Source organism: Schistosoma haematobium, chromosome 3 (genome assembly GCF_000699445.3).
Source record: "Schistosoma haematobium chromosome 3, whole genome shotgun sequence".
NCBI lineage: Eukaryota > Metazoa > Platyhelminthes > Trematoda > Strigeidida > Schistosomatidae > Schistosoma > Schistosoma haematobium.
The window spans coordinates 47,280,806-47,352,894 of NC_067198.1; the positions used below are offsets into that span (position 1 = coordinate 47,280,806).

Here is a 72,089-nt window from a genome sequence, read left to right on the forward strand (position 1 = left end):
TAAGGTAACCTTCGTGCGATTGATAGAAGAAACCAGAGAAGTAGTGAACAGGTCTTTATTTCGATCTTCGCGCAGTCACAGTGGAGCGTGGGATTATCTGTTCAGACAAACAAAGGCTCTCAACATTCAATATAAGATAATAGGGAATATAACGCTTATAAAAAATAAGGAAGTGAGTGAATACTTGAACAATACTGTTTTGGCATACGCTTGGTTGTTTGGGGTCAACTCTTAACCAACCAACCTGAGCTGTTACATTAGCTTCCCCCTAGAATCGACTTCCGTAGGAACGTCGGTTCACGTCGGGCTCACCAATGTAGAATTGTGGTCTACTATGATATTAGTACTGCTCTAACAATAGACCTAATCCTAAATTTGTAGATTTGTCATGATATAACTGCCTAATCTATAAGATCTTACGTGGAAGTCACACCATCGACTACACCAACTCACCGTATCGTAACAACTACCAATACATGATGAAGAACAAGCTTAGGCTGGAGAAAGAACAATATATTTAATATGAATAAAAGATATAAGGTAATATTCAGCCGAGACCACGCCTGCATGGCCGAGCCATGCCACTAGATCAACTCCAATTCATTCAATTCATTCTCCGCGCCTTCTCCATTGTTAGGTATTTCCCCGAGTTAAATATTGAATATCTATTTTCTGAGTAGTCTCGTGTTCACAGCTTTGTGGATTGTGTGGCTATTGTCCAACGCCACTACAAGTCATCTGTCATATATGAGCCTATGGCAACGCAATCATAATTGGCTCGCTTTCGACTGTATTGTCGGTTTCTACTGGTTACTGTTCTTTTAAAACCAGGTGTACATCTCAAACCTTATGTCAAGGCTTTTAACTTCCAGTCGCCAAGTCCTCTAATCAAACTCCGTCTCGCGACCTTCAGTTTGAATAACTTAATAGTATCAGACAACGCTCCAAGGGTATCGCGACACTTTTTTGCGCTACGTTTTCATTTCTACTATTTGCACAGCCAAAATTTAAAATCAATATGAAAGTTCATTTTCCGTTTTCACAATTAGGTGAAAAGGGGTTTTAACATTGTTCGTCACATGGTATCGCGAAGTCCTTGAAAATTCATGAATCAGGTGCTGTTATAATAGTTTTTTTTAATTTGCATCACAGACTAGCAATTATTTCTACTTGACTATACACTGAGGGCAGACAAATCATTTATGTTTATATGAAATAACATGATTCAAGCATATATCGTCATAAAAATCGTATTGTCGTCAAGGCTACCAAAACTGCACTACAAGTAACGATACCATGACAAGATTTGTCATTTTTCCCTTCTGTATCACAATTTTGGCCGATTTTCACTGTTTTGTTCGATTTTCACGGCAGAAATAGTTTAGTAGTGAAAATGTTAGCTGACCTGAGGGTTGTAAGTATAATGTATATGCTATAGATGATTATAACACACACCAAGATGTTAATATCATCTTCTACAGTTAGATATATAAGCCACCAAATCATTATATTACAGGAAATAAATCATAGTCACGCGGAAGAGGTATATATATGTGAAAACTTTAGCAGAGGCTAAGCTAACATAGTTCCAATGTTTGGGCTATCTGTGTCCTTGCAAATATACCTAATAGCAGAAATAAGCACTATTATAAAGCGGTTACAAGAAAGAATCGAAAAGCACGGTTTGATAATCAAGATATCTTGATCTCAGGTGACCAGATTGTTTGAGTTCGTATGTGGTGATCTTCGAAAATCAACCAAGGCCTGTCTAGCTTACGTGCTGATGGCGTAAATGACAATTACTTATACAACCTGTCCAAATAATCAAATAATACAGGCCATGTATGTTGCGACCAAGGCTTTCCTAAGCAACGCAAGAGATAAAGCAAATAAGCGTAATTGACTGTCCAAAGAAAGGATGTGCTAAATGCACTTTCGATCTGTAATTCAGTACCGGTTCCTGTTTTTTTACTAGTTTCTGGTAAACATTTATACCACAATAACTATTTTCTGTCTATCTTATTTCCAGCTGGCTTCACAAGTGTTCACACACCTGACGGGAACAATTCTTAAGAATTGGAAGTTATTTAATAATGGATCATTTGTGCTGGATTTAAACTTTAATAAACGTTGTCATTTATAACGCATCAGTTTTTTAATGACGGCAATGCTTATCTGTCGTGACAGGTCGAAATTCGAACTAGTAGTATAGTACACCATGTTCAAGGTTGCAGTATTTGATGGTCTGTATGACTAATCGCGTGTGTGTCAAATTGGTAATTATTACACAATAACGCGAAACAACATCCCTGCCTCACAACCACATAAGACTGCACAGTACACTTTCCCTGCCGTTACGATATAAGAATAAGTTCTTGGTCTGATAAGTCGAGTCATTACATATTACCTCTGGGAACGCGTGGTAAAAAGCTACGAGCTCCCTGCGGCTGAGGCAAAATCATAGATATGTTCCCATGTTCATTGAGTACTTTTACTTCAGTGTTTGCTTGAACGAGCTGCAAAATGTCATTGGTATATTTAGTGTCTAAACTCAATTAATTACAATGTGACTTCAACAACCTGGGTACAACTGCTAACGCATTTTGGCGATATCGTCCTTGGTAAGCTGTTTATGGAACGTCCAAGAAACCAGATGCCGTAAGCTACGAGTTAGAAACGTTCTTAAATATAAGCGTTCACTTGACGTCAACTGTCGTCTCGACGCATTGACAGAAATATATCCTTCTGTGCAAGGATGGTTGTGCACGGTTTTAATAGAGGTGACTTTCAGCTCACCATTTACTGCCCGGACCGAAAATCCAGATTAACAATGGCAATATTTCGACCTGAAGGATAAATCCGTTTGAAGTAAGGCATACGTAGATGACCGACGTCGTCTCCTTTGTCTAGGTTGTGTTGGCGAGATAAAAGTTGTACGCTCTTCAGAAGAATGATGATTACTATCATCATCTACATCCTGAACGCAAGCATCTGACTCTGCCGAACTGCGTTTGCGTCCATATGTACAGACATATCTCACGAAAAAGTACTTCAGAGTTGGACCATCACTGTTTTTTGCATACTGATATAACATACTTAGTATGCGTATACTAAAAAAGTAATTATTAACCACAGAAGTCATATTACCTTATGTACTTCTTTCAAACAGGTGTAGCGTGGTGTCGAGTTGAGATCAACTATGAACACCGCTACCAAGAAACACGTGCCAAGTTAATCAGAAGGTGAAGGTCGAACGTAACCAAATAAATCCATAAAATCCCCGAGAAGCCAAATATCAGAAGACAGTTAATGGACCAAATCGAGATATATTCGCTGGCGATCTCGTGGCATCGAAAGGATACCGAGATCGTGCCAGGATAGAAGCTTGGTTACAGAACGTAACCGAATTCGCGCGAAGTTACAATCAAAGTGTGTCTATATGAATGGAAGCACAAAATAGCTGTCATTAGCACAGTCAAACAAAAGCACGTTAAAACAAACACTGGTACAGTTGGTTATAATAATTGTTTTTATTAAGCCAGTCGGGTTCTCGTGATAAATGTGAGTCACTACACAGGTCTCGAAATTGTCTCAACTTGTAAGTCTTCGAGATAACATAATATCAATATTCAATAAAGAGCCCATGATTCATAAACGCACACTGACCTCCAAACAACAAGTTACTAAACCTGAACCCATCGTGAAACCTGGTAAATTAACAACAGTTCGTGACGATTCTCTCATCATCATGAACCTCGTTGACAAGCCTGATCTTCCTCTCAGTCTGCAGGACAAAAACGACAGGATGCTCTGGGGTGAATTGAACAAGAAGCTCGAACTTCCTAGAATAGAGCCTTTGACGGTCACCCGGCTCACTCGAGGAAAGGATTCTAAGCATCTAAATCACCCAAGGCTTCTCCGAGTAACACTTAAGGCTGCTACCGACGTAGAGGACGTCTTGCTAGCAAGCCACTTGCTGAAATCAGATGGTAACGTAAGAATACTGCCCGACATACCGTACTCTGAGCGCAGTATCATACGAAACGTCCCTAAAGAATCTCGTGAGAAGTTTTTCCGCGGAAGAAACATAATTGTCCAAGGTATACCGGAAAATGCAGACCCTACTCAATCACATTCTGACATCAGGGAATGGAAATTCATCAAACAGTCCTTGAGGCTCAAACACATATTGACTCAGCATGTGACGAGACTAGCCAAGAAGGACGGTGATCTTAGACCCCGTCTAATGAAGATAACCTTCCCATCTTCCCACATGGCGGCTGCAGTTCTGGAAGCATTTCGTGCTAATAGACGTCGATTGCCACCTGGAATCCACATGCACCCGGATAGGCCATACGAAGCTAGGACCAAGAACAAAGACAAGTTGGAGCTGACCATTCCACTTGTGGACTGTCTAAACGATAAAAAAAACGTGTAAAGGACAGGGCCTACCACCTCGGCAAACCTCACATAGGTGGGCTACCTGTCCATTCACATAAGGTTCATACAGAAAAACAGGACGAAGCTCACGCGTTCCAAATTGAAAGCATAAACTGCTTATATATGAACGCCGCGAGTCTACCAAACAAACTGGATGAACTACGTGAACTAAGCAACGCTGATAAGGCCCATCTGATAGGAATATCTGAAACATGGATATCTTCTCAGTTCTCGGACCAAGAGTTAGCATTGCCTGGGATGACTTTGTTCCGCAACGACAGAAAAACAGGAATTGGGGGCGGAGTAGCCATATACATAAGCTCTTGCTTGGAGGTGCACCAGGTTCACAACCTCGAGTTTAACAATCTTGAGGAATCCATATGGTGCTCTGTAAGATTGTCTAGTACTTCCAGGTGTCTAGTCGGAGTCATTTACAGGAAGCCAACTGCCGACACCGAGTACGATAGTCGTATGCTGGAAGGACTATCCCGCTCTATCCGTCTCGGTTTCACACACATCCTGATTCTAGGGGACTTTAATCTCCCTAGAGTCAACTTCGCGGAACACACGTACACTGGAGGCGACAACTCAATTGAAGCTCGGTTCTTCAACCTCATCGATGACTTGGGCTTATATGAAAATGTGAGGTCGGCAACTCGTTGGAGAAACAGTCAGACACCATCGCGCTTAGACTGTGTATTCACTAACGAAGAATTCCTAGTCGACAACCTCTCAATCCTGGCTCCTCTGGGAAAAAGCGATCATGCCGTCATAGCCTTCAGTTTTGTCATCAAAACTAAGCTAAGGTATCCCAACAATAATTTGCGTTGGAATTTTAAACGGCTGAATGTGCCAGCTCTACATGACTATCTACAACAGGTGGTTTGGGATGTTCACCCTCAAATCGATGTGGATGGTTATTGGGACTTCTTACTGCACACGCTCTTATGTGCTACAGACCATTCAGTTCCTCAAACGGTTCCCAAAAGCTTCAAGCCACCTACAGTAATCAAGAACCGTACCCTTCGCCTCCTAAGCCGCAAACGGCACTGTTGGGCGGAATACAAACGAACTAATAACGATGGAGCGTATAGGCAATACAAACATATCAGGAACACATGCACGAAGGCTATAAGAGAAGACAGGCTTCAGTACCAAACAAAGCTTATGGACAAATTCGCCTCTAACCCTAGAAGCCTATTCCGTTATGCAGCCTCTCTTCGTCAAGCCAAAACAGGAGTTTCTCAACTGCTAGGTCTTAACGGCCCGGCCAACAACGATGGCGACGCCGCTAACCTTCTGGCGGCCCATTACTCTCAAACATTTCAACCGGCTGACATCAACTTTATTGACGACAGTCTCATCTCCAACTCCACAGGACTTTCTGAAGTGGACCTAAGCGCTGACTTGGTGTTCCGGAAATTGCAGCACTTAAGACTTGACACTTCTCCTGGCCCGGATATGGTTCATCCTGCCATACTGAGGAGGCAGCCTCAATCCTGGCAACGCCGCTTAGCGTGATGTTTTCACACTCGCTTAGCCGAGGCAAATTACCGGAAAACTGGAAGTTGGCTCACATCACACCAATTTTCAAAGGTGGTCGACGCAATGAACCTTCAAGTTATCGGCCGGTGGCTCTTCTGTCATTACCTTCAAAACTCATGGAGTCCCTGATATGCGACGGTTTAAATGACTATCTACTGTCCTTAAATTTCTTCTCACCCCAACAGCATGGTTTCAGGAAGGGTTACTCTTGTATAACCAACCTGCTGACTGCGGTGGACAGATGGACAAGCATCCTCGATTGCAAGGGAAAGGTTGATGTCATTTACCTTGATTTCTCAAAAGCTTTTGATAAGGTTAACCACTTGTGTCTTATCAACAAGCTCAAACGACTAGGTATCAAACCACCTCTAATCGATTGGCTTACTTCATACCTAAAAAATCGACACTTTAAGGTTAGGGTTAATTTCACTTTATCTCAGGCTATGGAATGTCCTAGTGGGGTCCCCCAGGGCTCAGTACTAGAGCCTCTTCTCTTCTTGATCTACATAAATGATCTTCCTCAACAGGTAACGTCAGACTTACTACTTTTTGCCGACCACGTGAAACTTTGGAGAGAGATACGCAACCAAGACGATACACAGGCACTTCAGGAGGATCTGACTCGACTTCAAAGTTGGGCAGACGACAACGGACTTACCTTTAACACTTCAAAGTGTAAAGTAGTCCATCTGCGACATGTCGCAAACTACAGTTACAACTTAGGAAACTCCTCTCTAGTAGTATCCCAAGTCGAAAAAGATTTAGGAGTCCTGGTGCCCCATGACTTAAAGTCTTACGCTAACTGTGACAAAAATGCCTTCCGAGCAAACCTTGCACTGGTAACGTTGAGGCGCATTTTTGGACAGTTTGACGGACGAACTTTCCATACAATCTTCAATAGTTTCATCCGTCCCCATTTAGAGTACGGAAACATAGTACTCCCCCCCTCACTCCATAAGGACAAGGTCACTTTGGAGCGTATCCAACGGCGAGCCACGAAATCAGTTCGAGGACTCAAATCTAAGCCTTACGAAGAACGCCTCCGTTCACTAGACCTTTACCCACTAGAATATAGGCGTCTTAGAGGCGATTTACTAATGGCTTATAGTATTCTTAACACTTCTGGACATCCTCTTAAACACCTACTTAAGCTTAGTTCGAATAATAATCTAAGGGGTAACACCCAGAAACTGGAAACACAACATAGCAAGACGGAATGTAGACAACTTCTACTCCTTAAGAGTTGTCAAAAGCTGGAATTCGCTGCCGGCCGAGCTAGTCCAAGCGACTTCTCAGGAGTCCTTCAAGAGGCAACTTGACCTATTCTTAAGGACCAAGGACAGCATCACATTATGATTTACCAATTTCTTTTCCTTTTTTATTGTTAACATATCTAGGTTCCTGCCTGGAGGATTTGGTGATCCCCTGCTACTAGACACGGAAGCCTGTTAAGCGAAAGCTTCTTCTATTCCGTCCACAACCATTTGAACCATTTGAATCATTGAAGATTCGTCCTACATCATGCATCATCAAGATGGCATCGTCTTCGTTACTTGAAGAATGGACGTTATCAGACATGGTGCGGCTGAACTCAATTCAAATCTAACAATGTCTTGATTTGACCGCTTATGAAAAAATTCACGAATTGTTGATTGATGCACCAATCATCTTGCGACAGTTTGACCTTCAAGTGCTCGCAACCACCATCGGCGGACGATACCCCTGGAGCGCAGCCGAAGCGTGTGGCTCACACACAAGTGTCTAATAAGTGTGTTTGGTTCTGTCCAACCATTATTGTCTTCTGAGCAGTAGCTGTGAATTGTTAAACCAGTTGTTAATTAATAATGATATTAGGTTGAGCATAATGTACTAGGTAAATTAGTTGTGTGACCAACAACTACCTGATAGTTTAGTTATTATACTAGTACAGTATGATAGTAACTAAATTCGGTGGCTTTATTATGTAAACTATCTTCATATTTTTATGCAAATGATACACCGATTCATAAACCCAAATACATATAGCAATGACGGCTATGATGGGTTTAGTGAAAAACGTTAAAGGCGATTCAAATGATTGTTAAATTTAAAATACATAGAGGTATAGTGCAACTCATATACAGGTCAGGTTAACATGGTGGTTGTTTAAGAATATAACAGTTTAAAAATACTAAACTTGGCCAAAAAAGTTTCTAAAAGTTGAGACGACTTATGGAACCATAGTTAGGAATACGACGAATTACGATATAGACTTTTCATAAGAAGTTACTGTAGTTGGTTTGTGACGTTTATAAACTTGTGGCAGAAGTAATTGGGACTAAGGAGTATCAAATAATTTTTGAATCTAATACGTCTCGTCTGTAAACACACTTTTTCATAGTAGTATAAAGCTATTAAATATGTCTTATACCAAAAACGTTTCGGGAGTACTTACTTACTTACGCCTGTTACTCCTCGTGAAGGAGCATAGGCCACTCACCAGCATTCTCCATCCAACCCTGTCCTGGGCAATCCTTTCCAGCTCCTTCCTGTTGTAATTCATCCTTTTCATATCTGCTTCTATTATCCGATGCAATGTGTTCTTTGGCCTTCCTCTTTTCCGCTTCCCTTCAGGGTTCCAAGTTAGGGCTTGCCTCGTGATGCAGTTTGACGATTTGCGTAATGTATGTCCTATCCATTTCCATCGTCTTTTCCTAATTTCTTCTTCAGCTGGAAGTTGGTTTGTTCTCTCCCACAGAAGGCTATTGCTGATGGTATCCGGCCAATGGATGTTGAGTATCTTGCGTAGGCAGCTATTTATAAATACTTGTACTTTCTTGATTGTGGTTGTTGTAGTTCTCCAAGTTTCAGCTCCATACAGTAGAACTGCCTTGACGTTCGTATTAAAGATTCTCACTTTGATATTGGTTGAAAGTTGTTTTGAGTTCCATATGTTCTTCAATTGTAGGAATGCGACCCTTGCTTTGCCGATCCTCGCCTTTACGTCTGCATCTGAACCTCCTTGTTCATCGATGATGCTTCCCAGGTATGTGAAGGACTCTACATCTTCCAGAGTTTCGCCATCAAGAGTGATTGGATTGCTGTTCTCCGCCTTGAATTTGAGGACCTTGGTTTTCCCTTTGTGTATGCTGAGGCCTACTGATGCAGAGACTGCTGCTACACTGGCTGTCTTCATCTGCATCTGTTCGTGTGTACGTGATAGGAGGGCTAGGTCGTCTGCGAAGTCCAAATCGTCTAATTGATTCTGAGCTGTCCATTGTATTCCGTGTTTTCCTTCAGATGTCGAGGTCTTCATAATCCAGTCGACCACCAGAAGAAAGAGGAAGGGAGAGAGTAAACAGCCTTGTCTGACTCCAGTCCTTACTTGGAATGCATCTGTCAGCTGTCCTCCATGCACTACTTTGCACTGTAGTCCGTCGTATGAGTTCCGGATAATGTTGACAATCTTCTCAGGAACTCCGTAGTGTCGAAGAAGTTTCCATAATGTCCTCCTATCTACACTGTCGAATGCCTTTTCATAATCAATGAAGTTGATGTATAGTGATGAGTTCCACTCCACTGATTGTTCGACGATGATCCGTAGTGTTGCAATTTGGTCTGTGCACGACCGATCTTTACGGAATCCAGCTTGTTGATCTCGAAGTTGGGCGTCTACTGCATCCTTCATCCGGTTCAGCAACACTCTGTTGAAGACTTTCCCTGGTATTGACAGTAGTGTAATGCCTCTGTAGTTTTCACATTTGCTCAGATCTCCTTTCTTTGGAATCTTGACGAGGTGTCCTTCTTTCCAGTCCATTGGCACTTGTTCCTCCTCCCAAATCTTTTTGAATAGAAGGTATAGCATGCTTGTGGTTGCTTCGATGTCTGATTTCAGTGCTTCAGCTGGTATGTTGTCGGGTCCTGCTGCTTTCCCGTTCTTGATTTGTCTGACGGCCATTCTAATTTCTTCCGTCGTTGGTGGGTTGACATCTATAGGAAGATCTATGTGTGCTGCTTCGATGTCCGGTGGATTCATTGGAGCCGGCCTATTCAGGAGTTCCTCGAAGTATTCTACCCATCTGTTACACTGTTGTTGAACTTCGGTGATTGGCTTGCCTTCTTTGTCTTTGACCGGCCTCTCTGGTTTACTGTATTTCCCTGATAGTTTCTTCGTTGTATCGTGAAGCTGTTTCATATTTCCTTCTCTAGCAGCTTTTTCTGCCGTCGTTGCTAGTTCTTCCACGTATTTGTGCTTGTCGGCTCTAATGCTCCTCTTCACTTGTTTGTTTGCTTCTATGTATTCAGCTTGTGCTTGGACTTTCTCTGTTCGTGTTCGGCTGTTGTTAATTGCTGCCTTCTTGTTCTTCCTTTCTTTGATCTTGTCCAGTGTTTCTATAGAGATCCATTCCTTATGATGGTGTTTCTTTAGGCCCAGAACCTCTTGACACGTTGAAGTTAATGCTTCCTTGATGCCTTTCCAGTTGTCCTCCATAGTAGTTTCTTCTTCATTCAGTAGATCTTGTAAGGCTTGGAACCTGTTGTTGAGAGCTATCTTGAATTCATTGAGTTTGTCAGTATCTCGAAGGAAGGCTGCATTGAACCTTTGTAGTGTTGTTTGTCATGTTCTTATTAAGCTTCAATTTTAAATTGGCCACAACTAGGTGGTGATCTGAAGCCATGTCAGTTCCTCTCCTGATTCTCACATCTTCCATTGTCCTTCGGAACATTTTATTGATGCAAATATGATCTATCTGGTTCTCTGTAGCGTGGTCCGGTGAGATCCATGTAGCCTTGTGTATACGTTTGTGTGGAAATATTGTGCCTCCTATGACTAATTTGTTGAATGCACACAAACTTGCAAATCTTTCTCCATTTTCGTTTCTTTCTCCCAGTCCATGTCGTCCCATAATATCTCCATATCCAGTGTTGTCTATTCCGACTTTGGCATTTAGATCTCCCATCAGAATAGTTAGGTCCTTTCTTCGGCATTTCTCAATGATTGACTGCAGCCGCTCGTAGAACTGATCTTTAATGTCGTCGTTGCTATCATTGGTGGGTGCATAACATTGGATAATATTCATTAAGATCCCCTCCTTCTTTGTTTTGAATGATGCTTTGATGATTCTGGATCCGTGAGACTCCCATCCTACAAGTGCATTTCGTGCTACTTTGGACAGCATAAGAGCGACTCCCTGAGTGTGTGGAGCATTTTCCTCTTCGTGACCGGAGTATAGCAGCATCTCTCCCGTAGCTAGCCTTTTCTGTCCAGCTTGGGTCCAGTGGGTTTCGCTGATTCCCAGTACTGCTAAGTTGTATCTCCTCATTTCCATCGCTATTTGACTGGTCTTCCCGGTTTCCCACATTGTTCGAACGTTCCATGTACCTATAAAAATTTTTGCTCTAGTTGTTAGAAGGGGCATCGGCCTCGTGGCTTCCGAAGGAACTCGGCTTTCACCATGAAGCGTCATAATTCTTCTAACTGAAGACCTTCTAACTCCCAGGGCAGAGTTTAAATGGTTTGGATTATTTTTTCTGGTAAGCGTTTTTTTAGCGAGTTAGTTTTCTACGGGATGGGGACGCTAACCCCATGCCCAACCCTCCTCCTTTATCCGGGCTTGGGACCGGCAGTAACCCTGTTAGAGCTACAGGCGGAGTTGTTTCGGGAGTGGTTTGTATGAAATATATACGGCTAGACTAAGTGAAAGTATATACATGTTGAGTACAAAAACGGTTGGTGAGATTTCAGACTTCTACCAATTGAAATGGTTAGGATATATGTAAGTTACCCCCAGCTACCACTTATATCAACGTGCTGTACTGACTAGTACAAGATTAAATCGAGAAACGACTAAAAATTATCAGTCGAAGCATTATTAGCCATCATTGACTTTTTCTGAAGCTTATTGAGAAGTTCAAATACTCCGATAACTGTCTGCTACTTGACTGTGATCAATGATAATGTTAAATAGAAACAATGATAACTAATATTTCCACGAAGGATATTACTTCACTGTATAACTTTGAATATGAAGCATCTTTAGCCTCATAAAACATTTACTGGTCAATGGTTTTAGTATTGCTAATTCTCGATCATCATTCGAAGTGTCTAGGTTTGTGTTTCTCGTAAGTTTGAGAAATTAATATCATGTAGTTTACAAGTGCATTGATTAAATCCAACAATTTGCAGGTTTATGGGCTCATACTGATAATGCTAATAACATTACTGATTTTCTCAGAGCGAAGTAATTAGAGTGAATCGAAATCTCTGGAATCCAGCAGTTGTTAGTCATTACTCTACAATGTCAAACACATCATGAATACAGCTAGGACAATTGTTAGTCTGATTCGTATATTATAATTGTTGCAATTTGATGTTAGATTTGTAAGTAAATTTTATTTGGAACCTAATTCTAATTTTACAGTTTATATCTTATCAAGTTGATAAATATTTACTAAACCGAATTCTCCAATAATTTATTTTGTTCATGCGTTTCCCCCCCCCAGCTAATAGGTATTCCAATTCTTACAACGTTCAAGCCCGATTATGTGGTATGTTTAACTGTTCATAATTTTAAATTAAATAATTCTCTAGTTCTATTCATTCGTTCACATCAAATCAAATCGAGAAATTACGTGAATCTCTTTTACTTTGGTATGACAGATCCAAACGTGATTTGCCGTGGCGTCGAATGGTATGAATTTTAGTTGTTATCTATATTTCAAACTATTTTATTATATAGGCCTTGAATCTGGATCCCAATTTACGCGGTTACGCTGGTATGTTTAATCATTCTCTAGATTTTTTGTTTCATATTTTTTGTATGTGTTCAGTCTGGGTATCGGAAGTTATGCTTCAACAGACTCAAGTAAAAACAGTTATTGATTATTATGATCGATGGATGAAAGTTTGTTTGATAGTTTGATCCGTTTTTTAAATCATATATCTATCATTACAGAAATGGCCTAGTGTTGATCAACTAGCCTCGGCTTCGTTAGACGTATGTATATTAATTGGTCACCTACCTAGAGCTATAATTGTATTGTAGGATGTCAATTCTCTATGGTCTGGATTAGGTTATTATTCCAGAGCTCGCCTACTACATAAAGGAGCGAAAAAGGTTAATTTTTTAAAATCGGACTCATTTTGTAGATTGTCAATGAATTTAATAGTATTTTCCCTCAATCTGCCGAGGTTTTAAAGCATTCGATACCTGGTGTTGGACGTTATACAGCTGGAGCAATTGCAAGTATTGCGTTTAATCAGGTAATGTTTTACACACTGAATTAAGTCCAACGTTGTTACTATTATATTAGTACCATTTTTATTATAACTAGTGAATTGGAATGTGATAATGTAACATATATCAAGTAAATGTTTACTTACTCAATTTAGGACTACACCTTTTACATGTAAGGACTAAGTATACTACGTCGCTTCCGAAAGCAGAGTGAATAGGGTTCAAACTTACAGTCCATTCAAGCGGTTAGCAAAGTAGCATCGGTTCAAATTCACGCTACAAATCATCATGACAAATACCGTAATTACAGTAGTTACAGTATCACTAATAACAACAGACATTAGTCACTAACAACACGCATTGAGAAGGAAAAACAAATTTGCGGGATAAAAAGTATAGACATTTTAAGACAAAGGGTAAATACATCTGTTCGAGATAGGGAGAAAGATTTAAATATGAAGGCGATTCTGATCAAGTTCCTGGCGTTGATGTCGTTAAGGTAAAAACCCGACCATAACTGCCACCTTGATGTGATGGTTGAACCCACCTTTCATGGTGACCCAACTGAGCTGTGTTGGCTGAAACACATGTCCCTTTAGGTCCTACCACCCCAGTCATGTCGGTTGGAGAACGGTAAGGCTAAAAGTAGTAACTTAAGGCCCGATGGCTAATTCGTACCTCTAGTTTTAGAAGGCTGTGACAACAGTAAAGTGTTTTCCCCGGACAACCATCCTCTTCACAGATGCTACTTTTTCGCCACACAAGGAACGACTTTGAAAAGGTTTACCCTTAAAATGCCACATCTCATCTAGCCCCACAGATTTGCATCTCCGGCCTTAAGGCCTTTTAAAGTTTGGAGCTAACACGTCAAAATCTTCTCATAAAAAGGCTGTGCGCAACCGACCTCAGGCAGTTGTCTCTTGGGTTCTGCGGTCATGCTCCCAGGTCACTCAGACCACCAATAACGATAGACCCATATTGCCACCAGACGTCATCGGAGAGGCGCTAGAGAAGACTGTCGCTCATTTTGGAGCACATGCTTAATTACAAGCACGTACTTGTCAACATCTTACTAGGTGTGAAAAAGTCAAAAATGTATTTCAGGAACAAATAGAGCAACAGTTAGTCAATCATTTAAGTGACATTCCCGAGGTAGCTTGACACGATATTAAAACAACGGTAACATCTGTCACTAACTAAAACCAAAAGGTTAGGAGCCATTAGTGGTTTTTTTTAGCGTCTACCGAACTGATAGGTGTTTGGAAACTTGTCCTGGCGGATTCTGAACACTGAAGAGTGAAGGCAGCTTAAACGAAGTTAATAACAAGCTTACTCAATGATCGTACTGGGTACTGGGTAAAAAAGCAAAAGAATTGAGGAAAGCAACAGAGATAGGTAATGATGGACGAATATTCAGACTTATTAAAGAAACGAGTATAAAAAGTCCCCCTGTTAGTGAAACTATCTCGGAAAAAGATGTGGCCATTATTCACTTTCAGTCCAAAAGACAACAGATGATCGGAACACTTAAGGGAACAGTTAAACTAACCTTCAGCCACACTTCAATTACCCACCATCTCCAAGCAGGCTGAATGGTAAACTGATGTAAGTCCTCCGACTGTTATTGAGGTATCGTTCTCATAGAGGCTTTTTTTATCTTTACTGTCTATTGTCATTGCATTTTTCGAACTTAGTGATTCAAGATCCGTCTTGGTTTTTTATTCAACTGTTTTGGTTGTTGGTTTTTGCCTTTGCGAAGTTTTGTTCCAAGTTGTCTAGAAATCGCTAAGCGTTGACTCGAGAGTGTGAAAAGGTAATTGTCAATGCAAACTGAATGGCAAATCGACAACTATTTGTAAGGTTAAAAAGGCTATAGATAAAATAAAGCGAAGGAGCGCGTCAGGGCCTGATAGGCCAACTCGGTAAGTATTTATGTATAGTGATTCAGTTTCATCAATTAAATTAACTGAGATCTTAGCCAGAATTCGCGATCTGGATGCAACCTCATCAAACTGATCTCGATCGCAGATCGTCCCAGTTTATAAAAAAGGACAAAATTCTACATGTGACAATCACAAAAGGATCAATTTGGCTAATATAGTATCTAAAATATTAGCTTCAATAATACTCAGATGCTTAACTTGAGCTCATAAAGATCGAACCCAAGAGAACCAGTTTGGTTCTAGACGTGGATATGGATACATAGGTCGTATATTCACTCTTCATCAGGTTCTGGAACACAGTTTTCGGCGTACAATCATATTTGTATTCTTTGACCTGTTGATCACGAGGTTCTGTGTCAGTGTCTATTGTTGAAAGACGTACCAAAGAGGTACACTAACATTGTACAGGCTCTCTACTCAAACACTTTTGGTCGAGTCAAACTTATGGGGGGCTGTCATCGGAATTGCTTACTGCAAGTGGTGTTAATCAGGGTTGTCCACTCTCCCCATTTTCATTTGACTTTGTCTTAGACAAGCTTTTAAAAGTAACATTCTCATTGTCTGACTTCTGAGGGGTTGATTTTCTATCACAAGATTCACTTGTTGTCTTGGTATACGCAGATGATATAGTTTTGTGTGGTGAAGACGCCGATAAACATGGTTTTCTGACTACCTTAAGCAACAATCCAAGCATGTTTGGCATGAGATTCTCTCCCTCCAAATATGAAATATCACTTCAGGATTGGCTAGAGTCAGCACCTGAGTTAATGGTAGAGATCGAAGTAGTTTAGTGTGTCAACCGTTTCACTTATCTTGGAAGTCTCATCAGTCCTGATGGTTTGGTGTTTGACGAAATTTCGGCTCGGATTCAGAAGGCTCGATTGGCCTTTGTGAACTTGCGTCACTTGTGTTGTAGGCAAGATACCCATCTTCCAACCAAAGGATGTTTACTGCTCAACAGTTCATTCTGTCCTAAACGATGGGTGTGAAACTTGGCCATTAAGAATGCAATATATTGGTAATTTACTAGTATTTCATCATATGTGTCTTCGACGTATTGCTCGTGTATTTCGGGACCACGGAGTAAGTAATCCTTGGGATAGGAATAGGTTACCATATAAGGATGGCAAATCGATTGATGAGGTAGTAAATCATCATCAACTAAAGTGGTTGGGACATGTGTTACTTATGTCCAACTACTGCCTAAGTCGACATGTGATTTTGTTTGGGGTGGAAGTATGTTGGAGAAAAGCTTGGAGCAACCAAATCAAAGCATGGTGTCAGTTTATGAAGTCACTGACAGTTGGACTTAGACGTGTTGATAGGTATAGACTACCTTGTTGGTGTCCGGGTGATTATCATAATCAATGTTTAGAAACTGATTGACACTTCTCGAAATCGTTTGCAATGGAGCACTTTCACTCATTTTTTGTCTTCTCTCGAATTCTGAGATTCTAAATCCCTCATAACTATTCTTCGTTTTCATTTCTCTATTTTACGTAGTTTTTTCGAGTGGTATCTTCGATGCCTAGTCTTTCCTATTACCACTGACACTGTTACTACCTCTACTATTCTGGGATTTGACCTGACGACTTCATTTTTCTGTTCTAACGGTGTATGACAACTTGAACCGATATACATAAGTACCAGGTTCTTCATTGTGACTGGCTGATATCTATTCTACTGAAATTGACCCTGAGTTATTTCACCGGTCATCCTCAATTACTGATTATCGCAGGTGTGCTGAATCCACCAATACATTTGTTCATTAGTTAATAGTTAATTGCTTTAACCAATAGTCTAACGTTTCTTATTTTTAAAAGCAGTGAATTCGATAACAGTACCAATGTACAAGTGTTTTATATTATTTTCACTTCAGTGTACTCCTGTTTTGGATGGAAATGTAATTCGTGTTCTAACACGTTTACGTCAAATTGGTTCTCCTGTACAATTACCTACTTCTATGGAATATTTATGGAATTTGGCAACTAAGCTAGTCGATCCTAATCGACCTGGAGATTTTAATCAAGCTTTAATGGAATTAGGTGCAGTTTGTTGTACACCGAAAAACCCTGATTGTATGAAATGTCCACTTAATAAAGTTGGTTTATGTGAATCATATAAACAGGTAGGTTGACAATATTATCCTGTTTCGTTCAAGTTAAAATTTTTCCATTCTTTTTGCTTTGTTATATAGGCTAATGCAAGCAAAAGTGATTACATTTCAACTGATCTTGAAGATTGTCATTTGTGTATTAATAGTAGTGTTTATCAAAAAAGGTAATATATTTACTGTTTGTTGCTTTGATTTGCATAATTTACATCTTGACCTTAAACCTGTCATTGATTACTTCTTTATTTTGGTTATATCTCATTAATATCAGATGGGTTTTTGTGGAGATTGTAGTAATTTCAATGGTTAAGATCATAAGTCAGTTGGTTTTGGTCTTACATTTGTCCATAGTTTTTCTGATTGGTTGATAAATTGGATCAACAGTAACCAGTCAAGATCAACGTCTACAGAACCAGCTGTGAACCATGTGTGGAGAAATTCGAACACTTCACTTCTACCTGAAGTTTGTGCTGATGATGTCGTTCAGAATAACGATAAAATCTTCACGACCAAACCATACAGCTCAGAGAATAAAACTCCATCAAAATCATCCACCTGAGTTATAAATCTTCTCGACCATCTCATTATCGACAGAATAGAATAAAGTTGTCAGTGTTGAAATGTCTTGTGTGTAGTGTTTCTTTAACTCAGTTTATGTGTCAATTGTAACTAAATGATCAATAGTCAGAATAAATATAGATAACATGAAGTGTGAGAAATAATAATGTAATGTTTCGTCGAAGACTTATCAATATCTTTACAAAATTCCCATGATGTTATTAGAGGGCGAATCACTAAGTAATTTAACCAGCGACGAAGTATAGCTCTATCTTAACGCACCCAGTTGATAGTGATCTTCTGGTGGATAAACTGAATCAAGGCGATTGATCTATCATACATCTTCGTCGTTTCACTATAGAATCCCATCTAGTCTACTATATATATATATGAAAAGCGAATTCAGCGAAAAAATGTTCTTTTTGACGAAATCATTTACTTAAGCTGTACATTCGTATATATAGTTATATGGAAAATATATGTCTGTAGAAGGATAGAAAAGACTGCATCACAAAAATGGATTCAAGAATAAATAACAAATGAGGTTACGTACTAATCAAGGGGTAAGGAAGAAAATAATATATGGGTCAAATAATAGTCCAATTGACAGATATGAAGAAAAGCGACAAACAACAAAGGTCATAATAAAAATGCAAAACAGTAATTGAAAAAAATTCAATAATAATCAAATAAAAGTGCAAAAAAACAAGGAGAAAAGAAAACCCAGAAACATATCCATCAAAGGAACTAGGGTCAAGTAAGGATGAGAGGTTGGGCAAATCGTTTCTGCACGCAAAGTTCAGGCTTGAGTTCATGGATCGCCGATGCCTTAGAAGTGCATAAAATATTGATTCAGCCCCCCTTCGATCCAATTCCTTTGACTCTGTAGATTACTTTAAAAGAAAAGTCCTTTGAAGCGATGTGTCCACAGTTAATATTAAATGCTCATGTATCGAACTAGTAATTGTTCTGCATTCTCCTTTTAAGAGCTAAGCCGGATAGTGTCCCGAGATGCGTTTGGACAGCGATCGCTTTGTGCGGCCTATGTGACGTGCCCCACATGAGCAAGTAAATTTGTAGATACACATTGATGTGGCCCAAAGCCGAAGTTTATCCTTAACACATCCCCGAATGGTAGGTCTGATGGAGGAAACAATTCGGAGCTTAGCTGCGTAGAATGTTTTATTCAACGATTTTGAAACCCGTTTATTTAAGATTTCAGCAGCCGTGTCTCCTTTAAATTCCATATTCATAAATAGAGTTTTCTTCTCTACTGTCGATGCTTTGTCATGAAGTCTAGGTGCCAAGTTTCTATCGATGAATCTCGGTGGATAACCATTTTTGATGAGGATCTGTCGAAGATAAAATAGTTCCCCATCTATTGTGTCATCGGAACAAATTCGCCTGATCCTTGAGGATAAAGAATGAATTAAGTTCCTTTCTCTACTTAATGGAACCCAACTATGGAAGTTCGTGTATTGTCCATTCCAAGTGGGTTTTCTATGTATCGATCTCTGTAAAAAACCGTCAGGCATTCTTTTTAAATGGATATCAAGAAAATGAAATTCATGGTTTGTCTCTGCTTCTAAGGTAAATTGAATTGATGGGTGACAATTATTGAAAATATTCAAGATTTCGTTGAGGTCCATGTCTTCTTCACAAATAATGAAAGTGTCATCCATATATCTTTTATCTGAATGAAATCTCAATTATTGATCAAAGCATCGAATTTTCCAGATTGGCCATGAAACAATCAGCCAAGAGAGGGCCCAATGGAGAACCCATTGCAACTCCATCTATTTGTTTATAGAAAACATCATTACAAATGTTCCTCACACAGAAACTATTGGTTTTCTATGTGACTATATTGAAAACAATAATCTTGATATGTGTATCCCAAAACATTATTTTAAAGAACTAATTCTACGATGTACGCTCAACGTGCAATTTAGATTTAATGATGTTTTCTATAAACAAATAGATGGAGTTGCAATGGGTTCTCCATTGGGCCCTCTCTTGGCTGATTGTTTCATGGCCAATCTGGAAAATTCGATGCTTTGATCAATAATTGAGATTTCATTCAGATAAAAGATATATGGATGACACTTTCATTATTTGTGAAGAAGACATGGACCTCAACGAAATCTTGAATATTTTCAATAATTGTCACCCATCAATTCAATTTACCTTAGAAGCAGAGACAAACCATGAATTTCATTTTCTTGATATCCATTTAAAAAGAATGCCTGACGGTTTTTTACAGAGATCGATACATAGAAAACCCACTTGGAATGGACAATACACGAACTTCCATAGTTGGGTTCCATTAAGTAGAGAAAGGAACTTAATTCATTCTTTATCCTCAAGGATCAGGCGAATTTGTTCCGATGACACAATAGATGGGGAACTATTTTATCTTCGACAGATCCTCATCAAAAATGGTTATCCACCGAGATTCATCGATAGAAACTTGGCACCTAGACTTCATGACAAAGCATCGACAGTAGAGAAGAAAACTCTATTTATGAATATGGAATTTAAAGGAGACACGGCTGCTGAAATCTTAAATAAACGGGTTTCAAAATCGTTGAATAAAACATTCTACGCAGCTAAGCTCCGAATTGTTTCCTCCATCCGACCTACCATTCGGGGATGTGTTAAGAATAAACTTCGGCTTTGGGCCACATCAATGTGTATCTACAAATTTACTTGCTCATGTGGGGCACGTCACATAGGCCGCACAAAGCGATCGCTGTCCAAACGCATCTCGGGACACTATCCGGCTTAGCTCTTAAAAGGAGAATGCAGAACAATTACTAGTTCGATACATGAGCATTTAATATTAACTGTGGACACATCGCTTCAAAGGACTTTTCTTTTAAAGTAATCTACAGAGTCAAAGGAATTGGATCGAAGGGGGGCTGAATCAATATTTTATGCACTTCTAAGGCATCGGCGATCCATGAACTCAAGCCTGAACTTTGCGTGCAGAAACGATTTGTCCAACCTCTCATCCTTCCTTCGAAATAGTCCACGTTTCCCTTTAAATGCTATCTATCATATGACGACGCGTATATATCCACTGTCAGTAAAGTCCTTCTCATTCTCTTCTGGAGGAACAAGTGTTGATTCCGAAATTGGAAGAAACATAAGCGAACATTCAACTCTTAAACCAGATTCCTGGGTCACGGACGACTTTCCTAGAAAAGTTGGAAAACCCTGATTCTAAATCTATGGTGCACGTGTGATACAGAATCCTAAAGGAATAAACGTCATAGGAACCTAATCTTGGTCACTGCCTAATATAAGACCGAATCTTCTAACATTGTATCACTGTCATGTGTATTAAGTCGCTGAGTCGAAAACATATGGAGTAGTAGCACCCCAAGAAAACCACCTGCTTTTGTTTGAGCACCTAGATAGTAGCTCAGACCGTACACAAATTCAATAATTTGTGTTGCGCCATAAATATTTTGTTGCCAACTGTATCAGTGTTTATGTGTTTAAATAAATGGTGATAATCCATATTACTTACGTCTGTTACCTCTTGTGAAGGAGCATAGATCGCTCATCAGGATTGATAATCCATGTAGAATAACATAGAAGCGAATAACATTGTTTTTAGTCAGATCGTCTCTTTCACGAAGCCTCTCCATTTATACAGCGATATTTATATGGATATATGAAAACACCAAACCAATCAAGGGAATTAATAAGACCATTGCTACAATTTCTTAACTATATGTCATAAGTGAAAGGTACAAATTGATAGTAATAAGTCAGGAGTACTTATAGTAATGATAATAATAAAATAACAAAAGTTCTAATCATTAATTCAACCTAAAAAGTAGGTCAAGCTTAGATGAACAAACTTAAAAAAAAGACGAAACACTGAAATTTCGCAATGAAGTTTAAATAATTAGATAGTGAAGGATATAGACCGGAAGAGGCGAGAAATGACAAACAAATACATGATATAAAGGAAAGTTAATTAGGTCGTTTATGAAGTCATATCTGACCAAGGAAGGGACAGGGTGTCACGAATTTCTTTTGAGCATATGAACTAGGGTTATGGGTTCGGATCCTTATAGCTCTATATATAGGAGATGGGATCGAAATTCATTAGGAAATGACGATAGTATCTGTTGGATCACCACAAGATCATGGCCAAACGTGATAAATAAAGTCTTTGTTTGATCCTTTCCAAATAATTATAAGAAATGTTCACACATTCGTTAGTACGTCTAATATAGCTATCTCAAGAGCAGATAAATTTTTTGATACATATCAAAAAAGCAAATCCATGTAAATTGTTCCATGTTTGAGTGAACATCACCGGTTAACTAGGAAATGCTAACGTAAGTTTAGTTGTTATCCTAACTGTACTCACTAATCTACTGTACAAAACGTCACTATCTACATTCTCGTTGAACTGTAGTTAGACTAAAATTTCCTTCGAGCGGTCTATATTTCCAGCTTTTCTTCCTGTTTACATATGTTCTAAAAAACTTGGTAAGTAGCCCATTTCCATCAGAGTGTTATTGAAAGCTTCAAGTCCTTACTTATGGCTTCATCTGGACAGATCTTCTTTTTATCCCTTTTGTAAAGTATCTAACCAGATTACTTTTGTAGTGGGTAGATATCTGGCTACGGAAGTCTGTATCTCAACACCCAGAAGCGCTCTCTCTATACACCCTTCTGTCTAACAAACTGTCGTCCTGTCTACCAAATGAAATGCCATGGTAATTTAATGTATTCTCATACTCATCCTCTCAAGTGAAAGTGATTGCCGAACACACCATGTCAAGCTGGTTTAGGATTTCTTTTTGTTGATATCGTAACCTATGATGAGTGTTTTGTCTATCTAATGTCTGTATAGATCTAGTTTATCGTTGACTTTCTTGAAGGGTCATTGAAAAGATTTTTGTTCGTTTACATGTGTTCTGATTTATTTATCATTATTCTTATATAGTCTTGGAGTAATGAATTATCCTGTGAAACTTAGCAAACGTGAACCTCGTAAACAAAATACAGTTATTCTAATCACACATACTTCGAGAAAAGAGAATGAAGCACTAAAAAATTACTACCTGCTTTTACAACGACCTAAAACAGGTATGTATTTGTTAAATGATTCAATTTTTTTTCCCTCCCTATATTCCTCACGTAATTCTTTCTTGTAGTATGTTGGTATATAATTCCTTAGTCTATTGTTAGTGTTTGCTGTTGTAAGAGGTTGGAAGTGAGTTAGGCGCTCTCAAACTAAGATGCGACGTAAATTTATCAAGTCACTGACTGTTGAACTGACCTGTGTAGGTAGGTAGGTAGGCAGGCAGGCATGTACAAATCACCTTGTTGCTATCAGCGCGACATTCGTAGCAATTAGTTAACGTGGATCAGAATCCATCTCAGTGACGTAGATGCACTCACTCTTTTACCTATAATACTTATACTTTGTATCCCACAATTTCTTCATTCCTTTTCGAATCATGTTGTCTACACCTAATGTTTTCTACTATTATTGATACGATGACTACTTCTTGTACTCTGGTATTTATATTTATATTTGATCTGATTTGGGGACTTGTGCAGAGTTGCATGAATTTGTATGATTTCCTGTCACTTATAGCTTACTTGATGAGGTTAAATTTCTCAATTTACTGATCAATTACAAAATGTGTCCTTTTTAAAACTCATCAATATTGTCTTGTGTTACATCCGAACGATGACTAAGGGAATAAGTAGTGCTGGTGGCGTGAGTGATGAGATCAATGCACGTATAGTGAAAGCCAGAGCGGCTTATGCCAATCTGGACCATCTTCGGTCCCTTCGTGATGTTAGTCTGTCTGTGAAAGGTCGGATCTACAACGCGTCGGTGAGAGCAGTTCTGCTCTATGCTTGTGAAACCTGGCCTCTCCGAGTCGAGGACGTTGGACGACTCTGTGTTTGATCATCGTTGTCTCCGAAGGATTGCTGACATCCAGTGGCAACACCATGTTAGTAATACAGAGGTTCGGCATCGTGTGTTCGGGCACAGAGACGATAATGCAATCGGTGTCACCATCTTGAAACACCGACTTCGGTGGCTTGGACATGTTCTACGAATGTCGTCCCAGAGAATTCCATGTCGTGCATTATTTGCCGACTCTGGGACTGGTTGGAAAAAGCGGGGAGGTGGTCAGTGTATGACATGGTGTCGTGGTATGAAAGAAATCTGCAAAGGACTGGCCTGTGTTGGTCCTTCACGACTCCCTGGCTGGGGTCCTAGAGATGGTGCAACACAGTAGTTAGAGACGTTATCGGATAAGGCTCAGAATAGAAGCCAGTGGCGATCCTGCTGTAACCTTCTTTTACTTTCTTCATTAAAAATGGTTGTTTCTTCCTCAACTGAAAGAATTCTGATTGTACCTTTCCGTTTCCCCCTTTATTATTATTATTATTATTATTATTATTATCATTATTACACTACCTTACACTAATCTGTGGTCGTTATGTAGTGGACAAGAACACCAGTGGGGACAATCGAATGTATTTAACACAAAGTCACAGAACTTGTTAATAAAATCTAACAATCGTAAGGTAAATGCTTAATTTGCAAAATGTCCACCAATTGTCTCAAAATGACTCACACTTCATTGTTCTTGCATTTTTATACAAATTGAATCCTATTTCCATTCTTTGCTGTTCGATCCTCTTGTCTCTCTACTGCCAGACCTTCTGTTCATGACTAACACCATATACTACTTAGGCCAATATAAGCAGCACACACCACAGTTATTGTTCTTTTTTTATACGCTCCTTACCTTCTTTTTTCTCATCCCATTCCGATTGTTTTGTGTGGCGCATATATATTTGGTGCCTCCTTGTACCAATATTTATGTGTTCAAATAATAATAATAATGATAATACAGAATAGTAACTTCCAGGATATACATAACGATTTTGGACTAGTGATCACATGTTTTGTGTTCTTGCTCTTTGTTCGGGTCTTGTTAGTACCGAACCAACCGGTCAACGTTCTCGTCCTTGTTGCGTATTGGTTTGTGCTAGGATATAGCATCTTGTATTCCACAATCGATATCTTTATAACTAATAACTGTTGCAATGGAAGAAAAGCTTTTATAATTTTCTCGTTACCTTATTGAATATACTCTGAAGTTGCTACTTTGATGTAGTGATTAGGATAGTTGTAAATTTTTCAGATTGGTCAGTAATTATAATAATTGCTTAAGGCATCAACTTACGTAGTAGGTTTGACTGTAAAGCTATCTTATATCACATTTTGGAAACCTGTGAATATATGTTACCCCTGACTGGTAGCCTTCATGACCTTAGGGAGTGACAATAAAGCCTAAGAGATAGCTGCTTGAGCCAGGGTGGTACCCGACCATTTTATGACTAGGTTTTGTTTTGTTTACTCTACAATATCATGGCGTTACCGTCGGGGACGGCAATCATCCGTGCACAAATTGAGGTGTATTATTTTCAGGATCGAACTCTTCTAACCATCATAAACAGAGATCATCTCTAGAGATACAATTCGATTCATAGTTTTTTTTACAAATTTAATATGTGTACTTATATTAACAATAGAAATCTTAAACAAATAAACATTCTTATGCATGAATTCTCAGGTCTTTTGGCTGGTTTATGGGAATTTCCAAGTTACACCATTGAAGATGACAAATTGACGAGTGAAATTCAACAATCATTTATTCCTTTAGTTATTGATCGAATTACAAATGCGTTGAATTCCTCACTGAATATAACTTCAATTAATGAATTAAATGTGAAACCTATTGGAGAGGTATGATATATTTTATAGCTTTTTGCAGATATATTAATCACAGTAAAATATAAGATATAACGGTGATTAAGAAATCATGAGTTTTAATTTCGTAGTATTACACATGCATTCAATCATTGCCTACCTCCGATTTATAGCGTTGGTTGATGTAAGAATAGGTTGGAAGAAAGCTCGAGGTGGTCAAACTATGAATTCATGAAGTAGTCAACTGTTACTCTGAAGTATGTTGGTGTATACACTGACTACGTTGTTGGAATTGGTGTCATAATCATGAAAATGTGATCACTTGAACTGATACATTTTTTCGTGTTAGATCCCTTGTTGTTTAAAACAGACTGATAGTAGATAATCGTTTCTCCTGTCTGAAATTATATTCATTTCACCATAATTCTAAAACTTGAGTTCTAATGAACACTATATCTAGTATTAACGTATCCTGCCGATTACTTTCAACCACTTAATTCATGCATAGTACCAGCAATTCTTTGTTGATATTCTTCATATCTTCTCGTTTGACGCAAGTTCCAACTTATTGCCTCTTAATTCAACCTATCATTATATTAACCATTTCATTTTATTTTATAAAAGCGTTTCTTCATCTAAAGATTTAAAAAAGTTCCCTTAAATTTAGTTGTAACTGTTGTTTAAAGCGATGAATCACCAGCCTACTTATTGACATGAATAGTTCGTAATAGATCTTAATTTAAGTTATTTTTACTAGGTGATCAGATTTGGATTGTAAAAATAATGGAGAAATGTAAATTTCCAGTAAATGAACTTTTCAGTCAGTTACAACGTAGGACCAGGCACATATATGCATCGGTCCAAGTTGCCATACCGCATTAGCACAACAAAATGAACACCGGATTCATAGGAGTGGTTAAGTCAATGGTGGTAATATATAAAAGAAAGATTGCATGTAAGGATATAGTACAGAAAGAAAGATATGAAGTGATTTTAATCTCTTGGTTTAAGGGAAGACAGAGAGTGTATACACCTACGCCATTGTGATCGATTCTGAGCCATGTCACACAGAGTCTCCAACCATTGGTTACGATTGTCACACGGACCCCAACCAAGTAGTCTGCATCTACCAACATGGCTCAGACTAGAAGTTAGTGACTTCAAGCACTGATGCCACGTTTTGGTTTGGCCACCCCTTACTTTCTTCCAACCATCCCGAACACCGGTTAGCATTGCACGACGTGGTAATCGGTGTTCAGGCATACGTAACACGTGGCCCAACCATCTCAGTCGATGAAGATTAACAACCTCATCAACTGATTTACCATCATAACCTAATACCCTGCATCTAACCTCACTATTACTTACTCAGTGATCCCAGAAGATGCGAGCAATATTTCTAAGGTATCTGAGAGCGTGACCGCAGTGCCCAAGGAACAACTGCTTGAAGTCTGTCACACACGACCTTTTTCTGAGTACTTTTTATATTAGCTCCGTACTTTTTGGGACCTTACCGCCGAGGACGGGTATCCGTGGGATAAGGCAAGGTGTGCATTTTTAGGGTCGACCTTTTCTAACCCCACCCTTCCTTGTGGGAAGGCAGCAACGCTGTCATGCTGGTTGTCTGAAGGAAACACCTTACTGCTTTCACAACTCTGTATAGTCAGCAGTACGACTTTGCCTTCGGACCTTGGGTTTGTTACTTTTAGTCTTACTGCTCTTCAACCGACCTGTCTGACATGGTAGGACCTTGAGGAACGGTTGTTCCAGCCAGTATAGCTCGATTGGACCATCACGATAGGCAAGCCCGACCTCCACGTCAAGGTAGCAACAACGGTCGGGAAATGAACTTTTAGAAGTGAGAAAATGTTTTCATTCACTTCGTTTAAAGTTAGGTGTGTGTTAACTGTGTATTGATGTTTAAAAATAACTTTCAACAATCAGAGAGTTGTTTTGTCTCTAGGACAAAATAACATTAAACTTTAAAATGTTAAATTTAATTCTAATACAGATGTATCGTGAAGTTGTTTTAGAATTGGAAATTAAACTTCAAAATCTATTGGGCTACAGGTTCGAGTCCAGTTCCATTTACTACTACTACTACGGCAGAGTTTTGCTTTTTTTTCTCTCATATAGTTTCAAAAAATAATCTATAAAGTCGAAGTTGTACCTGAGGTAACAAATGTGTTTGATTACTGCAATGATCATTTGTAGATATCTATTAGAATTTGTGCCCCCAAATGCCCTGGTACGGCCGAGAGTGGGGAGAGTTCTCTCTCCCTCTCGAAATGCTGTCACATGGCCACGCGTATATAGCCTCTTCCAGGGAAGTCCTACTCACTGCCTTCTCGTAGCGGGGGTGTTGTTTACGAAATTGAGAGGACGAAAAGCGAATGTCCGGCGCTTTAACCGGGTTCCAAACCAATGGTTCACATGGGCTCCAGTATCCTGAGGGAACAAATGGCGTATGAACCAATTGTTGGTCACCGGCTACCATGGGACTGCATCTCCTTACGATGCTCCACTGCCTTGTGGATCAGACCTTGAGGTTGAAGGCTCGGGGAGTGGCCCCCTAAGAAAACCACCTGCTCCGGTTTGGGCACCCGAGCAGTATCACAGCCCTCACACATATCAAATGAGATTTGTGTGACGCATATGTATTTGGTGCCTCATTGTACCGATATCTATGTGTTAAAATAATATATAAATAAGTAGAATTTGTTAGTTCGTCTTATTATAGTACAACTTAAATAAGGTACATCAATCATATATTAATTGAATTGATCATTAAAGGATTACAATATATTTGAACAACACATGTAAGCGAACAATATTGTTTTCAACTAGATCGTTATGAGGCTTTATTCTAATATACGAAAATGTTAAACCAATCAAGGCAATTTAGGCCAATAATTACAATGAAATAGATTACATCACCGTACATAATTGATAAAAGTACAAGTTAATCGTAGTAGAAAGATAGGTGTACTGATAGTAGTAAGAATAATAAAATACAATAACAAATGTCTTATCAATAGTTAAACATTGGAAATAGAAGGTCAAACATGGGTAAATAGACTGACAGTGGCTATATACGCGTAGTCATATGTGAGCGTTTGAAGGGGAGAGTAGACTCCACCTTCGACCGTATTTGGGGCTGGATTTTTCGTCTTCGTCTTATCTAAGTTATCATCATACTATGTTGACTGAAAACAACAGTTGGACAACATGTCGATATTCGTTATTATATAAGTTAAGCAAAACCACTTCAAACCTAACCTGATATAATCAAAAGTAATTGAAAGATAGATATCTTTATAATCAATGTGAATTACTACATTTCCATTCTTCCTCTTTAATCACTCACATTAACTCGGCGCCCAAATATTGTGAAACTATTCGTTCAAATTTAGACAAAAGTTCTTATTCCATTATTTTTGTTCATTAATATACAACTGTAGGGAGAGTCTTCCAGCTAATTAATCTCTCTTCACTTAATGGGTTTAATTTCAATCCATATAATTTCCACTAATCTATCCTGTTTTTCGTCATATATAAATGTCACGTGGAATATTTCGATAAAATCTTATCTAAACTAATAATTTTCTTGTTTCTATGTTTATATTTACCCACATTTACTGTGATAACTCTTCCCCATTCAGGTTCTACATATTTTCTCCCATATACACATGACGTATATTGTATTCGAGTTGAAAGTTGAACAACAACAACAACAAAAAACGATTCCTTCTGAGTGTTTAAACAATTCTAATACCACTACTGCTACTTGTGATTGGCCGCCTAGTTTAAATTCCGGTCGATGGGTTAGTCGTGAAGATTTAAACGACTCGGCTATATCCACTGCTACTAGAAAGGCAAGTTATGTTTGTATGTTTATTTGTGCATGTGTGTGTGTTTTACATAATTTATAACCAGTTTTTATCTATTTACGAGAAAGAAACTTCATTATGTTTACACTTTCCATAAACAAACATTTCGATTTCGATTGAACTGTACTAGTTTAGAGTCTATTTAGATATCGCTTGGATCCACACATATCCAGCTAGAGAGTCCCCGAATGGAGTAAAACTCGCACCCAACTGCCACTCAACATTCAATGTTAATTAAGACAAATTTTGATGAAAGCAATTCCGTCCATTAGTTACTTATTAGTCGTTGACTAATAATTACATTGAGTTTGAATGACAGCTGACTGTGTATATTGCGGTGTTAAACTAATTTAACATATCACCGGTCACGAACTTTTACTCTTGATACGTGTTAGTGGTTAGAGCAAAGTGAAACGATAGTCCCCTGGTTGATTCCATTAAGTTTTAAGTCTCAAGCTGCAATTTCTAACCCGACTCAACTTTTATTAGCTTAGACTGTTCGGCTAGCATTCACTAACCCTCATACATATTCTGTATGCTCAAACATCTACCAAGCTATGATTTTTACTGAAGTCCGTTCTATTCTTTACTGTCCTGTTATTTCAAACTATTTAGGACAACTGTCGACTTGATCTCAAGATATAATTATACTTTTTACTCATGAACACATCTCCATAGTCACACCTGTAAGTCTACAAGAAGCTCCTATTGATCGCTCTAACAACTGAAGTGCCAACCGTTGTGGTAAGATCAACATCCAACTACCTCGATTTTATGTTATGCGTGATTGGGCTGTGGCCTAAGGGTAATACTTCGATCCATCTGCATCTGTTTAGACAACTGGGTAATATCTTAAGCCCTCAAATTTAGAGTATGGTTCAAAATACCGGAATTCTTATCTAGTTGACCAGTTGGTAATTATCTCTACTCACAGGTTTCGGGGACATAATGTACAATTTTTTTTCGGTACACATTCACAATATTTCGAACTTGATGAAATAATGATCAAGATTTTTGTTTGTCATTTCCAGGTATTTGCTCATTTTGAAAACTCCAAATCATCACATTCTGAAGTAAGTGTTCATGTTCATTATTTATTTTTGACTTTAATCAATAAACTAGGGAATTGGACCTAATTATTTCACAAGTAAGCTGATATATTAGTTCTGAGATTACTGGAAAAGATAATTTTACTTTTCTATATACCGGAATATCGTTGAAAAATATCAACATAAAAAAATAGGGAGGAGGTTTTTTTTCATTGTTTATTTCTGTTACTAAGGTAATTGAAGGTCAGTCACAGACTATTTTCTAATACAGATGGTTATATTTTAACGAATTACTGAATGCGTAAGCCACAAAATATATAGCGCACACATTTGAAGTAACCAGTTATCCATAAGTTATGTAGAACTTAGCACTATGTTTTTGGTGGAGTTTTGTTCTCTGAGCTGGATGGTTTGGTCGTGGAGCTTTCATCGTTCTTCTGAACGACATCATCAGCACAAACTTCAGATAGCACTATGTTCATCGGTTCGAGTTGTCGTATCCCAAAATAGTAGTACTAACATTTGAAGTGATAGTAGAAAAGCCTAATCATAGTATGATTTAAGAAGAAAGAATAAATTTATAAAGTATGAAATATAGTACCATCTTGAAAGTTGAGATCTAGGACAACCAAAAACTATATGCCCACTTACACCATTGTCACCGATTCTGTGATATATCACCCAGCAATACCATATTCACGCAAACTCTAACCAGGCAGTCTGCACCTACCTACACATCTCAATCTAAATAGATAGTCAGGTTATCTACTCGACTGTCTTATGCTTAATGGATCAGTAACTTTATAATTAGAATACTCAACTTTTAATTAATAAGTGGTAGACTCAACAATTACCTAGTTCGGTTTATGGGGACCTGATATTATCATTAGTCCCCTTACGAACAATGTAGTTCATACCGTATTGCCTAATTGTGTATTTGATGTGTTACATGTAATAGCGATCAGAATCCTGAAATTTGAATTTCTCATCAAAGGAAGAAGTCAGTAGGTTGACCGTGTTCAATGGGCTTGGTGACAGAAGTAAAAATATGTGGATAGACTTTTTTCCTTGTTTAATCTCTGACTACAGTTCAACCTGGTCAATTGGAAATTTTCATCTTCAATATTGCAGTACTACAATTCTCTAGTTATTTCTAAAACGGTTTTAATTTACATTTACCTGATAAACAACATATAATTTATGACGTATGTTTTTATCATTATTATTGTTGATTATTTAATTTCACTGATTGAAATCACGAGTCAATTGAAGCTAGACCACCGTTGGAAACCTGAAACAACTGGACGGCCGTTTCATCATAGTATGGGACTCCTCAGCAGTGCGCATCCACGATCCCGCACCCCGCGAGATCCGAATCCAGGACCTATCAGTCTCGCGCCAGGCGCTTAACCAACTAGACCACTGAGCCGACATCCAACGGTGCTTCCAGGTTTTCCATGGTTGTCTAGCTTCAATTGACTCATGATTTCAACTTGTGAAATTTCTAAAAATCTCCACAAAACCCCTTCTGATTATTTTATTGTCTACAGGTTGATAGAAATCAACGAAAAATCAAAAGAATCTCTACAAACAAACAATTATTGAATTCTAAACAATCAAAATTAGATCATTTCTTTCATTAGGGTGAGATCATTTTTGTTTCAGATAAATGAACAATCAAAATGGTAAAGAAATTCTCTTTACCTAATGTCTACCAGTAATAAGAATTGTTATCCATTGTATATATTACTATACTATTCCTTTTATTCCCGATTACCCTATATTCCATACAATTTACTAATGATTCTATTTTTGCCTAGATAGAATAGTTTCTTATTTTTATATAAATTTTTAAAAAATCTATTTGAGTTTTTGATGAGACTTATCATTTATGGACGACTTTTGAGAGAGCGATGCTAGACTGACCTTAAGAGTGTTCACTTAATAGTCAGGACTAAATGAGAGTTATGAACTTGTGTGAGAAATTAAGCTTAGGAATTAGATTTCGGGTTGTTATCACGAATTGACATCAACCATAATGTCAAAACTCTAGATGATGGTTGGAGGTAGTCGACAGGAAAGCTAGGACCTGGGTTTCGTGCTACTTGGCACTCGTCAGCAAGGTGTTGTACCTGTAATTTTGGGGGACCGGTGCTCCCAGCTTCACAGTTAAAGACGTTACCACTGAGCTATCCGAGCCGCGACCGACTTCCTGTAGGACTGAGATGTAATCACAATTGATTGATCACTGGGTGGTGATTGGTTCGTTCATAAAATTTTAGTCTCACCTAGTTGTTGTTTTTTCTCTCTCTGAATTCTTTCTCATGTGACTACATTTGGTACAATTTTATCTTATCAGAAACAAGTTTTTATTCAAAAAAAAATAAACAGAACATTTAGTAGTTAGTTATTTTAATAAATCAAATCTAAATTCATGTGACTTTACAAACTATGATTTCTATAATAATCAATATAGTTAATAGTAGAATGCAGAATCCACGCTTTATCCAACTGGATGTAATTCAAATAACAAGCTTGATATTTCTTGCGGGATTCGAACCTAGTGTCGTTTGTTTCAAATGGCAAATGAATCAATAGTTCATAAGTTTTTACTAATATATTATTCTAACCATAATTATAAGATCCACATCAATATTTCAGGGGAATAACACATATAAGAAGAACTATGACAATCTCCACAAAACCCCTTCTGATACTAATTAACATATGCTCACTAGTGACTGACTTCAAGAGATATATCCTGGAGTTCTAGTGAGAAGCAGTGAACAGTGGAGTTCAACCGGGTCAGCTTTAAGGTAGTAACTCACTGATGACAATGGTGGATGTGTCGCTCAATTTCGTGGATTAGTTGAAGTTAGACATTAACACCAATGGATGCCGGCTCAATGGTCTAGTCGGTTAAGTGCCTAGCGCGAAATTGATAGGTCCTGGGTTCGAATCCCGGGGTGCGGGACCGTGGATGTGCACTTCTGAGGAGTCGCACAATAGAACGAAACGGCCGTCCAGTGCTTTCAGGTTTCCCATGGTGGTCTAGCTTCAATTGACTCATGATCTGAACTATTGAAATTACTACAATCTCCACAAAACCCCTTCTGATACATATTTATACATTTAATGAATGAATATTATATATATTATAGGATGATTTTAGATGGGAATTTTGATATGTGGGTGAGAATGATGATGATTGGTTGTCTGCCTAGTCGGTCATGTAGATAGTCTGATAGGTGTGTCAGATGAGTTATTATTATTACTCCCTTATTATTGATTGTCGGGTTGTTGGTGGTGTGGAAATATATTTGCGTTGTGGTCAAGCTAATCACATGTTCTTGATCTGAGTTGTGTTAATGTACTGGGAGGGAATCTAGTATAGATATTCGTTTAAGGTAAATTAACTTCCTATAAGTGTAAACGTGGAAACCCAACTGTTATAACATTAGACGAAGTAAAACACGAGCGTTGTAACAAATTTCATTTCAAGTGCTAATTTTCACGTTATTTACGTTTCTCATCTAATAATTTATGATGTACTATAGTGTCATGTTCACAGAAGTCGTGCATAGACGGCTCATGAAATCATCAATAAAAATTACGCTAATAGACAAAATTAATGGAATATTACTGAATACTTCATTTTTATTGAACATTGATGAAGGATGGTTCTTACATTTGTAAAACGATCAAGTTGTAAAGAAAAAGGAGAATGCAATATCCACAAAACAACTAAGGGTATAGTGTTTGAAGATACATGATTCGTCAATTATTTATTCACCAGACATTTACAACAAAGTTATCGATTTTGTGCTTCAAGAGATTCATGCAAAATACACATAGATGATACTATTTTAGAATACGCTATTGTTATTGATATATTTATTATGATAGTTATCAATCTTTTGAGCATAGAGTAATGATATGAGAACTGTAAGCGATGCGTGATATGATTGGCAATTGAACGTGCATTAATAGACGCTCATTATTAGATGTGCAATTTGTTTCAAATTATTGATTTTTACTCTGGACTCACTGGGCGTAGATTGGTTTGTCATTGTGTTGAATAATGTATCGTCATTATATATTGTGGTACTCTGTTTTCGGTTGTTACTCGTGTATCCACTATAACGTGTCCCAGTCTGTGTATATCATATCACTAGAGTACCTAGTCTAGTAGTAGTATATTCTCGGCCACTGGCCGTATAATGTAACTGAGAAATATTTGGATTTCCCCGTTATGTCAATACTTATGCATTTGTACAGCGTTATGAACGTTCTGGAATAATAGACAAAACAACAGTTTACTCTCAGTATTTCCTTAATAGGAAGACTGGGACGTTAAGTTTGAGAATGAGTAGTGTAAACAAGAACAATTTCAGTTCCGTTACAGGATACTTGAAATCATATACAACTAGAAAAACGGAAGCACAGATCAATAACAGCAAGGATGACTGATAGGTCTGTTGTCATATTCGTGCTAGATTATTCTTTACCGTATTTATTCATGTGGATTTTTACTTCAATTAATCATTCAAACATATTATGCTAACCAGAACACATAGGAAGGTACATTCACGGTGATTGTTGATTACAAATGATCACATATTTGATCATAACGATGGAACTGTGTTTGTAGCGATGTAGTTGGAAGATGCTACAACATGTTCCCGAATTAGTCACTCCATTTTATAGTCAACAATCTGTATAATTCAAGACTATTCTCTTTAAGTGTCATTTTCCAAAGTTCTACAATCTTATCTATGGTGGTTCGATAAATATCTTGGAATGTGGTGAGAATGAGAGTATGTCATAAAGTGTTCGAAGATTTCAAGCATCACAAAGAAAGTTTCGTGATGATGAATCTGGAGGTTGAAAAAGTTGTAAATCACTTACAGTTGTAAAGTACGAGAGATAATTGTCCAGATATGAAAAATAAATGAATAATTATTATTAAAAGTTACAACAGTTTAGCGACAACTGAGTACCGAATAAAAAGAAACTGGTAGGGATTTTTTAGGGCTGAATAAGAATTAGAGATTGCGCGTTGGGTTCATGCTTATATTTCCGAATTTCAAAAGCCTCAATGGTGCGCACGTTTTTGCTTCAAATTCCTTTTGATCCCAGCTGTTCGACTGTCCAGATTTCGAAAAATAATTCCAGTGTGATTACGTGATAAGAGTCAATTAAGTGATCCATATTTTACCACACTAAGTATTGTCCTAAGACGCATCAAATCACTATGGTCACTATAGTGCACCTTCTGTAATTGATATCATTGGAAATAAAGTTCTTTCCACTGAACTGTCTTTATATTTTTTCCAATCAAACATTGAATTTCCTTCGTTATCCACTGTCGTTGGTTATGTACAGAAACCAAGATTTCACCTTATTAAATCCTGACTGAATTAGTTCTGTAAGATAGTTTTTACCACAAAAGAGGAACATGGTAATTGTTGTAATCCTTAAAGTAAATTCATAAGAATATGCTATAAAGCTGAAAAATTCTCTGTGAAAATAGTACTGATTAAATGATTGGATTGCAGAGGTGAGAATGCTTCATCAGATCGAAGACAGGAAGCACGGGATTAAGATGACTTAGAACTATATGCCCATCTATCATTTCCTGAATTGATCGACTCTAGACATCTGTCATATCAAATTACTCAGCACAGTGGTCGTATTGTAATTTTGAGCTTGTGATTAGAACAGCCATTAACATGACTTGGACATCAAATAAGTGATCAGCTAGTATGAAGTTGATCGATAGAATTAGATCAATATAAGGATCAGAGATGTATATGAATGGGTTCAAGTTACTACATTATATGGACAAAGCAATTTGGAATTATCACGACAAATATCAGAGTAAAGGAAGCAATGTCAGTGATGTTAGAAAAGATTAGATAAGAAAAGATGAATTCTTAGCATATAAAGTATGAAATAATTATAAAACTCAAGATCTATGAGAAAACAAAGATTTAATATATCTGTTCTATGGCTGTCAACTCAGCCATGCCATCCAAAGTTTCAAATAATAATCTTGGATGCCCACTGCTGAGGTGTCTCATCATGAGACGTTACAACTTTTAAATGAAAACCTAACTTTCAGGGCAGAGTTTAAGTGATAAAATATAACTGATAGCATTAATATTGAAATTAGTCCTATGAAATTCTACTGATTGATAGATAAATGGGTAATGAACAGCTTTAAAGTACTTACTTATAGTGCAACTCCTTGTGTATGTGGAGCATTTTCTTCTTCATGACCGGAGTATAACAACAGCCCTCCTGACGCTAGTCTTTGTTATCCAGTCTGCGTCAAATGTGTTTCACTGATTACAAGCCCATCCAAGTTGTATCTTTTCATTTCTGCAGCAACTCGGATGACTCTCCCAGTCTCCCATATTGTACAAATATTCCATGTGCCCAAATTAATGGTTGATCTGGTTGTCATGAGACATCATACCTCTTCTAAATAAAGACCTTCCAACTCTTAGAATACAGTTTAAGTGGTCTGAATTATTTTTTCTGGTTAGCGTTTTTTTTGGCGAACTACATAGATGAGGTCGCTTACCCTATGTCCAATCATCCTCCTTTATCTGAGCTTGGGACCGTCAGTATCCCCAGAGGGGCTTCAAACGGCTCCCTCATGGAGGAGCACAAGCCTCTCATCAGTATTCTCCATCGAAGTCTAACGTAATTAATTATCAACAACAATAATAATCATTATTGTGGTTCTTTTTCATTGATCACATTATTCTTATGAATTTTTCTTAATAGATGAGTGTTACGTTCTTGATCTGTCTATCCACTTGTCTAATCTAGATTAAGACCTTGACGCGATAGGCTGACCGGCTTAATGTTGAGGCTAGTACAAATGAGTCTGAAGTGGGGTAGAGAGAAGGAAACTATTCTATCATCTGATTAACTGACAAGCACACAATTGAGAGAAGACAAGTCAACTGGAACACTATTCGATTTATCCTCAATTCCTATCTGATTCCTGATTTCCGATCAGTGTAAAAAGATACATGAATAAATAAATGACTAACCAGACCATAAAGTACAATAATTAGGAAAATAGAATTATGTTCAGAACTGGGAATTAGAGTAGAAAAATAGAGTACAAAAGATTACATTTAAATTACAATAGCTTTGGAACACAGAAGTCTACGACAGTGAATCATACATCAAACGAAAGCTTATGATTTGTAGATTAGATTAAGGATAAGAATAAATGTTAATGTTTTACAAGCTTTGAATGAAGTAAAATAACGTCCCCCCCCCAAATAGTTTCTGTAGTTTGTCAAGACTTCTTGTTTCTCTGTTCATATCAATTAGTAGAGAAGAAAAAATAATTGATTTCCCAATAATTAAATAACTATATAAATATATCCATTAATAATTGGAATAGTTTGATTTTAATTACATGATCATTTGAACCAATAATTGAATAGAAAAATAATTAACCAATGAAAATTGTCTATATATATTTATTAACCAATAGAATTCTAGTTTAATTTAAGGTCAAATAAGCGGGCATATCAACTGTTAATTTATATAAATGAATTAGATTTAAAGGAAGTTAAACTAAAACTATTCATTTGTGATTCAATTCATTTAAAATAATAATAATGAATAGAAGACCATCAGGATTTTCAAAACCTCCAATAATTGGATCACGATCTGTTCTAATCGCTGTTGATGGTTCTGAACATTCAAAAAAAGCATTTCAATATTATTTAAAATGGTTACAAAGACCAGATGATACAATAACAATCTATCATGCTGTAGAACCAGTCTCATTACCAACTATATCATTATCGAATCCAATTAGTATACCAAGTGATGAATGGTCAAATCTTGTTGAAGTCAATGTAAAACGTGTACGTGAATTAGAACAAGATTATAGTACAGATTGTTTAGCACATAATTTAACATATCAATTTTTATATGAATCAGTCAATCATATTGGTGAATCAATTATTAAAAAAGCGGAACAAATGAATACATGTTTAATTATTATTGGTAGTCGTGGATTAGGTGCAATAAAACGTACTATTATGGGTAGTGTTAGTGATTATGTTGTACATCATGCTAATACAACAATTTGTGTTGTACCATGGATTGATGATACTTCACAAAATACATCATAATTCATTAAATTGTTTCACCATAATCAAATATTTAGTAAATATAGATAAATATATTTGTATACATATATTACGTAATCAACATGTATATGATATAAGGGTTTGTTATATTCTCTCTGTGTGTATGTGTGTGTGTAACTCATCGATTTCTTTTTGTCATGGAAACTATTTTAAATTGAATTTTTGTTTTGTAGAAACTACAATTTAGTTGTGTTTTTTCATTTTGTTTCTATGTCATATAGTAACGTATATATATACATACAAATTTCTTTATATTTGCGCCATAACATTCTGATTACATTTTGGAATAGTGATTCTATTCTTATTAAGTCATACTTTTCTTTTCCATAAAAGAATTATACATAAATAAAGAGTGAGAGTGAGCAAAAGGGACAGAGGGAAAGATTGAAATATTCGATGGAAAACATTTTCATTATTTACTACTTTTTCTACTGATTTCACTGTTATCATTTGAATTTTCACTTAACACAAGTAAATATAATTAGTAGAACATCATTAATTAGACTTTTCTGTTTTACAATGTTAGGTGGGCCCATTTCTATTAAAAAAATCGATATTTAGTAGTTAGACATGTTGTTACTAGATCAGTCAGTCAGTAACAACGTAGAACTTCGTACGTACGCACGTACGTACATCAGTTCAAGTTACCATACCACATTAGCACAAAGATTCAGTTGTCAATTAAAATCCCGTGGTGGTAGAGGTAGTAGAAGTATAAGCAGTAATCAGGAAAATTAGTGTTTGGAGATGTTATTCAAAGAGTATAATCCAGTGAAATAAATTTGGAAAGAGAGAAAAGAAAGGGACATGAAGAATTCAGAAGATTAGAATTCGAGAGAACACAAAGAGTGTATGCACCTGCACCATTGCAAACGATTTTAAGCCATGTCATTTTACCAGATGATTTAGCTTAATGTTGAATTTACTTATTATTATCTGAAATTGATGATTTAATATTCATTAATGAAGAATAATCAATTCTGTATTAGATAATCTTTACTGTGAATCAATTAGTTCATTATACCACCACCAACAACAACAATAGTGTACTACAATGTCAAATCAGAAGGAATCGATTGTGTTCCAAATAGTTCACTTGTCATATTTTTAATAATAAAATGTATTTGAATTTTACAATGACTTTATACTTCTTTAACAATTTACATGGAGAATTTAAATTTCACCTCATCGCATAAGCAAATGACTATCAGGATTCAGTAGTTAAGTGGATAATGTGATGGCGTTTGGAGCGAACGGTACTAGGTTTGAGTCCTAGAGTGAACATCAACTCTGAGATGCAGATATATCCGATTGACGAGTCCTGAATAAGACGAAACGCGCATCAAATTGGATTCCACTACTAGCCACTATCCATCTTTACTTAGAATGCTTGTAAATTAAGGCAATATCGAGGCAATACGCACAGTATGCACATGTGTCAATAAGTGACTGATCAATTACAGTCCTAAACATCAATGGGAAGATTCAAGTAAAACAATACCGAGTGAATTTAAGGTGTAGTTTTTCCTGTTACTTTCATTTAACTATCTAATATCAAATGAAACTAGACCATTATGTTAAGTCATTTAGACTAAACTTCATTTGGGAGCTTAGTGAACAGAATTATGTTAACACTCTAAAAGATTAGAAATTATAATATTGATTACCCAAACAGTTATGGATTATTGTAAATTTTCCTTCTTGGAATCAAAACAACATTTATGAGTGAACAATATTCTTTCTAGTCACATTGTTGTTAGATTCCATTCTAACATTAAATAAGCATTTGCGTAAAATATTGAATTAGTATGTACCATGCTACCAGATAACATACTCAACGAATAAGCTATAACCTCTTCTCATGATTTGGCAAGAATTTGAGGAGATCTCTATATGACTCCATTCAATCATATTGTGATGTGTGCTACTGATGTCAACAGATATAAGTAGTATGTATCATCAATCGAAAGTGAAATGCCTGGTAGCAGAAGGTTAAGAACATCGAAGAAAAGAGAATGATTGCTGTAGTAATGATGAAACAGTGAAGTCTGAGATGATTGATTAACATTTTGCAAATGACATAGTTGGGTACATTCCCCAATGTGTGTCCTATCCACTTAGAGAGATTCTTCCTGATTTCTTTCTTCTCTAGGATCTGGTTTGTTCTCTCACACAATAGGTTGTTGATGATAGTGTCTGGCCAACAGATCCCAAGTATTTTGCACAGACAGTTGTTAATAAACATTTGTATGTTCTGAATGATTGCTTTCGCAGTTCTCTAAGTTTTCGACCCAGTAGACAGCAAAACCATCTTGACATTCGAATTGAGAATTGTTACCTTGGTGTTAGTTGAGAGTTGTTTCGAGTTCCAGATGTTCTTCAATTGTAGATATACTGTTTTGATCATTATTCGTAATATTCACTACTATATCTTTTATCTTACTATTAGTTTGTACTTCTTACTCATTACATAATCCTTTCTCTATTGTTATTACTAACCTCATAAACTAACTAAGCTACTTGAATAGTTTGCAGACATAATATTTGAATATTACTATATATTAGATTATAACATAATGAGGCATTAATTGAATGCATTTGTTAAATATCTGTATTTATGGTTAGAATGGAGGTGAAAATACTTTTATATTTATATTATACTCATTAAAATTCTATATCAAAAAGGAAGATAGCTTAATCTGTAATATTAAGTAATTAATGTAAATAAAAAAGTAGGTAAGTAGATGTTGATCTTACTAACTTACGCCTGTTACTCCTCGTGGAAGAGCATAGGCCACCCAACCCTATCTTCGGCAAACCTTTCCAGATCTTTCCAGTTGTTATTCATCCTTTTCATATCTGATTCTATTTCTCGACGTAATGTGTTCTTTGGCCTTTCTTTTTTCCGTTTCCATTCAGGATTCCAAGTTAGGGCTTGCCTCGTGATGCAGTTTGCTGATTTCCATTATGTATATTCTATCGATTTCCATCGTCTTTTCCTAATTTCCTCTTCAGTTGGAAGTTGGTTTGTCCTCTCCCACAGTAGTTTTTTGCTGATGGTATCCGGCCAATGAATGTTGGGTATCTTGTGTAGACAACTATTTATAAATACTTGTACCTTCTTGATGATGGTTGTTGTAGTTTTCCAAGTTTCAGCTCCATGCAGTAGAACTGACTGTCTTGACGTTCGTATTGAAGATTCTGACTTTGATATTGGTTGACAATATCTATTATCCTCAAATATGTATGATATAACTGTTTAACTTAGGTAATCTTACGTTGAAATTACATTATATGAATGATTGGTTGGATCGATCTATTGTAATCTGATAGCTAGACTATTCATCATTCATAGAATACTTGAAAGCATCAAGAATCTCATTGTGAAAAGATTTATTCAGTAAGAGCAATTCATGAGAGTTCATAGAGATAAACTGAAACTTCATTTTTGATTGAGATCATGAAACCATTGATGTTAGACAATCTTTGGAAACCTGGAAGCACTGGACGGCCGTTTCGTCCTATTGTGGGACTCCTCAGTAGCGCGCACCCACGATCCCGCTCGCGCGCGAACGGTTAACCTACTGGACCACTGAGCCGGCATCCAATGGTGATAGTGTCTAACATCATTCAATCCACGAAATTGCTTCACATGTCGAAACTATGTTATCAATTGGCTAATAAACGTTAGTCACTGTTGACCTTAACGAAGTTCAGCAAATAATTCAATATTCGATAATCAGTTTTGTACAGCCTAAATACATTCAACATTGTAAATGTTTTGTCTAAGGTTCAGTAATATTTTTTGACCCTACATGAATATATTATCGAATAAACAATCAATAGTAGTTCAACTTAAGGTCAGATACTATATCTTTAGTTTTTTAAGATAATTTTTCAGGATATAAAGGTATATTCATTATCGAAAAGTTCCATTTTAATTTGTTTAAGTAAAGAAATCTAGAATTAGTATCAGAAGGGGGGGTTGTAAAGATTGTTGTAATTTAATAGATGAGTTCATGAGTCAATTGAATTTATACCACCATGGAAAAACTGGAAGTACTGGATGACCGTTTTGTCCTCACTGAAGATAACGGTGGATGTTTCGCTTAATTTCGTGGATTAGTTGAAGTTAAATATTAACACCATTAGATGCCCTCTTAGTGGTCTAGGGGCTAAGCGTTCTCACGTGAAACCGATAGGTTCTGGGTTCTGATCTTACAAGGCAGGATCGTGGATGCGCGCGGCTGAGGAGTCCTAGACTAAGAAGAAACGGCCATCTAGTGCTTCCAGGTTTTACAAGGTGTTCTAGTTTCAATTGACTCATGATCTCAACCATTAAACGTATCTAGAAGTGGAAAATTGACAATACGGTTTGTGTAATAATTCTAGAAAAAGTCAAGAGTTTTCACAAAGTTCGGAAATTGGATGGAATAAAAATCATCCAATGAATTAGGTAATTTCAAAGTGAATAAAATAACAATTAGCTAAGTGAAAATTACCTAACATAATGTAAATAATTCTACTGAGGCTATAACGGCTACTACTTCTACTATTAAAGTAGTGAACGAAGACAACCAAATCACACAGTGTCTTTGTAAAATATGAAAACCATACATTACACACATCATTTGTATGTCTTTCTTCAGTTATCCTTCACATCTTCATCATCATCATCCAAAGCATCATCACCATTTCGATCACCCTTCGTTCTCCCTTCTCTTCTACTGGTAAGCATTTTGTAGAAGAGGATGTAACCAAAAAAAAAACAATGATAAACTGACAATTACTCCTTACCGAAAGAACAAATTCAACTTATATAAATCAATAATAGATTTATAGATATCCCAATAAGTAGAAAAATTAAATTTTCTGACGTTTCGTGACTTAGTGTGAGCCACTTCATTAGAAAAATAAATGACCAAATTCAAATTAATCATTCTTATCGTTCCATTATACTATTTAAACTTGGATTAATTTTAATTTGGTTATTTATTTGCTCTGAAGAAGTGGCTTACACTAAGTCACGAAACGTCAGAAAATCTAATTTTTCTACTCATTTGGATATTACAAGTATATTAATTTATTTATAACAATCTACCCAATGCTCAGTTTATTCGAAATTATCAAGTCAAACCTTGGTAATGATACCTACAAACTTTGTGATTTCGTGTCAAATACAATCGATTGTCCCCACTGGTGTTCTTGTTCACTACAAACTAACCGCACTGTAAAAGTCTATGATACTTTTTAATCGGAGGGTTCATTTTTGAACGTGCTTACTTACTTACGTACTTACTTACGCCTGTTACTCCCAATGGAGAATAGGCCGCCAATCAGCATTTTCGAACGTGTTTAGAGTTGAGTTGATAAGTTGATTCTTCTATGTAAGAATGATGACTGAATTGTGTATAGTTACGATATTCACAATAGTTAGGTGTTATATCCCGATAAGAATAATGAACGGTAACTGTTGGGATCCACTTATGGACTATTACTATGCGTATATGTTTATCGTATAATTATTACCTAACTAAACTATGCATATTCGTATTGCTCTTATTATAAGCTTTATTATGACCCATAAATTATTATAAAATGATTTACCATTCTTGAATTATGCCTAGTCTATCAATTACTACCTCCCTCATTCACAGCCACATCTGGCTAAATCTTGTACAAATGTTGTATCCTATTTTATGGTACAATGTGGTCTGCATGGTTGGTATATAAACTCAGTATGTTTGAAATAAGCGATTCATCTCATGGAAGTTGAGACTTGGTGTTCTGGACTTAACAGGCAGGGTTAGTCAGGAAGCGGGACAGATAAGGACTGTAGACAGCTCGTACAGGTTTGATACGTCATCGATCCAGTCGACAATTCACTATTCTCTAATTAGCGGTATCATTACGTTATGCAAACCCACAAGTTATAAAAGTTTGAATACGAAATATTCAATTGAAATGAATATGAGTTCGTTGAAATTAAACAATAGTGTTGATGTTTATGTTAGAAATCAAAATTAGTATCTTTCTCTCTGAATCTTTAACTCATAATCAACTGAGCTACTGTGTCAGAATAGCTACCAACTTATTCAAATAGTACAATATATTTGTATGGTTATTGATAGGAAAGGTTTGAATTATCCACATTTTGATGGAGTTTTGTTCTCTGAGCTGGATAGTTTGGTCGTGGAGCTTTCATCGTTCCTCTCCACGACCAAACCATCCAGCTCAGAGAACAAAACTCCATCAAAATCATCCACCTGAGCTACAAATCTTCTCCACCATCTCGAATTATCCTTATTTTGATATTCTGAAATGAATTATTATGATCAAGACGAAATAAATATTCTAGATTCTAATGTGAGTTACAAACCATCTTTTCAATAATTTAACTATTCATTGTTATTATTACTTCATTATAAACATAAAATTAATGGGAAGCGAATTAAGTGAAGTGAATCAAAGCAATACCGATGCTATACGCACAGTATGTACTGATCAATTGTAGTTCTAAATACCTATGGGAAGATTCAAGTAAAAACAATAGTAAGTGAATTTAATCTTCACCCCATTGTACAAAAAAGTGACCATTAGGATTCAATAGCTAAATGGATAACGTAATGGCGGTTGAAGTGAATGATACTGGTTTCGAGTCCCGAAGTGAACATAAACAAATGCAGATACGTCCAACTGATGAGTCCCAAATGGGACGAAACGCTCATCACACTAGATTCTGTTATAACTTGTCGTTTGAATGCTTACTGTCCTGATTTTTTTAATGCTACTTTTTGTATCTGGTCGTCGCTGATTGTCATGTCGGAAACCCACACCACTTATACTCGGAACGAGGGACCTCTGCGATTCCCACAACGCGAAAGTAAGAACACAAAGACTAGTATAAGTGATGATTTATTAACCCCAAAACACGACAACGACGACGACAATTCTAGTCTAAAATACACTCATTTATATATTGATTGTACACCCATTTTGATTAATAACTAGAATGTAATCGCATATATAACAAATCACAGACTAAGCATAGTTCATGTCAATGGAATACAAGAATATCTCGCATATTATACAGAATAAAATATCATAGGAGAAAAGAAACACAAATACTACATTGAGTAATCATTACATTGAATCAAAACGGAAGTAATTTTGAACCAAAATTCATAATGAGTAAATCAATAGAAAATTGACTTCTCTTTCCATCATATCAAATCCCACTACTAGACACTATCCATCTTTTTGTAAGCAATGATGAATAGTGGCTAGTAGTGGAATCCAGGACGCGCATTTCGTCCTATTTGCGACTCGTCATCTGGATATACCTGCATCTCAGAGAGTTGATGTTCACTCTGGGACTCGAACCTAGTACCATTCGCTTCAAACACCATCACATTATCCACTCAGCTACTGAATCCTGATAACCACTTGCTTATGCAATGGAAAGATACAAGTCAAACAATACCTAGTGAACTATCCATTTTTGCTTATATAAAGACTTGATCTAATCTTCATTAACTAAATAAGTACATGGAATAAAATAAACGAGGTCATTTGTAAAAGTTAACACAATTCAACAGTATTATCATTACTAATTCTATTCATTAAATGATTATTTATATTACCAAATGAATAGAGCTAATATAGTACCCTCTTTTTTTTAAATTTTATTATACACAAACAATTTAGCTTCCTTGAATATAAATAAACAAAAGATTTTATGATTCATTCAATGAACTATGTAAACAAATTTCAATGTAACAACGGATAGGTTCCCGTTTTTTTTTGTGTATCATTCCTAGTGTGAATGTTTAATATACGATGAAGTACTTTGTATTATACTAACTAATTACATAGTGTGTAGATAATAGTTAGTGTAAACAATTAAATCTACTCGATTATAGTTATGCAATCTTATTATATTATATTTGTGAAATTCTATACAGCCATTAGTATAAGTGTAAGACAACTAGAAAGAATTGTTCAGGAAAGAGTTCGATGGAGTGAACTGGTAGGAAGTCTATGCTCCTCCATGAGGGGTAACAGGTATAAGTAAGTAAGTAAGTAAGTAAGTAAGCAAGTAAGTAAGTAAGTAAGCAAGTAAGGAAGGAAGGAAGGAAGGAAGCCATCCTTACGGGTACTAGATAAGGATTGCAAATCAATTGATGAAGTAATGAAACTTCGTCAGTTGAGATGTCTGGGACATGTGTTATGTATGCCCCACCAACAACTGCCCTGACGTGGGGTGTTTTATAGTGTAGGTGTAGGTTGGAAGAAAGCTAGAGGTGGCCAGACCAAAACAAGGAACAAATCCATGAAGTCACTGACAAGTGAACTAAACCATGTTATTAGGTGTAGACTACCGGGTTGGGATCGCGAAACGATAGCAACCTATGGCTAAAGACCTTGAATGACATGGCTCAAAATCGTTTGCAATGGTGCAGGTACATTCACTCTCTGTGTTCTCTCAAAGTCTAATCTTCTGAATTCTTTATATCCCTTTCTTTTTTCTCTTTCCAAATTTATTCCGCTGGACTATACTCCTTGAATAATATCTTCAAGCCCTAATCTTTCCGATTACTGCTTATACTTTTACTATCTCTACCACCACGGGATTTGAATTGACAACTGAATCTTTGTGCTAATGTGGTGTGGCAACTCGAACTGATGTACGTACGTACGAAGTTCTACGTTGTTACTGACTGACTGACTGGAGTAAGTTTTCATCATTCCATTGTTGATATTTTGAATGAGTTTTAGCCAGTCTTAGTTGACATACATGCATCCTGTGTAGATTGCTTCGATATATAATTATTATGACACAAGTTTTCGTAGGAAAGATGAAGTGAACATCAATTCTATGATACAGATAAATCCGGCTGACGAGTCCTAGAGGGGACGAAGTGTGTGACTTGGATTTTACTTCTGGTTACATCTCATCTATTCTACATAAATGCTTATTTTATTCTGACAATTTGTAAGTATTATTGTACCAAACGAGAACACAAGTGTGGACAATGGGATGCATTTTAACACAACATTGCAGAACATCTTAGTAAAATCCAAGAACCATACAGTGAATACTTCATTAACAAAATATCAACCAATGGTCTCAGACTTCATTGTTCCTTAGTTTCCAGATCAATCATTCTCTGTTCTCATTCTTTTTTCTTTGATTTTCTTAACCTTGTGCCTCCAGGCATTTTGCCTTCGATTTATGATACGTACTTACTTATTTACTCCTGTTACTCCCAATAGAGCATAGGCCGATCGATGATAAATACTACTTATATCTGTCGACATCAATAGCACACATCACACTAGTCCCCCCTTTAAAGCAGTCATTCTTGCGATAGTTCTGCTCGCCATGCCAATTAAAAAACTTTACCAGCATTGTTAAACACTTTACTTCCAAGTCATTGAATTAGATTCGCTGGACAGACACTATCATCAACAACCTACTGTGGGAGAGGACAAAACAGGACCCTGCGAAGAAAGAAATCAGGAAGAAGCACTGAAAGTGGATGGGACATACATTGAGGAATGTACCAAATTATGTCACAAGGAAACCCTCCACATGGCCAATGGAGTTGAAGAGGAGGACCAAAAAACACATTACGCTGAGAAATGAAGACAGACATGAGGAGAATGAGCAAAAATTGGATAGAAATAGAAAGTAAGGCCGAGGACAGGGTGGGTTGGAGAATTCTGGTTGGCGACCTATAGTCCATTGGGAATAACAGGCGTAACTAAGTAAGTTAGTAAGTTAGTAAGTAAGAAGTTGTGTATTAAAACTGCTATTAACTACTAACTGACAAAGAAACAGTTGTTTAGTACTTCTTAGTTTGAAACGATTATGCAACTGATTTCAAGTTGAGTTAAAAAATAACACAATATTTTAACTATAAAATGCAAATCACAAATTAATGAATGTCATAAATCATATAACTTCTATTCATTCCATCAATAAATCACCTCAACTACATGATTACTTCAGTGCATTATGTATAGATAGTAATAGGTGATTTACATTCTCTGATAACAATGACAAAAGTATTGCTTGAGAACTTGTGTTTATTGTGTGTGTGCGTGTCTGTGCGCGTGTGTGTGTATCATTGAAGAACAGTAGAACAAACCTATAACTAAACACTCTTACATAATTTGAATACGAAATATTAAACTGAAATAAATATGTAGTGGCATTGGACCCTAATCACACAACAATCCCCAAAGCTGAACACGAAACAATTGGGAAAATAGATATTTAACATTTAACGCGAAGAGAACCCCCAACGATGCAGAAAGTGGAAAGAATGAATTCAATTACTTCAAATTCTTCGGATGACATGGCTTGGCCTTGCAGAAGTAATCATACTCATGTAACAACTTTTATCCATACTAAATATATACCGTTCTATCTTCAGCTTAAATGTGTTCTTCATCATATATTGATGATTGTTACAATACGATGAGTCAGGTTAGACAATGATGTGACTTCTATGTAAGATCTCATAGATTAGGCAGTTACATCATGACAAATCTACAATTTTAGCATTAGGTCTATTAGACCTAGAGCAGTACTAATATCGAAGTAGATCATCATTCTACAAAGCTATGTTCGACGACATTAAAACTATCGATATAACATGTAAACATGTAATTCCGTTTGATTGTTCTGTAACTTTTATTGCCCTATTTCATTGATTACTTACAGTCATTCAATAAATACTTTACCGTAGTTAAGTGCTTCATCTATAATATCAAGGTGTATTCACTTAGTGAACTAGTTCTGTGGTGTGTGCCACTGATGAAGTCGACAGATATAAGTAGTATGTATCATCGATCGAAAAAGAAATACCTGGAGTCAGAAGATTAAGAAGTTCGAAGAAAAGAGAATGAGGACAGAAAATGATTGGTATGGAAATGAAAGTACAGTGAAGTCTGAGATGATTGACTAACATTTTGCAAATAAAGTATTGACTGTATAGTTCTCAGATGTTACTGAGAGATTCTGTAATTTTGTGTTCAAATACATCCGATTGTCTCCTCTTTCGTTCTCATTCAGTACAGTCCTATTTTCCAAAGTATTTTCAATTGAATTCTGGTCATCTGTCAAGCAAATAACGCAGCACGTCATTCTCCATTCAGATACATAGTTTTCCGATAAATTGAGGTCAAGCATAACCGTGTGAATATCTGCTGTTTGGAAGGTTATACATTTAGTAGGTCTAAATCTATAAGCAGTTTAAATGAATAATAATAACAATCATTTGATAAGGTCAACGATAAAACTTTGATGAATTCTCTCCCTATCTCTGATAGCCATCAGCCTACACTCAATCCATTCACCAATGTAGATAATAATGACAATAAATTTGAGTTGACTATTGCTTAACATAAAGATTCATCAAAACTGATTTGAAATTTTCTGACTTATGTAATCAACCTGTGTTGCCTATGAATGACAATGAATGTTCTTTCAATCCGGTGGCTGATAGACTAAATTTTTTCACTAATGATTAGATTCAAGATATGACTGCTGGAGTTCTAGTAAGAACTTATGACCTGTAGAGTTCATTCTGTGTCGAGTGTAAACATTTATTCCTGGCAGGCAAAAGACGAGAGTTGCTCAGTGTTGTGGATTGTTTAAAGTTAGACATTAACACCACTGGATGGCGACTCAGTAGTCTTTAGGTTAATTGTTCGCGCGAGACCAACAGTCGTCGGTTCGATTCTCGGATCCCGGCTCGTGGATGCACACTTCTGAGGAGTTCCATATTACGACAGTTGTTTCATTTTTTAAATGATGGTCTAGTTAAGATCACTTCGCTACCTTAATTGTGTCAATTAGCACTGTTGTGAACTATCACACTTTAATTGGGTGACCGAGTTTCGCCATTATCTATTCGAGATATGGGTGTGATAACTTAGTCAGTTATAATCAATTTCGAGACTGGGACGAATATGTGTTAGTCCATACTGCCGTACTGCATCAACAGGAATAGTCGAAATCGAGAAAATTAAAAACGAAGTAATTGAAATAATTTAGTAGCAACGGTAATCAGAAAGTTGAAATATTTAGAATAAATTTCAAACAAACAGAGTGGAAAGGTGTCTATGATGAAATACAGTAACATAATATATAGGGACAGACAAGGCATGAATTTATTCGAGTTAATTTGACCTATTCTGCAACTTACTATCTAGAGTTAGTAACAACTGATCATGGTTAACGCGTCAACAGCAACCGTATTGTCCGTATCTATCAATAGGGTATAGACTAATAGTGAGTGACTTTATGAATTGACACCAGGTCTTGATTTAGCCACCCTTAAATTTCTTCAAACTTATCTTTACACCAGATAACACCAGCTAGTCTGTCGAAATAGGCGAAGGTTAACAATGTATAACACATATCCTATCTACCTATCTATCTATCTATCTATCTATCTATCTATCTATCTATCTATCTATCTATCTATCTATCTATCTATCTATCTATCTATCTATCTATCTATCTATCTATCTATCTATCTATCTATCTATCTATCTATCTATCTATCTATCTATCTATCTATCTATCTATCTATCTATCTATCTATCTATCTATCTATCTATCTATCTATCTATCTATCTATCTATCTATCTATCTATCTATCTATCTATCCACAAATCTATCTATCCACAAATCTATCTATCTATCTATCCACAAATCTATCTATCCACAAATCTATCTATCTATCTATCCACACATCTATCTATCTATCCACACATCTATCTATCTATCTATCCGCACATCTATCTATTTATCTATCTATCTATCTCAGTCAATGAGAGTGAACATCATTAATTTTCATGGTTGAGATCATGAATCAATTGAAGTTAGACCACCATGGAAAACATGGAAGCACTGAATGACCGTTTCGTCTTAATGGGGAACTCTTCAGCAGCGCACATCCATGATCCCGCCTCACGCGATTCCAACTCAACCGTGTCTGTTGTGAGATAGTAACTCACTGAAGACAATGATGGATGTGTCGCTCAATTTCGTGGATTAGTTGAAGTTAAATATTAACACCGTTGAATGACAGCTCAGTGGTCTACAGGTTAAGCATACGCGCGTAAGACCGATAGATCCTGGATTCGAATTTCGTGAGGCGGGATCGCGGATGCGATCTACTGAGGAGTCCCACAGTAGGATGAAACGGCCTTCCAGTACTTCCAGATTTTCCATGATGGTCTGTCTTCAATTGACTCATAATCTGAACTATTGAAATTACTATAATATCTACAAAAAACTTCGTGATTGAACAGCATTAACCGATTTGCCATCTTTCCTTAATATTGTATCCCTAATTTCAACCTTAATTACTTAATTACGACTGTCACTCCTAATGGAGTATAGGACGCCGACTAGAATTCTCTAACCCACTCTGTCCGCGGCCTTACTTTCCAGTTCTATCCAATTTTTGTTCATTCTCCTCATGTTTATCCCCATTTCTCAGTGTAGTGTGTTGTTTGGTCTTCCTCTTCACCTCCTTCGGCCTTGAGGATTCTATGTGAGGACTTGCTTCGTGTCGCAGTTGGGTGCTTTCCTCAATATGTATCCTACCCACTTCCAGTGCTTCTTCTTGATTTCTTCCTCTACTGAAATATGTTTTGTTCTCTCCCACAGTAGGTTGTTGATGATAGTGTCTGGCCAACGGATCCGAAGTATTTTCCATAGACAACTGTTAATAAACACTTGTATTTTCTGAATGATTGCTTTCGTAGTCCTCCAAGTTTTCGCCCCAGTAGACAGTAGAACTATCTTGACATTTGAATTGAGAATTGTGACTTCGGTGTTGGTTGACAGAATGTTGTTTTGAGTTTCAGATGTACTTCAATTGTAGATATGCAGCTGTTGCTTTGCCGATTCACGCCTTCACATCTGCATTAGATCCACCATGTTCATCAATGATGCTGCCCTACTGTATGCCCATTCATTATTGATAAAGCATTGCTAAATCTAAGTATCAAGCCAACTGGTAACTATTGTCCATTATTTCTTTTGAATTTCATAATATATAAATTACTACAAAATTCTTTGTTTTCGTTAACTCAACTAACTAAAATTACAATAATAGATCATTATGGTTAAAAACAATTGTGACAGTGGTATTGTACCAAACGGAAATAGTTGAATGATTACATTACATCTAATACAGATTGTACGTGTGTGTGTGTATGTGTGTGTAACCATACAATACCACTCACTTACATTGGAATACGTTCATACACACTACTAATAGCTTGTAAGTAAGAAAACAACAGACTGAAATTTGAGTGGATAGTAAAACGTGTTTATCTATTGACGACAAGTTTCATTTCATTATTTACTTAAAAAAGAAATTTGAAAAATCTTCGTTCTATTTGGTCACTAGATTATGATTATCAAATTGTGAATAGTAAATATTAACCCAACTACATCACAAGGCAAGTCCTCACACTGGATCCTCAAGGCCAAAGGAGAAGTGGAAGACCAAAGAACACATAACACTGAGAAAAGGAGACAGATATGAGAAGAATGAACAACAATTGGATAGAATTAGAAAGAAGGGGCGAGGACAGAGTGGGTTGGAGAATGCTGGTCGGCAGCTTATGTTCTATTAGGAGTAATAGGCGTAAGTAAGTAAGTGCAGTTTAACTATGTCGATAGTGAGAATGTAATCATTGATGATATTGAATGACTATGACGCCATATTTACTTTTTGACTGCTTCCAAATTCTATAACAAAGACATTTATATAAATATTAGACTTTTGTTACTAATCTGTGACTGGTGAAGTTTAACAATACAGTAGATGAGATAGATATCGCCGACTGTATTTTTCGATGTGAATATAAGACCAGAAATTGATTGAAGTCGGAAATATGCATCTCGCCTCCGATACATACTTTGCAGATGAAGACATATTATGTAGCAACAGCTTCTGCATCATTAGGCCTCAACATACACAAGGGCGAAACCAAGCTCCTCAAATACAACACGGAGAACACCAACCCGATCACATTTTATGGCGAAACTCTGGAAATGTGGATTCCATCACGTATCTGGGTAGCATCATCGATGAACAAGGAGGATTGTATGTTGACGTTAAGTCGAGGATTGGAAAAGGGAGGGCAGCATTCCTGCAGTTGAAGAACGTCTGGAACTCAAAACAACTTTCAACCAATATCGAAGTGAGAATCTTCAATACAAATGTCAAGAGTGTTCTACTGTATAGAGCTGGAATGTGGAGAACTACCACAACCATCATTAAAAATGTACAACTTCATCGTTCCTTCGTTACTATTATAATTACTCTCTGTTACCGTTCTCTTCGACTCGATCTTCTCAATAGTCTGTTGTAAGCATTTCTCTTCTGATTGTTGTTACATACTACTTATGTCTGTCTGCATAAGTAGTATACATCGCATAACTACGTTCGATATATTTGTAAGTGATTGATATATGTATATATATAGATACATATTCTATTATGAGGAATTAGAATACCATTGGATATTTACCACAATATAAGATGATACTTTATGCATTTTATACAATTATCCCCGTTTATAAACTTAAACGAAGAGACGAGAATAGTTAACAATTGTTTGTGGGCCAACATCGATCGGAAGGTCCGTGGGTGCTGTTACTATGTTGGGTGAGTTCAGTGGAGTTGGTCAATTCAAGAGTTCTTTCAAGTGTTCTACCCACCTGTTTCGTTGCTTTTCAATATTGGTGACTACGTTGTCTTCCTTGATTTGTACTGGTCGTTCAGGCTTACGATAATTTCCAAAGAGTTTCTTTTTTGCATCATACAATTGTCTCATGTTTCCTTCTCTTGCAGCCTTTCCTGCCACCATTGCTAGATCTTCCACATATTTTTACTTTTGCCGGTCCTGATGCTCCTCTTTACTTGCTTGTTTACTTCTGTGTATTCAGCTTGTGCCTTGGCTTTCTCTGCTCTAGTTCGACTGGTATTGATCGCTGCCTTCATGTTCCTCATTTCTTGAATCTTATCCAGTGTATCAACAATGATCTATTCCTTGTGGTGGTGCTTCTTGTGGCCCAGAACCTCATGACATTTTGAAGTGACTGCCTCTTTGATCTCCTTTCAGTTGCTCTTCATGTAAGTCCTCTGTCCATTGAGTAGATCATAAAAGGCATGAAACCTATTGGAGAGAGCTATCTTGAATTTGTTGAGTTTGTCAGTCTTCCGAAGACAGGCCGTATTTAATATTTGTGATGTAGTCCTCCCCGTTGTTCAGTGCTTCTTGAGTTTCAATTTCATCCCGGAGACCAGCAAGTGATGATCTGAGGCTATACCAGCTCCTCTCTTCATTCACACGTCTTCCATCATCCTTCTGAACTTCTTATTGATACAGATATGGTCGATTTGGTTCTGTGTAAACATATAAATATGACATAATATTAAATAATATGCATTGGTAACTTTTGCAAAGAAGAAAGAAATTGAAAAGAAAAGGATTATCAGTAGTATATACATGCCAATTCATGAGTAAATTCATTTTAGATTAGATATTGATAACTTGAAGTCGTACAGGACAAGTTATGAACCATATGTGAAGAAATTCGAACACTTCACTTCTACCTGAAGTTTGTACTGATGATGTCGTTCCGAATAACGATGAACGCTCCACGACTAAACCATTCAGCTCAGAGAACAAAACTCCATCAAAATCATCCATCTGAGCTACAAATCTTCCCCACCATCTCATAACTCCACGTTGATTTAACAGGAAGTTGCAGACTGTTAGGTCCTTATAAGCATAATGAATGGTAACTTTTGGGATCCATTATGAACCAATACTATGCGCATATTTTCATCATATAATTGTTATGTAGCTAAACTATGCACATTCGTGTGCCTCTTATTTTGAACTTTGTTGTGACCTATGAACTATTAATATAATATTTATCATTCTTGAATTATGCCTAGTCCATCAATTACAATCGCCCTCATTCACAGACACATTTGGCTAAATCCTATTTTATGGTACAATGTGGTCTGTCTGATTGGTATATAAACTCAGTATGTTTGAATTAAACGATTCATATTGCAGAGGCTGAGATTTGGTGTTCTGGACTTAACTGGATGGGCTGGGCAGGAAGCAGGACCGATAAAGACTCCAGACTACTCGTACGGGTTTTATGTGTCATGGGTTTGATCGATAGTTCACTGCTCTCTAATTGGCGCTATCGTTATGTTATACGTTAGTAGAGCGAACAAGCCATAAGTTATAACACTGACAATAAATAATTATCTAAAGTTCAATTATTATTATTATTACAGATTTTATAAAAAAATTTCGATAGTTACATAAATTTTAAGAATTATATGAATTGAATATCCCATAGTTACTGAAAATAATCCTTAAGGTTATATCCTGATGAAGAAGAAGTGAATGGTAACTGTTAGGATCTATACATGAACTTTTTATAACTTATAATCTTCTGCCCTATCAAATATATCACGTAATGATAACGCCAATTAGAGAATAGTGATCTATCGACTGAATCAATAACGCATAAAACACATACGACCAGTCTAGAGTCTTTATCGGTCCCGCTTCCTGCCCAGTCCTACCTATTAGAGTCCGGAACACCAATCTAAGCCTCCACGATATGAATCGAATATTTCCAAACATACTGGGTTTACATAGAAACCAAACAGACCACATTACACAACGAAATAGAAAATAACATTTGTACACGATCTAGCTAAATGTGTCTGTGTATGTGGGAGACTGTAATTGATAAACTGGGGGGTATAACTCAAGAATGGTAAATCATATAATAATAGTCTATGAGTCAAAATAAAGCTTATAATAAGAGGAACATGAATATACATAGTTTAGTTACTTACTACTTACCTACTTACTTACACCTGATAGTCCCAATAGAGCATTGACAGCTGACCAGCATTCTCCAACCCACTCTGTCCTCGCCTCTCCTTTCTAATTCTATCCAATTGTTGTCCATTCTTCTCATATCTGTCTCCATTTCTCAGAGTAATCCGTTGTTTGGTCTTCCACTTCTCTTTTGGTTTTGAGGATTCCAAGTAAGTGCTTGCCTTGTGACGCAGTTCGGTGCTTTCTTCAATGTGTGTCCTATTCTATTTTACAGGTAATCTCATCAACTGTGGTGTGATTGAAAAATGATTATGAAATAATTTTAAAGAAAAAACGATAAAACTTAAGATCATATTTTAATTCAGTGTGATATTTGTCCAGTATAATAATAGTCTTTCTTAATAATTTAGTATTATACTCGTTTGGTTTAAAATTCACTATTCGTTTCCTATTGTGGAGTAAGTGAAGTAACACTAAAACGCAGATAAATTATTTGTCATATTAAACGAATCCCTACCTTAGAAGATTGATCACTGAACTTTCAATGACTAATGTCAAGTCATCAAAACCAGTGATGTATTTTACCACTTTAATCTGTTATCCTAAATCCATCAGATTATCGAGTTTCACAATTTGAAACGTTACCACTAGGGTGTCTAGGTCGCGATCGATCTTCTAAAAGAATGAGATTAAAGAGGTACAAACCAATAAGTAGTAACTTTCCAATGCTCTTTAGAACTAATATCAATTCGTAATGAAAACTATTTCAGAAGCGTCCTTTTCATTCAATTATTAGTTAGTCATGATTAAGTGTTTTGTTTTATTGATAACAATAAGACTAATATATTACTTCATATTTGCCTATAATAACACACACACACACACACTAGAATAACATCAAAGAGTTGAATTCTACCTGTCCTCATTCCCAACCTTTATCATCAGATGAAATCAGTCAACAAGAGATGTCCTCACTACTTGACATTACAAACTGATCGATAGAATACGATCAATACTAAACGATTAAAAAAAGCATCCTATTTATCATTTGAATTATTTTTTTCTGGTTAGAGTTCTTTTTAGCGAGTTCATTTTCTACGGAATGAGCTGGCTAACCCCATGCCCAATCCACATCCTTTATCCGGGCTTGGGACTGGCAATAACTCTAGAAGAGCTACAGGTGGAGTTATATGTATCATTAATCAATGATAAATCAATGAATTTTATTCCATTTGAATATTGATGTTCTCATTTAGATTCAAATCCTTGAGTCATTTTATCATTTGTTCAATAATTTATAATGTTAATGCCAAAACTTTTATCCGATGAAATGACTGTGTTTAACAGTTGAACTCATGAGTTGATCTCAGTTAGACTCTAGCCGGTTCGTACTAGTTTGTCGATCATTAGTCTGATCATATAATTCGGAAGTGTCTTTCATTGACCATATCAACAGATTACAAGCAATCACTGATGACATAATAATACAAACAATAAATAGACTTTCTTTTTTGTTTCTTCTAAAAGAAAAAGAAAATATATCGATTTACCAAATCAATCATCAAAAATTGACAATCATCACTTTCTGAAATGTGTCCAATGTGATGAGGAATCAATGAAATCGAAATGATTTCATATGTCAGTTGGTTGATATTTTTACACGGTTGTTGATCAGTCTGTTCATGGCAATATATAAACATCCTGTATGGATTGCCTAATTCATAAACAGTATAAACACAGTTGAATAATTAATGACTAGTATTGGAGTTTATTCACTATTATCTTTATTATTCCGTATGTATCTAATCGGACATCATATCAAATATGAATGATAAAAAAACTCGTTATGTTCGCTACTTGATATTAAAGCAGGATATGGTATATAACTATAGCACTTGAACGTACACAACCTCACAGTCACAAAATCAGAAGACAGCAGGAATCTGGAGAAGTGTTTGTTGGGTAAGAATCAAAATGTACAGAGAATTATGGGTATTTATAGATATTAGCGTTTTCTATGACAACATGATAATTCAACCAATCCACAAAGAGGCACGTTATGCTGTTGTTCAATAGTAGCATGCCACGTTAATATTCTAGGAAGCTCTATCATGTTGTGATTGGATGGGAACTGTTCGGCTTATTTAGAGCCACTGGAGGCTCTCGAAAGCCGTCCCAACATAACCTATAACTATTGTTTACATGTCGTATTAAATATTTACTCACTCAAACAATTTAAATAATTTTAACGGTTGAATTGATCAGTCGATCTAAGCTAGACAACTATTGAAAACCTGGAAGCACTGAACGGACGTTTTGTCCTGGAACGGGGTTTCTCAACAGTATGCGTCCATGATTCCGTATGCACTACGCGAACCCAGGACCTTCATTTTCGTGCATAAATGCTTAGTCCCGAAACCACTGAGCTGGCATCCAACGTTGTAAATGTCTAACTTTATTCGATCCATGATTTTGTGTAACCGTTCATCCACTATGTGAAGTGAATAACTGTTTTCACTTGACACAGATTGAGCTCCACCGGTCAAGGCTTCTCATTAGAACTTCAGGGAATCTATCATTGAGCCAGTCACTAGTGAGCATATGATTATTGTCAGACTAAGGATTTGTGGAGATTTTTAAGGTGTCACACACTCGAACGAAACAACCATCTAGTGATTCCAAGTTATCAACGATAGACTAGTTTAGATCAATTCATTCATTCAACTAATAAAATGACTACAATCTATATGAATCTCCATTCCAATAATTTAACTAATATCTAGTTTCGAATAATTATAATTTGATACTGAACAAGTCAATTTAAAAGTGACAATGATGTAACATCCATAATGAATAGAAAAATGCATATTACTGATCAAGTACCATGGTAACTCATATCATTATTTTAATCAAATGTAATTGTTATATCCTAATGAGAATAATGAATGGTAACTGTTGAGATCCATTTATGGACTAATACTTTACGTCTGTTTTTATCGTATAATTGTTATTGATGTGTGGGTGAGAAAATGATAATGATTGGTTGTCTACTTAATTGGATATGTGGATAGTCTGACAGATGTGTCAGATGAGTTATATATTCCCCTATTCTTCTTCTTATTATTATTATTATCACTCACTTATTATTGATTGTTCATTGTTGTTGGATTGTGTCGGATTGTTGATGGTGTGGAAATATATTTACGTTGTGGTCAAGCTAATCACGTGTTCTTGATCATGCGAGTTGTGTTGAAGTCCTGTAGACTAGACACTGTGAAGGGAATCTAGTGTAGATATTCGTCCAAGATAAATTAGCGTCCTATACATATAAACGTGGAAAGCCAACCGTCATAACATTAGACGAAGTAAAACACGAGCGTTATAACAGTTATGTAAATAAACTATGTATATTCATGTTCCTCTTATTATAAGATTTATTTATACGATTTACCGTTCTTGAGTTATGCCCAGTCTATCAATTACAGTCTCCCACATACACAGACACATTTAGCTAGATCGTGTACAAATGTTATTTTCTATTTCGTTGTGTAATGTGGTCTGTTTGGTTTCTATGTAAACCCAGTATGTTTGGAAATATTCGATTCATATCGTGGAGGCTTAGATTGGTGTTCCGGACTCTAATAGGTAGGACTGGGCAGGAAGCGGGACCGATAAAGACTCTAGACTGGTCGTACGTATTTTATGCGTTATTGATCCAGTTGATAGATCACTATTCTCTAATTGATAGTATCATTACGTCATATATTGATAGGGTCACAAATTCACAAGTTCTAGCAAAAATTTTGCATAAATTCAAATAATCGATTAAATAACCAAACAGAAAATAAAAGTTGTTGAATACAATCAATAGAATGTAAATATCACAATGGTTGATATCATGAGTCACTTGAAGCTAGACCACCATGGAAAACCTGGAAGCACTGGAAGGCCGTTTCATCCTACTGTGGGACTCATCAGCAATGCGCATCCACGATCCTGCCTCACGAAATTCGAATCCAAGACCTATCGGTCTCACGCGCGTATGCTTAACCTGTAGACCATTGAGCTGGCATCAAATGGTGCTAATGTTTAACTTCAACTAATCCGCGAAATTGAGCGACACATCCATCATTGTCTTCAGTGAGTTACTATCTCACAACAGATCCGGTTCGGTTCGAATCTCGTGAGGCGGGATCGTAGATGTGCGCTGCTGAAGAGTCCCACAATAGGACGAAACGGTTGTTCAGTGCTTCCATGTTTTCCATGGTGGTCTAGCTTCAACTGCCTCATGATCTTAACCATTTTCGTTACCATAATATCCACAAAACCCATCTGATACAATGTACATAGTGCATACTATTCAATACAGTTAATCGATGATAATCAATAAACATGGGAAGAAAAAATGACCTTTATGGTAAGCATTCAATTTAGAGTAATAAGTACATTAATAATTGATCTAATTTAATAGAGATTTAGTTCAGTTTAAAGTTAAATTTCTGTTAAGGAGATATAGAATATTCCATTTAAATAAAAAAACTGAAGGGGCCCCGAAAACGTTAGGAAACATATTATCCAATCAGCTACCAATAGAAGTTTACAAGAAACATCTAGAAAATACCCTCAAATGTCCTGGTACGTCCGAGGGTGGGGAGAGTCAGCTATCTTCCTCTTTCTCGAAACTCTCTCACATGGCCACGTGTACACAGTCACTGTCCGAGAGGTCCTACTCATTGCCTTCTTGCGGCATTACTGTAATTTTTGAAATTGAGGGGACGAAAAGCGAATATCCGGCGTTTCATCCTGGCTGTGGATATGGAGGATCCATCCATAGGATTTGTAAAACCCTCATTCTAAATCAATCGTGCACATGGGCTCCAGTATCCCGAGGGAAGAAATAGAGTATGAACTAATTACTGGCCACCGGCTACCATGAGAATGCCTTGTGGATTAGACCTTTAGGTCAAAGGCTCCGGGTGTGCCCTCCTAAGAAAACCACCTGCTTTGATTTGAACACCCGGGCAGTATCCAAGCCCTTACGCAAATCGAATGATTTATGTGGTGCATATGTATCTGGTGCCTCCTTGTACCGATGTTTATGTGTCTAAATAAATAAATAAAGTAAATCAAGAAAATGAGGAGTCATGTGCTACATTTCTGATTGGATGATTACTGACCTTGCTGCTGGGTTTAATAGCGTTCTAGGACTTTCCAGAAGCCCAAGGCCATCTGAAATTTTATAAATACCCTAAACGTTCTGTATATAAACGAACCTATAGAGTAAAGCGTTCTTTCCATATTACACGCCTTTTTTCGCGTGTTCAAGTTGTCGTGTAGAGTTAGTCTATGGGGTCATTAGAAGGACTTGGGAAACCGATTTAAGTACTCATTCAGAGGATTTATCAATTTCCTGGCAAGCTGATGCCAACAAGTGATCTGTTAAAAACTAGGAGGCACTAAGATTCTTTTTGCGTACATGTAGACTAACATCAGATAAAGAAACGAAATTACAAAAACTATGATGACTACACAATCTATCTTATAACTTATAGATTTGACTTCCAGCAATTTGTATTATAGATGGATAGCTATTGATGATCATCGGGGAAGATTGTTTCATTCTAGATATAATTGATATCATAGATTGGGACCTTGTCGTTATGACTTATAACCGCTCACTAATATGACGCTACAAAAATATCAATCGGAATCTGTTTACATCACATTAATACCTTTGTTTCGATGCTGAGCTCTTATTAGTCCTCGGTCCGGTTACCCCTCTCTCTGACATACCTGTTGAATCCAGAACAGTAATCACCATCCACTATATGAATATCATATTTCATGCACAGGTAGTTTATATACAGACGTAGTTGACCACATCACATCGTAAAATGAAAATAATAATCATACATAATCAAGCCGAAATTTGATTATGATTAAGGGATACTGTAAATAATAAACTGGGAACAGATTAAGATTAGTAAACTATACAGCGATAGTTAATGGATTAAATGAAAGCACATGATAAAAAGAATATACATATAATATTCCAGTTACTTGATAACTAAACAACAGGAATTATTTGTTTACTTACGCCTGTTACTACCAATGGAACATAAGCCGCTGACTAGCATTCTCCGGATAGTTACCACTCCTTTAGTCTTAATCGGATATAACTTTTGTATTTAAAAATTTCGGGATATGGAAAGAACCATATATCGAATAACTTTTATCAAACAAGTTTAAGAATGAGGAAAAAATATGGGAAATAAATAATCAATAAATGTTTTTTTGTTATATCCTACTGTGTAGAAAAGTTATATTTATGACAATGTTTCGTGACTTAATTTAATTTACTTCTTTAGAGTAGTTATATTGACTATTAACTCTTTACCTAATACTCAATTTATTTGAAACTATCACGTTCAACTTCAATTAGTGTTGTTTTACTTCTATCTTCCCATTATTATTTAGGACTGTAATTGATCACTGTCTTGTTAGCATATGTATATTCTGTGCGAATTGTTTTAATATAGCCTTAAGTCACAAGCTTCATAAGCAAAGGTGGATAGTGGCTAGCACTGAAATCCAGGACGTGCATTTCGCCCTATTTGAGACTCGTCAGCTGAACGTATCTGCATCTCATAGTTGATGTTCACTCTGGGATTCGAACCCAGTACTGTTCGCTTGAAACGCTATCGCGTTATAAACTTGGCTACTGAGTCCTGATAGCCAGTTGCTTCTGCAATGGGTTGGAGTTTAAATTTACTTGGTGTTGTTTTACTTGTATCCTCCCATTGTTATTTAGGACTGTAATTGATCAGTCTCTTGTTGGCACATATGTATCCTGTGAGAACTGCCTCGATATGGCCTTAAGTCACAAGCTTTTTAAGTCGCAGAGTGAATATCAACAAGTTAGGGATGCAGGTACATGTAGCTGACGAGCCTCATATAGGACAAAACGCGCGTCCTGCATCCCACTGCTAGCCACTATCTATCTTCGCTAATCAAGTTCAACCTTGGTATTGATACCTATAAGAAATAAAGTGGAAAACTTAAAAAAAATTGATGTTAAAAACGTGATCATAAAATAGATTGATCACAAAAAACATGAGTATACCCTATTTATATTCAAGTCTATATGCTGTTTGAAGGATAAAAGGAAATACATGTAGATCAGGTTAAGGGTTTCGGAAGTGTTTTTCATTCAGCTTTTTTTTCCCCATTATGTATATCTTCCATTTACAGAATATTTAGCGGCGAGACTATAATTTATGAACGAACCAATCATGTATAAGATAGCAGATCTTGGATGTTGGAGCGAAATTCATTCATCCATTTGGTTAAATAGAGTTTTGGCATTATTGCTGATGTCAGTTCGTGATGAAAACCCTCAATCTAATTTCTAACCTAAATCGTCAATTGTAAATTATAATTATAATTCGTTGCACAGGTTTATAACCCTAATTTGGTCCTGGTTATTAAGTGGACACTCTCAAGGGTCAGTCTAGCGTCGCTCTCAAAGGTCGTCCATAAATTATAATCTCACCTATTTAGCTATTCACTGTTTAAAATGATAAATAAATTCAATTGTTATACACTGAAACTTTACATAAAGTTTACGCTTGATTTTAATTATATACTATTGTAGTGAGAGACAACACCAATGAGGACAATTGAATGTATTCGAATACAAAATTATAGAACATCTTAGTAACATCTGTGAACTATACAGTAAATACTTCATTTGCTAAATGTGAATCAATCATCTCAGACTTCACTGTTCTCTCGTTTCCATCCCAATCATTCTCTGTTCTTATTCTCTTTTCTTCGATCTTCTTAACCTTCTGCCTCCAGGTATTTCGCTTTCGATTGATGATATATATTACTGATAGTTTTTGACCTCAGTAGCACACATCACACTATTAATGTTAACTGTCTCACTCTTCCTTGACCTCTTACCTTGAATCGATAAAAATTTTTTGGTCAAACATTATCCATTGATATTTGAACATGGAAAATGATCTTCTTTTCAGTTATGCTTATAGTTAACAAATACTTGTTTCGATTAAATTAATTCATTCATCCATTTTTAAAAGGTATCTTACAAACTTTTTTAGAGAATACCTTTTTTACTACTAACTATCTGCATCTGGGCTACCTATTCCTGTCATCTAGATATTTCAATAAGTTATCTATTTTTTGTTTGTTTTAATATATGTCATGATGTCTATTCATCGCATAAGCTATCCTGGTGCATTTCTGAAAAGTGTACAACCTTTCGTTGTCAAAGTTACAAAAAGCTCAAAAAGAGACAATGTGGTTGCTGGCAATATACAACTAAAAGAATGTACATCATTCAGATGTTCAGTTACTGAACTGCTAATATCTAACTGGCGATCACTCAATATGTTATCGTCAGGATCGACCAAGAAGAAAGAAACAGAAACTTGTTGAAATACTTTGCGCTGAGAATTCTATATTGTACCAAAAATATAATATTGAATAAAGCTGATAATAATAATAATAATAAAAGCAGCTACATTGGTAGAAAAGAAAAGAGAGCCTACGTCTAATTGAAAGAACATATTCTGAAAAGTTTAAGATCAAATAGATTAAAAGCTTTCAGTGGTGCCATCGCAAGACATTTTCTTGACACAGGACATGAAGTCGATACACTGAAATCCTTCAAGGTGATTAACAAAAACAATCAAACTCAAACCTTTTGAAATTTGCCGAAGCGATAACAATCAAACATCTGAAACCAAATCTATATATACAAAAAGAAATAGTAATAAATCTTTCTTTGCCCTGGTAACAATACCCCCCTTTTTTCATTTTTTTATTACGTCATTCACCATTCCAACTCTTTCTGAATTAATATCAGTTGGGTTTTCTGGATATTATAGTAATTTCGATGCGCGCTGCTGAGGAGTTCCACAATAGGACGAAACGGCAGTCCAGTGCTTCCAGGTTTTCCATGGTGGTCTAGCTTCTGAATTCTTAAAAACACATCATTCATAACTGCCTGATTTCAATTTATACCTTTCTTTATTATCATTAATCTATTTTCAGTTATTTCATTATATAATCATCTAATGTGTTTTTTTAATTCCATGAATTCTAATGTTCTGGAAGTTTCCCTCCCAAACTTTGTGATGTGTGGGCAAGAATGATGATGATTGGCTGTCTGCTTAATTGGACATGTGGATAGTCTGACAGGTGTGTCAGATGAGTTATATATTCCCCTATCCTTGTTATTATTATCATCACTCACTTATTATTGATTGTTCATTGTTGTTGGATTGTGTCGGATTGTTGATGGTGTGGAAATATATTTACGTTGTGGTCGTGCTAATCACGTGTTCTTGATCATGCGAGTTGTGTTGAAGTCCTGTAGACTAGACACTGTGAAGGGAATCTAATGTAGATATTCGTTTAAGGTAAAGTAACGTCCCATACGTGTAAACGTGTAAACCCGACCGTTATAACATTAGACGAAGTAAAATCGAGTGTTATAACACTTTGTTTATTGGAAACAAAATTTTATGACCTCATTAACTCTATCAAAATCTTCGCTACATCATGATACACATATATTCACCCATAAACCACCTTCTTATGTATAAATATATCAATATTTGTAATAACGCTGACTTTCAAATATTTTAACTTATAAGTAGCTGATGAGAACCTAATGGAATAAAATGAATTCATTTATTATTCGGCACCAATCTTTGTTTTTGCTCTCTTTAAGTTCGGAAATAGACATCTGATTAATGTTTATTCCTTTCGATGCATACTGGTTGTCCGAGGGAAACACCTTACTGCTGTCACACCCCTCTACAGTCAGCAGTACGACTTCACACACAGACCTTGAGTTGCTGCTTTTAGTCTTACCGTTCTTCAATCGACCTGCCTGGCATGATAGAACCTACAGGAACACATGTTCCAGCCAATATAGCTCGGTTGGGTCATCACGATAGGCAAGCCCGACCACCGCGTCAAGGTAGCAGCTACGGTCGGGTTGTAAGTAGCTGATGAGAACCTAATGGAATAAAATGAATCTATTTATTATTCGGCACTAATCTTTGTTCTTATTCTCTTTATTCTTAAACGATTTGTATTTTCCTATTGTTGATATGAAGGATTATGAAATGTTAAGATACTGACTTTTATTTTCAAATTTTCGGAATGTTTAGATAGTGATTGAGAGTAAAAACTAGGACTCATGTTTTGTTTTATATGGGATACATGTATCGGGGTTCGAAGCGAAAGCTACTGTCAACATGAACATTGAGATCCAGGTATATTTAGCTGATGAGTCTTAATTAGGACAAGATAAGGGTCTTGGTTCCTGCTGACAGTTACAGTTCAGCTGTCTTTTTATTCTCCCCGTAATCTTGATTCTTAATTGGGCATGATATTTATATAATATTATACGATTATATTACAAGTAGCGATTGATCGTATTGAAGCACTTTTTGAAGCATTTCTACTTTTATATGGTTGTGAGTAAAACTTCATATTTATCTGACTAATCTATCATGTTTATTAGAAGTGTTATAGTATCAACATTGAGACGAATGACCATCGCTTTCATAACAGTTCCATGCAAATACAGAAAGAAAAAGATTTACTGATGAAAAGATGTTAGAAACAGTTGAGAGTAGAATACTGGGAAAATCAGTGTAAAATTTGATAGAAACCCAATAATGTTGGATTCATTTGTTGATGTGATGACACACTAAAAGTAATGGAAACGATTGGAACACAGTTATTAATGGACACCGTAGCAGAGGTTAATGTAGTACCATCTACTACACTTAAGAAAGACACTCCCAATCCCAAATTGAAACTGCAATCTGCAAATAGATCAGAGACCAAGACATACAATACAAAGCACCTACGACTACATTTCGATTTTAAATCCAATCTTTTATGGAATTTCATTGTAGCCGACATCCCTATACCCATAATTGGCGTTGATTTTTTGCAAATATTTTCCTCAATTTTTCAATTCTCAATATTAGATGCTGGCTCAATGGTCTAAAGGTTAAACGTTCACTCACGTGACTGAAGGCTCTGAATTTGAGTAGTGTGTGCAGGAACATGGATGCGCACTACTGAAGAGTCCTATGCTAGAATGAAGAGGCCATTTACTGCTTTCAAGTCTTCACTGATGGTCTAGTTTAGATCGACTGATGAAGTCAACTTGTAGTGTCGATTACTATGTTAAGCCCATATAGCTTATTCTAGCTTCTGGACAGATCAGCTTATCTATTCTTCTTGAGTCACGTTTTAATCTTGTTAATTATTCACTTATCAACTTTGACTTTTTATATGAGCGTATGCGTGTACACTTCTTATTCTATTCATCACATGTCTGTAGATTATTTTTGTGTGACTATAAATATTGATTAACGCTTGATTAAATGGATTTGACTCACATGCCTTCTCCACTGCACGTCATTTAACTTCGCTCTCTTCTCTTCGTTTCATTCCTTGATTGCCTGTCCAGATCAACGAGTGTACAAAATATACATATTCAAAAATCCATTCTCGTATTGGGCTTATTTAATTCCATTATTCACTAACGTAATCTAAGTCGATAATTATATACAAGAATAGGCAACATATGTATTTCAATGGCAATCATTCATACGATCTACTTGGAGTCAGATCTTGGGCGACTATAAACTATTTAAATTAAGATTTTTTGTTTACTTTCATCTGGACTGTTTTTACTCTTTCGTTAACTTTAGCAATTCAGATTACCAGTATAGGGGTTGTGGAGATTGTTAAGTTTTTTGATTGAGATCATGAACCGATCGATGTTAGACTGAAGGTCCTGAGTTTGAATCCCGCGAGCGGGTTCGTGGATGCGCATTGCTGAAGAGTCCCACAATAGGACGAAACGGCCGTCCAGTGCTTCCAGGTTTTCAACGGTGGTCTAACATCAATCGGTTCACGATCTCAATAAAAAAAAATTCACATTACGTTTTCCCAACTAACAATAGAAAATCTTATTGATAGGATCATATAATCTCCCCTCATTATTCTAATAAAATTCGATTATGGATAATGGTGGAATTCAGGGAATACAGTTTACTTTATTTTTTGGGACTGATCAGCTAGATACATTTCAATTCTATAATTAGCCATAATCCAATTTTACTTCACGGCAACATTCTGGCTCAGAATCCATATCCCAGTGTCAGTTTTTTTGTTGTTCACTTCCATTCCTTAATATTAGAAACGTAGAAATGTGAATTATTACAACTATTCGTTTGTCATTTAGTATTCCATGAATCATTTCAATCTGAAGATAAGTGATATCAGAGAATAGAAATAGAATAACAGGAAGTAATCAACAACCTTTTCTTCTTAATTTGAGATTCCTTAATAACCTGAACTCATTACCTAAACAAAGATCAAATCCAGAAACTTGAGGCCTCATGAAAAGTGCTCAGTCTTTAAATTACTGATTTTAAATACATCCGTTCACATTTCCAACATGGGGAACACTTACACTCAATAGTAACCACTTTTGGATGAAAATGACAACAGACGTTAATATTAGTAGAGAATAATCATTCCAATATGGCTGAAGCAATACTGACCAATGTGAGGGAGTAAGAAAAGTGAGCGATAAAATATTAGTTACTGACAAGTAATATGCTTATATAACACTACATAAATAGCTTTGATCATCTTCTAGGTATCTCACATGTACAGTTTATTTATTCGGCATACCGTGATCAAATCCTGTTTACATTCTGATAATAAACGTCAAACCAAGTATAATCAGATAAACAGTGGTTACTCTGAACAATTATAATGGTGACCAGTAGAGCTAATCCATGTCGGTTAGAGACAGATATCTACCTCAGTACAATGGAAGATGGTCGCGCAATTTCGTGGATTGGTTAAGGTTAGACATTAACACCATTGGATTCCGGCTCAGTGGTCTAGTAGGTTAAGTGTTTGCGCGCAAGGCCGATGGCCCTGAGTTCGGATTCCGCGAGCGGGATCGTGAATGCGCACTGCTGAGGAGTCCCACACTGCGATGAAACGGCCGTCTAGTGCTCCTTGGTTTTCAATAGTGGTCTAACATCAATCGGTTCACAATCTTAATCAACAATTATAATTGACGAAAACAAATACAAAACTGACTGAAATCAGTACGTGCAGCGACCATTTGTATTCACCAACCATGATTACAAAATATTTAGTCTAAATAATAAATAATCGCCATATACAATTAACTCTCTTTGTAAATTTGAATAAAACAGGAACAACAACTGAATAATGGAAATAAACAGAAATTAATTTATATTATTCTTAATCAGTTTTTATTCTACTTTATTCGAATAACCGATTTCTGTCATAATCACAAATGTAACTCAACAGTAAATTGAGATGGTGGAGAAGATTTGTAGCTCAGATGGATGATTTTGATGGAGTTTTGTTCTCTGAGCTGAATGGTTTAGTCGTGGAGCGTTCATCGTTATTCGGAACGACATCATCAGTACAAACTTCAGGTAGAAGTGAAGTGTTCGAATTTCTTCACATATGGTTCATAACTTGTCCTGTACAACTTCACGTTATCAATATCTAATCTAAAATGAATTTACTCATGAATTGGCATGTATATACTACTGATAATCCTTTTCTTTTCAATTTCTTTCTTTCTTTCGAAAGTTAACAATGCATATTATTTAAATATTGTGTCATTTTATATGTTTACACAGAACCAAATCGACCATATCTGTATCAATAAGAAGTTCAGAAGGATGATGGAAGACGTGTGAATGAAGAGAGGAGCTGGTATAGCCTCAGATCATCACTTGCTGCTCTCCGGGATGAAATTGAAACTCAAGAAGCACTGAACAACGGGGCGGACAACATCACAAATATTAAATACGGTCTGTCGTCGGGAGACTGACAGACTCAAAGATACCAAGATAGCTCTCTCCAATAGGTTTCATGCCTTTTACGATCTACTTAATAGAAAGAGGACTACCACGAAGAGCAGCTGGAAGGAGATCAAAGAGGCAATCACTTTAACATGTCATGAGGTTGTGGGCCACAAGCAGCACCACCACAATTAATAGATCGTTGTTGATACAGTGAGTGTGATTCAAGAAACGAGGAATATGAAGGCAGTAATCAATACCGACCGGAAAAGAGTAGAGAAAGCCAAGGTACAAGCTGAATACACAGAAGTAAACAAGCAAGTGAAAAAGAGCATCAGGACCGATAAACGTAAATATGTAGAAGATTTAGCAATGACGACAAAAAAGGTATCCACGGACCTCCCGATCGATGTTGGCCCACCAACAATTGTTAACTATTCTCGTCTCTTCGTTTAAGTTTATAAACGGGGATAATTGTGTAAAATGCATAAAGTATCATCTTATATTGTGGTAAATATCCAATGGTATTCTAATTCCTCATCATAGAATATGTGTCTATATATATACACATATCAATCACTTACAAATATATCGAACGTAGTTATGCGATGTATACTACTTATGCAGACAGACATAAGTAGTATGTAACAACAATCAGAAGAGAAATGCTTACAACAGACTATTGAGAAGATCGAATCGAAGAGAATGGCAACAGAGAGTAATTATAATGGTAATGAAGGAACGATGGAGTTTGAGACAATTGTTAGAGGAATCGTACATGAATTATTTAATGTATTGCCTCCATATTTTATGAAAGAACTCTGTGATTTTGTGTTCACTAATAAAATTGGTCCCCCCCCTCCCTAGTTTACGTTCTCATTCACTACAGATCCAATAAATTGATGTTTAATCAAAGTTATATACTAAAACGTTCAAAATAACAGTTACAGTGCAAATGTTGGAAATGTATACCAGACATTCAGATGGATGGAAATACAATTCGAGTAATAAATTACCAACTTTCAATGATAGTGTGGTTCGTGCTACTTATATTGATATAAGTAGTATATAATGCGAGTCAGGAATGTAATGTCTGGCAGCAGAAGATGGGGAACATCAAGAAAGGAAGAGTGAGAATAGAAGGCAGTTCTTCTCAGTTGCTTTTCATCCTTTTCATGTCTACATCCAAGTCCGCATACAGTGTATTCATCGGCTTCTCTCTTTTTCGTTTCCTTTCAGGATTGCAAATTAGCTCTTGCCTCATGATGCAGTTTGGTGATTTTCATTATGTATGTCCTATCCAATTCCAACATCTTTTCCTAATTTCCTCTTCAGATTGGAGCTGGATTGTTCTCTCCCACAGTAGTGTTTTGCTGATTGTTTCCGGCCGACGGACATTCAGTATCGTACGTTGACAATCACTTATAAATACTTGTACATTTTTAATGATGGTTGTGGTAGTTATCCACATCTCAGCTCCATACAGTAGAACACTCTTGACATTTGTATTGAAGATTCTCACTTTGATATTGG

The 72,089-nt window shown here is 36.5% G+C and overlaps 2 protein-coding genes across 2 annotated transcripts; both read left to right on the forward strand.

The window, feature by feature from the left end:
* The first annotated feature begins 19,749 nt into the window (after positions 1 to 19,749).
* On the forward strand, positions 19,750 to 32,758 carry MS3_00005921 (uncharacterized protein). Its single transcript, XM_051214014.1, has 4 exons — positions 19,750 to 22,931; positions 25,451 to 25,623; positions 29,250 to 29,462; positions 30,509 to 32,758. The coding sequence occupies exon 1, from the start codon at positions 19,912 to 19,914 to the stop codon at positions 20,602 to 20,604; it is 693 nt and encodes a 230-aa protein (XP_051070040.1). The 5' UTR covers positions 19,750 to 19,911; the 3' UTR covers positions 20,605 to 22,931; positions 25,451 to 25,623; positions 29,250 to 29,462; positions 30,509 to 32,758.
* Positions 32,759 to 38,175: 5,417 nt separating this feature from the next.
* Positions 38,176 to 39,849, forward strand: MS3_00005922 (uncharacterized protein; the record flags this gene model as incomplete). Its single annotated transcript, XM_012937495.2, has 1 exon — positions 38,176 to 39,849. One exon carries the CDS (start codon positions 38,176 to 38,178, stop codon positions 38,695 to 38,697), a length of 522 nt encoding a protein of 173 aa, XP_012792949.1. The 3' UTR covers positions 38,698 to 39,849.
* Positions 39,850 to 72,089: the final 32,240 nt, after the last annotated feature.

Bases quoted from the DNA above. Each gene is read 5' to 3' on its own strand.
- MS3_00005921 (XM_051214014.1), top strand. From the start codon at position 19,912: ATGGATGACACTTTCATTATTTGTGAAGAAGACATGGACCTCAACGAA.